Here is a 72,089-nt window from a genome sequence, read left to right as displayed (position 1 = left end):
GTAAAATATAATGCTGCGTGTGCCATACATACACACCTTTCATTTTGTAATTAATAATCTTTGGATATGCATTTCCAAAATGCACTTTAGCATGTTCTCTCTAATATACAAATTATAATATTTATGTATTTCTTTCGTAGCCTACTAAACTTTCAACAGAACTTTATTTCTGCTACTTGAAAACAGAATCATATCCATGCTTTTATTTTTGGAGGGTTGTCTTGGAGCTATGTCTTGTTTCTATAGAAAATATTTCTAAAATTGTCAAGGGTATGTGTCTCTTGTCTGCTGGGTGAAGGGATGGAATGAGGCATCCACTCACTTCTCCTTCTGGCACTGACCCTGTTACATGCTGGTATAATGTACAGAATAAATAAAATCTTTTTGCCTTTTCGCTACATGATGTTTACACATACACATTAACAGGACTGAACTACAGGGTGCGAAATCATTGAAAACTGGTGGGGGGAAAGAAAGTTCTTAATCTACAATCCCCCTTCCCCCACATATGTGTATTATTAAAAGTAAAAATAAATTACTCAATTAAAAATATATTATTATTATTACTAGTATTATTAATTAAATAAAGGAAATTAATTTGTTACTTTTATACATATCAGATATTGCAAGGCAGATAATTAATTCCTTTAGTAACTGGTTAAAGATGTTAATAAATTATGAAATAGTTGAAGTGGTTTTATTATGTGTAAGTTTTTGTTTTGTTTATGCTTTATTATAAATCAATTACATTTCATAGTTATAATTTTCTTGCATTCTTGTTTTACTTTAATTGTGCGCATTGGTGTAGATTTGTTAATGATCTCTTGAGAGAGAAAGCATTCAATACTCACAACTACACTAATTTGTATGTGTTTCCGATATTATTCTTAGTACAGTATATTTGAAATTAAAAGTAATTGCTTATCTTTCATTTGTTATAACAAAACATATTCCCCCCGGAAATTTTTGGTGGGGGGATTTTTGAGGCCAAAATTGTTCGCACCCTGCAGAACTAACTGAAACACAAGAAAGCTAAAACTAAACACTCAGTTTCTGCAGATCCAGTTGGGCAATTACTAAAATTAGTAAAAAAAATATTTTTCACACCAACATTGAATGGTAGTGTTTGAGCTCTTCGGCGTCACCAGAAAGGTGTTTGTGTGTGTGTAGTGGGGGGCAACCCATTGACTTAACTTAATGGTAGATCAAATATTAACAATAAGAATCATGGTTATGATAATAATTTTACAGTAATAACTATTATAAACAAAAATATATTATTATTATTACTATTATTAAATCCTCTGGGAGGACACTTCTATTCGTTCTACTAGATGAGTGAATATCAAGTACAACTTTTTCTTATTCTCTTTTTTTTGACATTTTACACAGTTAGTGTACTGAAATGCACAGTTATTCTATTTTGTTTTTAAGTGTTAACTTTTCAATAAAAGCTTTCTAAACATTATTTATGTTATAACAACTTCTGCTTTTTGTGACTTGAAATGGCCGATGGCATTTCCAGGGGGTGGGGGGGTCAACGGATCGGTTCCACCCCCTCTCCCGACACCGATGTTTCAGCACAAAATATTATCCTAAAGTAATTTCTTACTTTTGAAGATAGTGTGCCATTTCCAGTTATATGCTGTGGCATGCCCAGTAGTCAGCCCTCATTTCGCTATTTTTTCCTGCCTGTTTACAGCCCCATCATCACCCTCCTTGTATAGGTCATTGCTTACGAAATAAAAGCATGCATGTTTATATTACCTTTGCAGAATAGGGTGACATAATCTTAGTCTCTTTACCTGTTCATTCAATCAGTGGCGTACGCACTTTGAGCTTGAAATATTATGGAAATGCTGTGTAAAATTAATTGCCAATTTAGCGCTACTGCAGTCAATGTAGAAACTGATCAGCTTGAGGGCCTCCCCGGTGGCGCAGTGGTAGCGTCGTTGCCTTGAAATCAAGGGGTCCCGGGTTCGATACCTTGTGGAGGCACATAGTGGTTCGGATACCACTTTGAACAGCAGGTCCAGTCTCGATTATCCATACTGTGCATAAAGTGGACTTAAAAACCAACTCAATCTATCAATTGAACAGCTTGACTGATTGATTTTGTTTATTTTTCTTCGCATCTCTGTCACTTTTGGGCTAATTGCGAAGATGAGGATGAGTGATGATATGATGGAATGGATGAATGGACACTCACAAAGAACACCTGTGCTCAGGCTGGGATTCGAACTCACCACCCCTGGCGTTGTAGCATGCTTCCGTAACCACTCATCCACGAAAGCTGGCTACTCATGCTTGAATCACTTTGTATGCACACATCACTAGTATACTCTTTGGGTATATATTAAGACTCATAAATGTTATAAGTACATTCTGAACTATCACACTCTGACCTAAATGCATTGTTGGTTATATTCTTATTTACTCTTACATTTTTTTCTCCTTTCAGATCATGGACGCCTTTCCATACAGACGTTTTAAAGAAATGGAACATGCATATTTTTGTCAATGAAGTAAAATTGGTACTGAAAAATAATTCCTCTTTTTTTGGATAAAATTGTGAGAACTATGTTGAATTATTACAAGATGAAATGTACGTATATTGTAAAAAAAGTTGAAATTTTTGCTAACTGGTGACTTTATTTCTTCAACCTAATCTTTGGGGTGAAAAAATTAAGCTCGGTATTTGAAATAGAGTGGTTAAAATTATGCATATGAACATATTTATAACTTTTAATAAATTTGCTCTGCCTTCTTAAGAATGTACATTTTCCTTTATAATTAATTTATTAAAGTACTGAAATAGGTTCTAAAAGCACCAAAAATAACTCGCATTGTAATGATTGTGGCATTGAACTGAGTGTGCAGAACCAGCAGCAAAGGAAAGGTAAGGTTGAATTATTGCTTAATGTATATGCATTTAGTGGCAAGGTAGTATTTGTCAGAGGTTATCCTCTTACCATGTATGTAAATACTTGCATCCCATGTATCGTACATAAAATGTATCTACGGATATACAAGTATACAGTATTTTGTTGTGTTAAGTATGTCATTTATATCCTAGCAATGTATGATTGTATGTGTGAGCATGAGTTGCTTTCCAAACAGTACAGAAAAAAGTTGATATTTTGTAATTAACGGGTGTAACTTCTGAAGATCAATCTCCTTCATGTTATATTGTACAGTCAAGGACACTTCTGGGTTGTAAAGCACCATTGAATTTCAATTAAATCATTACAACCCAGCAGTGTGTGTGACTGTACATATATCCAGTCCCAATTCGCTTCTAAGCATCAAGTGGAAGTCTCAAAAAAGACTTATTGGACAAAATGTATGTACATTAAAAGTTGCGACTTTTTTGTATCATTTAGAAATCGATACATAATATTACGTGCAAGCTTCATGTAATTTATGGATGGCTTGTTCTTCTACATGAATACCTTGGTGAGCGTGCCGCATCTAGTTTCCTCTAAGATTTTTAAGCTTTGTCAAAATTTAATGCTAAATTGAATGATATTCTTTTTATAAAGAAGACAATTAATCACATTAAAATCTGAACACATTAAATGAAGAAAGACTGTTTCCCTGTGATGTCGTATATTACACAATGCAAGAGTTAACATTGCATTTCTCTACTTTGATAAATTTGCTATCTGGGAAGAAATTACAATGAAGTTATGATTGCTCTATCTCATTCTGCATTCATATTGTATAAGATAGAAAAGATCTGACTGATTCTTCAAGGTTAAAGGTAAGCATTATTATACTAGTTGAAGATCATTTACCTCTTCCTCACGAACCCCTCAAACTCATCCTATGGGAGGAAAAACACACTCTATACTAGGGTGAGAAAACTCACCCCATTGGATGAAAAACACACTCTATACTAGGGTGAGAAAACTCACCCTATGGGAGGAAAAACACACTCTATACTAGGGTGAGAAAACTCACCCCATGGGAGGAAAAACACACTCTATACTAGGGTGAGAAAACTCACCCCATGGGAGGAAAAACACACTCTATACTAGGGTGAGAAAACTCACTCCATGGGAGGAAAAACACACTCTATACTAGGGTGAGAAAACTCACTCCATGGGAGGAAAAACACACTCTATACTAGGGTGAGAAAACTCACCCTATGGGAGGAAAAACACACTCTATACTAGGGTGAGAAAAACTCACCCCAATATGGGGTGTGGAAACTCACCTTTTGGGGACGTCTATTTGTGACAAGCCAAACTCACCCCAAAAGGTGAGTTTCCACACCTTTTTTTTCAGTGTACTAAGAATTTCTGGCTACGGGCCTGCTCTGAGGTCTAAGACTAAGTCATCAGTCCTGAACTTGACGTTTAAAACAAACGGTAAACTTTTAATAAAAATGTCCAAGGAATAAAAGATCCTCTATTTCCCACGACAGGAGGTGGTTCATACACTCCAAAGTTTGCAGCGTTAAGACCCGAAAGGGTAGATGGTATATCGAGACGATACTTGTCTCTCAAGTCTCGTCTTTTTCTGCCCTTTCACACAGAAAATATAAATTAGTATAGAAAACGTAAGGAGAGAAGTAAGACTTACCAGTCATTTGATTCTATATCAGGCGACTAAATGCAGTGCAGTGATCAGTGGCGTGCCCAGGATATTCGAAAGAAAGGGGTTATGTATACTTTTTCTTGGTAGTCAGCCCTCATTTTGTCATATTTTCCTACCTTTGACGTTCTTTTTTTTTTTTTTTTTTTTGGGAATACTGGGATAGAGGGGGTATAACCCCCATCAATCCCCCTTGGAAGTGATCTTCTTTACAGAGACCTGACTGCGATGTCACGTGCTTCTTGCTGCTAACGCAAACCTGAGAGCACGTTCACAAATCTAGTGCTATTTTTTTTTCCAAATATTCTTCAAAACCTAGATAAGTTGAAATAAATGTAGTCTCATTTTTAGGAAGTGACTGGGGTGGCGGGTGTAGTGGGAAGGGGAGCAAAAATACAATCTTGCCCCTCCTCTGTTGTTTCTTCACATCATGCAATAACAAAAGCATTTGTGGGTAGAGGGGGAACAACCAAGGAAGGAACGTTTGTTTCTTGGCCATTTAGATATATTGAAAGTTTACTGTTTGTTTTAAACGTCATGTTCAGGGCTGATGGCTTAGTTTTAGACCTCAGAGAGAGGTAACACCATTTATTCTTATGTTCACTTGTGAGTTTTTCTTTACCCGTGCATATAGCACTGTGCCATGAAGACACATTTACGAAATGTGGGGGTAAGGCCCACACATTCTCGATCTCGGACATTTTGGAGGTGATTTGATCAGCACCACACTCCAGCTGCCTTTACTCCCCAAGGTTGCTCCCAGGTACCTATTCACCTGAGGCTGGATGAGCCCCGGAGCCGATTTATGCTGGGAAAAGTCCGGAAAAATTCCGACCTTCGATCACCCACCCCCGGGAATTGAACCCGGCTCTCCGTGTGACAGTCAGTCGCCCTACCGACTAGTCCTCCGCGTCCTCTCGCATTCGTCTCGATTTTTTTCCAACTTGAACTTTTAAGCTAGAAGGCTCAAGCTTCATCTTGAAGACTATCTTGCCCCCCTCGATGATGAGTGGGGGGCAAGTCCCCATCTGCCCCCCCCGGTTCTGACGTCCCAGATAAATACTCTTCAATATATGCGAGGAATAAATGCTCTTTTATGGTATAACAGAAAAGTAGGTTAATACAGTCTACACTGAAGACATCTGAACAAGGAATAGATGGATACTCGATTGCACTCTATTGTAGGGAATCTGCTTTACATCTTCTTGGTAGAGACATGACAGTACCTATTGTAACTTAATGTGCAGGATTCTTTCCACATATACATCTTCAATTCTTTTGCGATTAAACATTTACACAAATCAATGTATTTTTCTACAATAATATGATTTATAAATTATTTAACTTTGTTTTCTGTGAACATACATGCGTTAATTCAATTTACAAGGTGCCGCACCGTCTGCAGTCTTGGCCCAAAGCCAAAATGAACACACTATATATAGTTAAGATCTGCCTTAAAAAGTTGTTTGTGTATTGATTGCCTTTGTCATGGAATAATTGTGGAATGAATGCAATAATGTGAACTGTTTGTAAATAATGACGTGTTGCTAAGCAACGAAAATAGAATTCGTTTGTATTTCACACTATATAACTACCAGGCACTTGATTTACCAGGTCAGTGCTACAAGAAACTAAGGTGAGACTTGAATAGATACTTGGCTATCAATATGAAGCAATCATGTGTTCTGTAAGAATATTTACAACATGTTTGCTTTATGCAATATAGACCATCAAAATAGTGTATGTAATGTTAAGAATAATAGTAAGGTTGATCAAATGTAAAATCAATATCTCGCACAGAAGAAAACAAAAAGAAAAACTATCGAACTCGCTTATAATTTGCACCAGTATGTAAAATTAAGTATTATATCTGACATAATTAGTGATTTCTATATTGTAACAATAATTTCTAGTCCAAATCCTATACATGCCATCTGAAAGTCAAATTTCAATCAGCTGTAAAAAAGTCCTTCGTAGTTGCCTTACAAATTCTGAAAATGTCAGCCTAGTCTATTGCTTAGAAATTTGAAATTTTTAGGAAATGGCATACAACTAGTTAGAATTGCAGTTTACCACTATGATCAAATCATCTTTTGTAAGACACAGTAAAGTTTGGCATTTTAAGTTGTTTTAACATTTTGGAACATTATTTCCACATATAAGAGACTTGATTTGGCATTTGCAATGCTTGCTCTGTCAAATCAATACTTTGGCATTTTAAATGCACATTCTTTTGAAGTTTATATTTTGTAGTGGACATGAACGTGATGCCTATGTTTAAGATCGACAAAATTTCAGTTGTAGTTTGGTGTCTGTTCACTGGTTTTCAGATATGCTGGCTGGGCATTTGCCGATGCCTGTTGGTAGATGGGTGAATATCGAACATCGTGCCCATGGTCTCATGAAACACGTCGACTTTCCTTCACCTTCACATAGTTTCTTCGCAGGTGAATATTTTAAGGCTGAAGGCTAGGTAGTTAGTGTACGAGGTAGCACTGTCTTTGAACTCATTGGTCAGATATGGTAGTCTGAAGAAATTCCTGGTTGGGTGTTTTGCGATTTTTAGTAATCAAAGTACGTACGGTAACCTCTTATGGACAATTGTTTACATTAAAAACAGAATGTGGTATCGAGGTATTCAGTATGTGGCGGAGCGATAGATATAAGATTTGGGGGGGAAGGGGGGGTTATTTGGCTGAGTTTTCCATCGGCTGAGTGAACCACCGGAGGTGATTCATAGAGCGTCTATGTCGCTTGAGATTGGTTGGTTGTGGTGGGTTCTCACCCGGGCATAGGTTGGAGATATTATTGTAGTTGCAATCTGCAACAGGCAACAGCCAAGTGAATCACCAGGACATTCATGATGTTTTCATGAATGTCATCTGTCAGGGTGGGTTGCGGCGGGTTTTCATCAGGAGGTTGGTTGGAAATTTTGCAGTTGCAATTTCAAAATCCCAATCGGCCGAGTTGACCAACCAAGGTTAGGTTGGGTTCGATTTGGGTTACATGAGAGTATTCTAGATGCCCGACGTCGAGGGAATGCTGATGTTGTGATAACCTGAAAACACTGGCAGACAAGAAAGACATTCCTCCAGGACTTGGCTTGTTAAAATTGGGTACAATGCTTTAAATTACATGTAATGTCATATATTGTAAGAATGATGCAAAATGCTCCTGTGGCACTGTCATCGAATTATCAGCACTAGTGGAGGGAACATGGACGTGGCAATCAGCTGTCCATTGTTCACTCCTGTGTTGCCACATTATTCAGCTCTGCTAAAGGCTCTATCAGTGACGTGCACTGAGGAGTAGCTAGTCTAGCAGAGATAGATCAATCAATCTCACGTCTCTAATTATTTTCAAATCACAATATTTATTGTCTTGAAGCCACAGTTCATATGCAACATTTTTTTTTCAACGCGCTTCTCGTTCCTCGATGTGATCAGCGGGAAAAGCTGGCCTAGCTCGCTCTTCCTCCGCCTCACCATTTTCAGGTAGAGACAGCCGCCCGAAGGGAAAGGGAAGATTTCAGCCTCCACCTCCCTTGACCCCTCGCCCCCCGCTCCCTGGTTGAAAGCCCGTGCTTTCAGGTCCTCCAGTCTACCTCCTATAGGACAGATAGGGGATTGGTTTTTTTCGATTTCCTTGTATATCCTCGAAATAACTCAGGGAAAAAAATTCTGCAGTACTTATGTTCTCTGTATTTACATCAGGAGGTTGGTTGGAAATTTTGCAGTTGCAATTTCAAAATCCCAATCGGCCGAGTTGACCAACCAAGGTTAGGTTGGGTTCGATTTGGGTTACATGAGAGTATTCTAGATGCCCGACGTCGAGGGAATGCTGATGTTGTGATAACCTGAAAACACTGGCAGACAAGAAAGACATTCCTCCAGGACTTGGCTTGTTAAAATTGGGTACAATGCTTTAAATTACATGTAATGTCATATATTGTAAGAATGATGCAAAATGCTCCTGTGGCACTGTCATCGAATTATCAGCACTAGTGGAGGGAACATGGACGTGGCAATCAGCTGTCCATTGTTCACTCCTGTGTTGCCACATTATTCAGCTCTGCTAAAGGCTCTATCAGTGACGTGCACTGAGGAGTAGCTAGTCTAGCAGAGATAGATCAATCAATCTCACGTCTCTAATTATTTTCAAATCACAATATTTATTGTCTTGAAGCCACAGTTCATATGCAACATTTTTTTTTCAACGCGCTTCTCGTTCCTCGATGTGATCAGCGGGAAAAGCTGGCCTAGCTCGCTCTTCCTCCGCCTCACCATTTTCAGGTAGAGACAGCCGCCCGAAGGGAAAGGGAAGATTTCAGCCTCCACCTCCCTTGACCCCTCGCCCCCCGCTCCCTGGTTGAAAGCCCGTGCTTTCAGGTCCTCCAGTCTACCTCCTATAGGACAGATAGGGGATTGGTTTTTTTCGATTTCCTTGTATATCCTCGAAATAACTCAGGGAAAAAAATTCTGCAGTACTTATGTTCTCTGTATTTACAACAAAACTTTTTACACGTTGTACAATATGTACGTATAATGTGGGATGTAGTTTTATTTGTATATGAATGGGAACGTACTTGTATTATGTGCAGACAAAAATGTTATGGCATCTTTTGTTCTTTTTTCAAATATGGAATATATAATGATTAAATAACAAATATTTGCTCATGCTCTTGTTTTAGTAGTGTTTTATTTAAATATACTAATATTTTGGCCTCCAATAAAAAAAATGAGTAAGCTAAGCAATAATAAATACGGACGTATTAATTTGGGCAAGAAAACGCACGTTCTAATTGTTGTTGTTGGTTTGGAATATTTCACTTCGCTTTTCTGCCACTTTTGGTTATCGCGAAAATGAAGATGAGTGATGATATAATGAATTTGATGAAGGAACCTCACAAAGAACAATACAGGCCGGGATTCGAACCCGTGGTGAGCGCGCATTCTTGTTTGTACTCTGGAGTGAATAATGAAATAATTGGAATGAAAAATGTATCCCAGAACTCCAAAAGCCAGATGAATATAATTGAAGAAAATAGAAAAAAGTGTGCTTTGTTACCTGTTTATCTCCTCTAATATATTGAATTTTTGCCACCTCCCATCGCTTTTTCTAGCTGTATAGATTTCATCGCGATAAGTAACTAATGAGCTTATGGAAGTCAGGAGGGACAATCATAAACAGAGAACTCTGTACTCCTGATTTCACAGTGTCCTGCAGATGAACTGGGAGAAAATTATTTGTATTTTCGTTTTCTTCTCTTTAGCGTTCCTTTTCTATCACTTTACCTAACTTCTGCCATGACGATGAACTTTGATTAAATTAAACGGATGAAGAGTGGTTACAAAGGAACACTCATGCACAGGCCATTGCTCGAGCCCGGATCCTTCGATAACGAGATCGTGAGATGAAGAAATTAGGGAAATCAAGCAATGCAATTTTTTTTAAGAAAACGTTAATCATATTCAAATATGGTGTTTCAAAAATCCAATGGAAATTTACCACTGAGGAGAAATGCAGGTTGCTTTATCGATACCCACGTAACCGAATAGTTAGAATTATCCACTCGTTTGTTGTCGGCCGACCTCTGTGGGGAAGTGCAAGTGGTCCCGGATCGGTACCCGGTGGAGGCACATAGTGATTCGGATCCCACTTTAAACTGTAGGTCCAGTCCCGATTAGCTTTTATATACATAAAGTGGACTTAAAAACACCAAATCAACTAACCGCGGGGGAGTGGTTATCACTGCACGCTACGATACCAGAAGTTCCTGGTTCGAACCCCGACCTCGGCATGGGTGTTATTTGTATTTGTCTCTTCATTAATTGTATTGTATCATCTTCGCGATTATACAAATGTGGCAGCGACGCTAAGTAGCATAAATCAAATCAAATCTTTGATTGATTGTTTGAGATTTAGTTTGCTTTACTTCGCTTTTCCTCCGCTTTTGGCTAATTGTGAAGATGATACGATAAAATTGATGAAGGGACAAACTCAACTAACACCCATTCCCAGGTCGGGGTTCGAACCCGGGATTTCTGTCTTAGTAGTCAAATAAACATGTTTTGGATTTTCGAAAGGGGTGGGATTAACGTGTACTTCTTTTCAGTAGTACTTCCTCATTTTGCAATCTTCTCCTTTCTTTGATGTTCTATTTTTAGGAATAATGGGCCCTAAAGGGGGGAGGGAGGATTACGACCCACACCAACCTCCCTTGGGCACGCCACTGATTGCTACCCCAAGTGTCGACATCACAACACACCACTGTCTTTCATTGCAAAGTGTTTGATTTCATCATGAAAGAAAAACTGTATACACAGAAAGCACAGACTTGACTTAATATTTAACGTTGTTAAATTCTTTTGACAACGAAGCAAGGGTTGGTTACTAAGCGTACAGCTAATGAAGTAAATAATACGGAAGGGAACGACAAGTTTTAAAATTCGAAGCAAGTCAAATTTGACTTGAGTCTCTTGATTTCACTTGATTTTGATGGTTCGTTCAGTCGGTTTTTAGAAATAAACAATTGCTAGATAGATTACAATTGATTTTCTGCATAGGATAGTCGGATCCGCTTATTTGTTTGTTGCATGCAAGTGAGCGGAGCGAGGGAGGATGTTTTTAACTAAATATTTTGTAGTCGACAATAATATTGATATTGTAGAAAATTTCTGAATTTCTATGTTTTGGTTTTGTAAAGTTATTGAATTATGAATTACCTACCTAAGTATAGTCTATGCACGTTAAATTGGCTTTATTTAATCCACACGAAGCTGTACGTACGCACAGTTGAAGATGCAAGAGTTTGGGTGATTTCATCTCAGATCATACAGGTGCTGTCTACTCATCATCACGGATTTTGCTGAAAAAATATGTGTTAAGGAACCACTTGATAGATGTCCAAAAATAAAATATTTTTCTTTTCCGTTGATTTGGTACAGTGTTACAAACTCACGAAGAAAGCCACTATTTGATAAAAAAAATACGCAAGGAATATAATGCATTATTCGGTAACAGTATGGTATAGTGAAAACACATTTCACTCGTTTATTTCCTAATTATTTACATTTGTACTTACCTGTTACGCATAGCGGAACATTTTTGAACGTGGGATTATGCTTTTTTCATGAAAAAAGCGTAATTTTTCACATTACGAGTATTTATTGTTCGTTGCTCATTCGCTTTCGTTACACACAATATGGAGGGCAAATCTTGACTCACGTTGTCTATCGTCAGCTGATATGCAGTGTTTCCAAACTTATTAACCGAGAAATGCCGCACAAACTATTCACAGAAGGTTTTTAAGCAAAAATTGATCCACAAACCATTCAAGGAAGGTTAGGTTAGGTTTAGTTAGCTTAGGCATAGAAAATTAAATTTAAAAAAAAAAAAACCGCTCACACGTCATCTTGTAAAACTACCGCGTGGTTGCTACACCAACTGGGGGTTACATAATCGAACGGACGGAACATTTGATTCACGTAGTCGACGGTAATGGCGGCAAGAGCTATCGTGCATCGGAGATACATTAATGTCGAAAAATACATGATTTACCGGCCGAATAAGTTGAACGAAGGGAGAAATCACTTCCACGAGCTTCCAAAAGTCTACAGAAAATCAGTTCCGTAAGTAGTTTCTCCTGTAAATTTGAAGAAATGTGTTTTCGCTATAACATACTGTTACCGCATATTCAAACCACTATAAATAAAACAACAAAAATGGTAGTGACTAAAGGTTTCCCTTATTTGAAAGCTTCTTCTAAGTACTTCCAAATAGCTTATTAAGGAACATATTTATGAAAAATTCTTCAACTCTAAAATTAAGAATCAAAATACGATTTTTTTTTTTTGAAAAAGTGAAGATCAATAGGACATGAGTTTTGCTTGGATAATAGAATATGGGAACTGGACGAAGTACTTGCAATGCCATTTCTACACTAACTACTAACGTTATGTAGAAAATTCATGGAAAAAAATATTTAAAAAATGCATTTTGACCTTTTTTCAGAAATCATTTTCTCAAAAACACCCATCTCAAAGATTCTGAAAATTGTACAATATAGTCTTTGGTTATTGTACTTGTGGCAGGTGCAATCACACTTTGCAATATTTTTGTGTGTAACTTGGGAGAAGTATTATAAAAAATGTCCTCCATGTTCCATAACTTTTTGTAAAATATGTTACACTGGCAAACACTGTTTCTGACTGATGCTTGTCAGAAAACCTGTAGAGCATCAAATATATTACTGGCAATATTTTGTGCATGCATGCACGCTCGCTCGCGCGCACGCGTGTGTTTAGAGGCGAGGAACTACTTAAAATAGGGCCATTCCATACCATTTCAAACAACCCATCTTGCATCATAATTTATAAAACTTTTAATAATTTAATAACTTATTTCTATATCCTTCAAGTGTTTAAAATCGACATTTCAGGCTTGCGTGTAGATCTGTCGGCCATTTTCATTTGTCACATGCGGTGATTTTGTCGTTTTCAGACGTGTGCTACACACACTCACACACAAACACTCCCCCCCCCACACACACACACTGAATAGTAAGTATATGATAATGATAAATACGTGACATTCACACACATTTTTGTCAATATCTGAACATATATTAATTGTAAATTATTTGTTCCTTTTGTCTTGTATTGCTGGCAAGGGAAGCGACCAATCCACCATAAGAAACGCAGCAGCCAGTAGAACGAGGTACAAGTAGTACTTCCTAGTCCGGCCAAGGAAGACGAAACTACCTGAAAAGGACGATTCCAAACGCGTGAGAGGGAAGCAGGGAGAAGCCCTCGCCAAACTACCCTGTGGTATGTCGCTTGCGTGGGTTCACTTGTTGTGTTCATTACCGCTTTCTGTGTTGTGTTTGTGATGGTTCTTACAATTGGCAACAAACCGTTTCGAAGTGGAATGAGGAAAATTGGAATGTTTTAGCCCCCGTTGCACATTCTACAGAACACCCTCGTTATGCTAGAAAATGTCACAAGCCATTCAGTTACTACATTTATATTTATAATACTATATACAACAATATTATTATTATTGAATACCATCCTGATTAATGTTTTGTACATTTGTGCTAATTATAATATTTACTAAGAAGATCAATTTAATTGAATGATCTAAAATAAAGCTACTGGTTCACAAACAAGTTTATCTACTAATGTGACGATATGAATACTTTCCTGATATGTTCTGTTTGCTGATATAGTATATGACTGGCTTGCATAGCCCTTACATAATTCGTAAACATCTCTGTATGAATTTTGGCGGCGATGTTACTACGTTGAAACTTCATTTGCTGTTTCTACAGCAGACGATTTTCAAGGAACCCGCTTCCTGTCCAAAGCTCCGTCACCCCTATTTAGCCACTGAACGCGTCCGGTTGGCACATGCGCACTTCCGTCCATGGTCTCGGCTAAGGCAGCCAGACTCCTACCGCTGAGTCGTAACTATCTGCGCCAACACTGTTGTCTGGTTGGTCTGCGGCGTAATCCCCGCTCCCTACTTCCCTTGCCAGAACGAGGAACGGCCGCCGTAAGAGTAGAAAAGATCTATAGTAATTCTATGTATCAGTAAAACAAGGGAAGGTTATCATGCATGGATGAAGTACGAGTCTAGAAGGGGTTGTTGCCATATGTCCAAGATGTCTAAAATTAAGGTAATAAAGGCAAGGTACTTTCTATTTTTTTGTATTCTTCGGTCAATGTTTTGGTGATCAACACTTTACTGTGTGAACCATCGTCACCATGCTGTACTGTGCGAAGGGCTGGCGGGAAATCCTTTTTAAATTAATTAAATTTATTTTACGTTGTATCAATTTGCGACAGTTCTTCAAATCAGCACTTGTGGTGAACGTAATCTTGTGGGTGAATGAAATGCTGAACAAAGAATAAGAGAAAACATCGGACGTAAGTGACATTCACTCAACTTCACAACCGCATCCCCTCCCCCCATATCTCTGTCTCTAGAAAAGAGAGAGGGAGAGGAAACGGTACATATTTACGAAGGAGAAATAAACACATCTCCAAGTTGTAATCTGTATTTATATCGTCGATGATAAATCGTTGTACAGCAGTGACGTGTAACAGTCTGAAACAGTGACGTTCTTAGAAGAAAATAACATTTAGCACATGAAATGATGGTAAAGACATGTTAACAATGTGTACACCACCGCTATGATGTAAAGACCTCATCATCGATGAAACAAATGTTTTGATACTGGTATAAAAACGCCATAAGAATAATATTTCGAAAAATAAACTTTGGTGCACCACCTTCTTCAACAAACACAATCCTAACAATTGTCACTATTGTACTTTTTTCTTCGAAGGAGTTTCGATAAAGTTCCTTATGAAACACAAAGTTTTCCAAGCTGCATATACAGCTGTTAATGTCACTGCTAAAATGAATGCCATGACATCTAGCAGATAAACCTGGAACCAGTATAAATCCAATGCTGCTGCCTGGAAATGTGTGGCTCCTTTGTGCCTTATCACGTACTCGGTCCAAAACACACCTCTCTGCAGTGCTGTCAGTGGTTTATCTTTCATGATGTATGACCATCTTCTTACATTCTCTTTGTAACTGCAAAACAAGAGTAAACATTAATATAATATGAAAATATGATTTTGACATGCATTATGTTTGCCGAACTATTGTGTAATTTATGACAAACCAGCACATTATCTTGTGATAGTTGCAAATTGCGAGAGTTGTAAACCTGCTAATTTTATTGAAATTTTTCATATTCATATTCATTCATCACAAGAAGATACAAAGATAAATAATTTAAAATATTGGATTTACATCTAGGGCTGAGCCGATACAACTTTGAACCAATGCCAATATTCGTACTAATACTCGCTTAAAATTTGTAATAATGAAAAGTTGTTCAAAATACTGATGAATTGTATTGTCTAAGCATTGCATTCCAATTATAAGCATCAAAATATTAGAGTTTGCTTCAAAATCTCATGCCATCATGACAATCTCCTGTTGTGATACAAAGATGGAAGCATTGGTGGAATAAGAGCGCCCCCCCCCCAACACGTGGGGTTTAACCAAGTAAGTAACCAAGAGGGGTGATGCCCTCCACCCCCACAAATCATACAAATGTTTTTAGTTGGTTTATAAACGTGCTTCTATGTTGTTAAAAGTGTAGAGTGACTAGCCATGTGAGGTTGTGTGTGTATATCTCGGTGTAAGGTTGAAAACGTTATGGAAAACCAGGACGAAACCTCGCAGATAAAATAAAAAAACACTAAAAATAACTGTTTTAGATTCTTTTGCATCTTTTATCCGTGCTGCTTTTTATAATTGGTACGTAGCTGCAGCGTGGCTGCTGATAATGGATGACAAAATAGAATTCTGGCTACGGGCCTGGGTCGAACTGAAATCATTCTTCCAATATCAGTTCTAGTTCAAGTCTGCGAACCGAAATCAGATAGGTAATCCCAGTGCCAAACTATAATTTACGCTGGCAGTTTCTATCCCAGCTCAGAGGAACTGAAACTCGCAGATACTTCTGCGAGACATTCTTATTCGTTCCACTTGAGAAAATAGTCTCGAGGAAAGCAGTTTGGCATTACTGTTCACGGTTTCAATCCACACCACACGGGAGGTGAATTGTAGTTCGAGGTATCAGTTTGAGCTAAATCCAATTGGTCAAAGTGCTGGAGAAAGGCCAGATTAACCTATGGGCAACTGGGGCAATTGCCCCGGGGCCACCACCAAAAGAAAGCTGTGAAGGGCCTCCACCAAAAAAAAAAAAAAATAATTAACCAGCTGGCAATGCTTGTGAAAAATTACATAAGAAGTTGTATTTGAAAAAAAAATCAATATTGTCGTATGTCTACACTCTTCTGGATCCAATTGCAGAACAGCTCTCAGTCGATCTGTTTGTAGATATCTGAAGCTCAGTATACTTTATACCATGCAGGGGTGCCCAACCCCCCAAAGGCCAATGGTGCAATCCCCCCCAAAATCTTGTCATGCGTCCCCCCAAATCATATCATTCGCGCCCTCAAACCAGATCGTAACTCCCACGAAGTATTAAATTACGACATCATGTCTACCGAAAGTAACTTTTTCCTTAGCTTTACTGAACACTATACTTGATCTGCCCTTCCTCCCTAAACATAATAGCCCATCACTTAAGACTGGCCCTAAAATCGTTCATCATAATCCCCCGAAAATAGTTTGGATGAAAAAGTAATAATTGAGGTCTATTTGAATGAAATACCATGTTAAACTGTCCTAACTTTTTAATTGTTCGATTTTCGAAAAAGAAAACTTAAAGCTTTGATTGGTTAAATGTAGTAAATTAAATTATGTAAATGTGCATATAAATAGTGTTTATGAGTGGGTTTATAAAACTCGCAATTTGAGTATTTAACACAAATTGTTACACAACTTAAAATAGAGATAGAAAATTCAACCTTGGCAAACCAAATAACATGCTCCGGTCGAATGACCGATTAAATTATTGTTTCACGGGACATTACAGAACCCTAGCTAGAAGTTCTTAAGCTCAGGGTGATTATATAATACGGTTGCTCTTTGAAAGAACTCCCCCCCGTTTTCTTGGGATATATATAATTATTTTATTATCCCATAACAGTAATTACGTGGATTTTACCTTCAGTGCAAATTTAACTTGTTAAAGTAAAATTTTCCTGTGACAAGAAGTTAGAAATGCAGATTCGATATATTTTTGTTCCAAATGATGCACCTGCTTTAAATTAAGCAGTATACCAACACCAAGCATTATATTTTAAGAAGTGATGTTATTAATGAATATCAAGAATATCGCTTATGTCTTGTAATGCAACTGTAGTATAAAACTTCACATTCACCTCAGTAAAGCGCCAACCATCATTCTCGCAACAGATTATTACGAGCGAAGCGAGCAAGAAAATTTTAACATCCAATGTCGAGGTCGAAAACGTGTGGATTCTATATCGCTAAATACAGTCTCCAAAATTTAATGTTCAAACTCTCTCTCCACTACAGAAATCCCTTGACAATCTAAGATCTAATTAACACTTTATCAACAGCTTCCTATCTCCCTCCTTAAATTTAATACTCAATTCTACCACCAAAATCTCCATGCCCATTTTAGACTTACTGTTGATATTGAAAAGTGAATATTACCTTCTAAAAAAAAAAATCTCAGTCTCCACACAAGAATTTCCGCAACAACCTAAGACAATAGTAATATACAAGAATTGGATTCCCCCTCAATTTAATTCTCAATCCTCCTCTACTAAATTACTCGCCATAATCTAAAACCTAGAGTTGGATACTGTCCACCTCAACGTTTAATTCAGATCCCCCCCGCAAAGAACCCACGTGTCAATTAATGCCTATAATGTAATAGTTGGACATTTGCCGCCTCCCCTCTTCGATAATACCCTTAAACACTTTCTTTTCTTCATCTAATGGATTAAATACGGTGCATTTAAGGTGTAAAATTTGCACATATATTTTGGAGAAATATTTAATGTTGAATTTTATATAATTTAAAGGGGACCCCCCCCAAATCTATGTCGCAACCTGCGCCATAATCCCACCCCCCCTGTGGGCACCTCTGATACCATGGATTGATTTGGCTGTGGTGTGGAAATAAGGCACACCTATTCAAACTTGTGAGCATCTACGAGGAGTATCTGGAACCCTCGCTAGAGAATGAGCTGATGTATAATATTTTACATAAGGACCCCTTCCGCAGTACATTTCCTAATGTCGAAATTCTCTTTAGAATGTATTTGGTCTTAATGATAACAAACTGCAGCGGAGAAGGATATTTCTCAAAAATGAAATTAGTGAAAAACAGGCTTCGTGCTGCCATGGAACAGGATCGCTTATCTAATCTTTGTTTACTAAGCATTGAACATGTACTTCTTCGTGAATTGGACTTCGATGATATAGTACATGAATTTTCGGCGAAAAAGGCAAGAAAAGGGTGTCTTTAAGTGTTAAGCCTTTGAGAATTTTCTTGAAGAAAGTGTAGTTACTACAATTCCACAATGAACCTGTCGGTAATTGTCCAGTAGATGGACCGTGCATATATAATGTAGTGACATATTTACTCTTAATTGTAAATAATATAATTTATAATAAATTATGTACGTAAGTACAGTCTACTGCTCAGTTCTCTGTTTCCGTCTGAACCAAGGATGTATTTAGGGGGGTCCGAACCCCCCGAAAGATTTATCAAGTACTAAAATTAAATAATGAAAATTTTATTCGTTTAGCTGGTGTTATATAAATTCCTCTGAACTTATTGTAAGACAAGGATTATATTGGGATCTTACGGCTTTGAAGGACACGAAGGATGTGTTTCGGGGGTCTGGACACCCCCCCCCCCCACCCGAAAGACGTTTTAAGTATGAAAATTAAATAATGAAAATATAGTCGTTTAGCATTTGTTGTATAATTTCCTCTGAACTTATTGGAAGACAAGGTTTATATTGGGATCATGCTGCTTTGAAGGACAGGAAGGCCGTATTTCGAGGGTCCGGACTCTCCTCCCAATAGACTTATTAAGTACGAAAATGAAATTATGAAAATATACTCGTTTAGCATTTGTTGTATAATTTCTTCTGAACTTATTGAAAGACAAGGATCCAGGGATCCAGACTCCCCGAAAAACTTACCAAGTAGTAAAATTAAGTAATAAAAATATTAGCATTTGTTGCATAATCGATGGTTATTAATTTCCTCTGAACTTTTTAGAAGGCAAGGATTATATTGGGATCATACGGCTTTGAATCACATTACAAAGAAGATTTATATACACTACTAATCAAAATAATACTCATAAAATTTTAATCGGAAACTTACATTTGTCCAACTACATGTAACATTATTTTTGTTATTCGATAAATATTCAATTATTCATCTATTTGACATTAATTTCATTGCCAGGGCACTTGTTTTTATGTAAGTTATTCCGTTCATAACTACAGGTAAGCTACGTAATGAATATGCACTGTTATATCTCTATTCTTATACAGTCTTTTTACCTAATCGTGTGATAATATAATTTTAATTTATGTATTATAATTAGTATTAATTTGATTTAATATAATTATTTTAATTTAAACATTATTATTTATTATTATTGTTATTTTATTTTTACTATTTATTATTATTATTATTATTATTATTATTATTATTATTCCAGATACACTTGGTTCGGACCCCCCCCGAAACATATTTCTAGATACGTGCCTTCACTAAATCCCCTAGTATTTTCTATATATTGTAGTTACGGTGTTCACTCTTCATAATATACTGTAGACATTTATACGCAGAATTTTACTGCTGCTATAGCGCTGTAATTTTCGTCCTGTAATATTATTTTACTGCGCTATTCTCCTTGCAAACCTATCTGCGATATATTCGATTGTGAATGACTACTGATTCTAAAATCAGGTCTACCATTTCAACTGCTGAAAATTGGTGGTCTGTATATTGGATATTAATGCTACTGTGTACATATCTAAATAGGAAGGCTTTAGAAAACAACAACAAAAAAAATGCTGGATTTTATAAAATAAAATACTTAGTTTTAATTTTTGAGGTATAAAGTTGAAAACTGATATACTGGTATTCCTACTTCGAATATAGTATTATTACTGTAAGTATTAAATAGTATGAAATACAGGCTTGACATATTAGTTATTCACTTTTAAAGTTAGGGAGTTAAAATTTGTATTTAATGGTTATTTATGTTACTGCGAGCATAAGGAAATAGAAAAAATACAGAAATTCAGGGTTTGCCATATTTAACTTTCTAATTCTTTAAGCAGAAACCTAAAAAAGATATGCTGCTTATTTATGCTAATGTGATTATAACATAGTAGGGACATTTTAAGTAACCACGAATGGAGCGTTGCCATATTTAACTTTCATAATTCAGAAAGCAGGAAACCTATATACTGTTTAGCTTTACAAATAGAACGAAATTGTTAGTTGTTACTTGTTAGGAAAGTACAACTACATGGTTGTTATGTTTAACTTCCATGGAGGATCCACTTAATATAATATCATCTATCATCTGATATCTTCCTTTAGTTGAACAGATACAAATGAAAATTCAGAACGATTCTCTTCATGTAATTATTTCTGCTATAAGTCTTCCATTATTTTGCAAGTCCTCTGATGCATACAACTAAATATTAAGGATTTTTTAAGTTCTTGTATATCAGTTGCAATAATTCTACATAATTTATAGTTCCATCAATCAAATCTGGTTCGCAATGTTAAATATTCTTTGAATGCACATATTTCCCTTTAGCCTACTTGAAGTAACCTCACTGACATATATAATATAGATACTGTATGCTTAAACAAGTATACAGTATGTACGGTATAAATGCTCCTTGTCATAATAGTACAGTACAATAAAAAGTTACAGATTTACTTTTACTTCTTAAAGTAACAGTAACTGTAAATCCGTAACATTTTGAACACAGTAACTAAATCACGTTTTATTAAGAAGAAAATAACTCCCATAAAATTATACTGCAAATATTTACCTGGTGTCATTTATAACTTTATTAAGTGCTTCCAGTATATCTTGAGTCTGGGCTGATGACAGATCTAGCGTCACTCCGGTTTTCCTAGCGTCTGAGCGGGCAGCGTTCCAGTGCTGATCAGCTACGGCAGGCACTGATATAAGTGGTACGCCATGATATAGAGCTTCTTGAGAGCTTAGTAGACCACTATGCGTTATAAAGGCTTTCACATTTGGATGTCCTGAAAACAATAGCATATGATTACCATCATTACCATGGGCGTCATTAGCAGGTATATATTCTCAATACATGTAGGTTGTTGGTGTGTTATACAGTACACCTACCTGTAACTCAAAGGTAAGGATACTTGTGATCATGAGAAGAATTTGAAATTTTTTTTTTTCATTTATGAGAATATGAATTGCTTTCGTTTTTTCCCAAGAACACTAGTTTCTTCAATGGATGAATTTCTATAATTTGCTCATCATTTTGACATTAAGAGATAAGAATGCAAAAAGCATGTCCGTTACAAAGAAATAAAAGGCAACAATATTGTAACAAATTGGCAGTATGTTTTTGAAAGATTGGAAGTATACAATCAATTTTAATGTGATTGTTGTTTCACTTATCTGTATTATAAGAGTATCATACAAATCCATGTATGCTTATGAATATTTAAATATGAGGATTTAGATATTATTATATTACTGAAGACCGAAATCACACTTCAAATTCCATTTTCATTTTTTTGTGTGTGTATATATATATTATCCATGGTGGTCCATTTAGTGGTAGGGCTTCTGGATGCTACGTGGGAGACCCAGGTTCGATTCCCAGGCTGGGTGCTTTCAGGTGGGAACTTTTCCAGTAATGTTCCTGCATGGACAACTCTCTCGGGTTCACCTAGCCTCGAATAAGTGGGCTCCTGCGGGGTAGAGGTGGCCAGAGCATGATAATGATCACATCTCCACAAATGACCAATGAATGTGTGGAACTCGCCCTACCTCTACCAAAAACCCTTCCATGTGCCACCACAAGGATGCTACAATGTGCAGCAGTATGTTAGGTTTACCGCTGGGCACTGGTAAACCAACTTTTTTATATATATAGAAAGAACCAGAAAATTTGAAGTTGTCGGACTTCTGTTCTTGGTTTGGGTGTTTTGTTTCTATTATATGTAGTTAATATATTATTATTTTTATTATTATTTTGTCTTCTTTTACATGGCGAAGTTAAGGCTGTGGATCCTTTTCTTCCACTTGACCATGTTTACAAAAAAAATTGAATGTGGAAAAAGGAAGATAGAAAGAAAGAAATATATAAAAATTACAGCGGAATAAAGAATACATATAAGAATGGAAATCTAACCTTTAAATACGGGCACACACACACTCATACATATTCTTGCCCTTATAAATATATATACGTACATGCAATAAATAAGAATTGTTGCTGTAAACAAGGAAAATTCAGAATACGTCACTGCTGTGCAGGAGGTAGATTATCTATTTCTACACACATACATTATATACACTGCTCAGATATATATACACTGGGTGATACAGGGTTGATTGATTTGGTTCATTTTACTTCGCAATTCTGCAACTTTTGGCTAATCAGCAAGGATGAGTGATGATATGATGAAATTAGTGAAGAGACACTCACAAAGATCACCCATGCTCAGGCTGGGATTTGAACCTGGGACCGGGGAATGGTATTCCACAGCTAACAAAATTTTCGTGAAGCCTCCTCCCAGCTGTCTCAGTGTCACCATATTAAATCATATGAGCATCCCCCAACTAACTCCAAGACTTGACCAATTCTCCCCCCCAGCCAGGGTCGGATAAAGACGAAATTGGGCCTGTTGCTGAAACAATGAAATACCGTCGATTTTTTCTGTACAACTAACTTTCAAGGTGAGAAATTTACTACATCGCACTTACCGAACAATAATGAAGTGGCAACAATCGCCAAGATATTGCAAAAAAAAAAAAAAAAAAGCTAAATTACTAATGGCCGTGTGCACGAACGAAGATCAAATTTTAAACTCGGATCGGGAAAGGATCACTGGAAAATTCCATTGCACGAAGACGGTTCAACACTTGATCGCGATCTAGGAACATCAAAACGAGTTTATCTTCTGATCGGCCATTCGCGACCGTTTTGGTGTGTGATCCTGGTTCACGATACTGATGCTTCGACTGCAGGCAGTTGTTTTTTAATATCAAAAGAGCGGAAAGTGATATCGAGGGCGTGCAAACGCTAGAGATGTTGGATGTACAATGCTGATAATTCGAGAACTATGTAAACTAAAAACTGCCAAAATAATAATAATAATTTGTGGTTCTGTGGTGCAAAGTCGTGTGTTTATAAATACTGTACTTTCTATCCCAGAACACAAAACATATATAAATGTCATATATCACGTGCAAGGTAAATTAGAACACATCAATGTTTACGATATTGCTACATGGTGTTGGAAATATGATTGTATAAATTTACGAAAATACACGTTACTGGCTACTTACACGACACGACAATATAAATATATAAGAATTAAGAAATTGAAAATTCAAATACTTACCACAGTACAGTAATAATAGAAATAATAATAATATATATATACAGTAGAGCGTCGATTATCCGAAGTAATTGGGGGACATGGGTGTTCGGAAAACTGGTTTGTTCGGATAATCGAACTGTACATGTTTATTTGCCAAAAAGAAGTACTGTACAGTAAATTTATTCATAAAACAGGCATCTCTTTAAGTATTACAAAGTAACGTACAAAGGCAACTTTAGTAGGAATATATAGTATGTGGTACAGTTTATTAAACAAAAATATGTACATATTACATACGCATTTTGCATGAACAATACATACACCGACAGAAGTGTGCTGATTGTTGAAACACAGCGACTGGCGGCTTGGCCGGTCAGCAGCGCCTTATGAAGGCCCCATTAGAAGCAATGTTCCGCCAGCGGTGGCTCAGTGCGGCGACTACTGTGGGAAACTTGGTTTGGGAGTGAGGGGGATGATGGACGGTAGGGTGGGAGAGTAACAGGTGCGAGCGAGTACACAGTTCGGTTAAGCGGTCGTTCGGTTGACCGACGTTCGGATAATCGACGCTCTACTGTATATATATATCTTTATTTGAGCGGGCGATGTTCAGCGTACGCTGTTCTCTCAAAATCGAATGCATTTCGTAAGGCATTAAAGTCCCGTAGAAGAAGGTTCTATGCTTTCTCCTTCTCCTTTTGTGTTGTGCGGTCAGTTCATTTTTAATGTTATTATTTTTTTACACTCCACTACATCCTTGTACATATTGACAAAGTTGATTAGTACATCTCTCAAATTCAGAGAAGTTTGCAGCCCGAATTATTTTCTTCTCCTACATGTTGATACTTTAACACATCACATTACTCTATGGGGTTCTTGATTGTTATTTGTTTTTGCCAACCAATCAGGTATAGCCTTACAAATTAATCTCGGATCAGTTGAACGGAATCTCCTGAACGTCGTTTTTCGTTGGTGCAATGCAAATCTTTAAACCAAGTTCATTTAGAGTGGAGTAAAATTGATCTCGTTCATCTGAACTTCGAAATAATCGGCGTTGGTGCACGCGGCCATAAGTAAACTGTTTAACGTAAAATTGATAGTATTAACTTGAAATCTTCGGTGAACAATAAACACAACGACGTTATAGTTACGTCACAGCGCAAAGAATAATAGTAACTGTATAATAAGTATCGCTGTGTCTAGGCGTCCCAAATTAACAAGGGAAAACTGTTCAGCTTTCGGAAAATTCTCGTCTGTTTTCATCTGGCCCTATTTCAGGAATGGGCCTAATGCTGCAACATCAATAGCACCCACCTTAATCCATCACTGCCCCCAGCTAACATTTTTCACTTCAGGCGCTGATTACACAAACACACACATATTCATGATAGTACAAATAAATTGTTGTACCTACCAAGTAGATCTTGCTGAGGAAACCACTTCACCAACTTCACATTGGGTGTAAGCCCAGGCGGTTCATCGTAATTCCATTTCCATATAACTCGCTGTGGAATCTTGGAGAAGGCTTCAATGAATGCATTTCGAAGGTTCACGGGAAGTTTGTCTTCAGGAACTACGGAACCCATGGAGAACATGATGAAACCTGCTTCACCAGCTCCTTCTGCAAAGTCTCTCAGGTCCTGTGGCGAGAAAAGTACAAGGAGTAGTTTAAGTATAATATTATTCAGTATTAATTGTAATTTTTAGATGCTGCAAGAAAGAACAGTCTGTTTCAAATTAATGTGAGAAACATGCTACATGAGTTATATCGAGATTGAAGTAAGTGTAAAAGTAACATAGCTACTTTTACTTCTTAAAAGTAACATAGTAACCTTCAACAGGCACACACAAAGGGGCGGATATAGGCCCCAGAACTCCTCCTCCCATCCACATACAGATACACACTTTTACACTTCGTTCTTAAATCAAGTTGATCAAGGTTTTTTAATTCATAATTGCATTCAAACTGTTTTTGGTTTCAGCATCTGAACTAACAAGCATAAAGATTTGGGGAGAAGATCACTTAGACTTGGTTTATAGGTTAGCGTAGGTGTAGCGACATTATTTCTCAATGTTTCTCTAATCTCTTTCATTAATTCATTATCCTTTCTCGTGAACGAGATTAACAAAGGAGAGGACTGGTAGCAAAGTGGACCAAAAATGTAATTTTCCTATAAACCCTTGATGAGAAAACGAGTGGCGAAAACAAAATTTTCGTAACGTGGAGGGCTAATATATTCTATTTTCAGTACTCATTCCTGTATATTGCATTTTTCTGCATTTGACGTTCTTCTTTTAGGAATTCTGGACCAAAGAGATAACCTTCCTACTTGGGTACGCCACTAGGCAAAATGTTTCCGCAAAATTTCAATTTCATAAAGGTTAATGCTTGTATTGGCATTTGACAACTTAAAATAATTAATACAGATTTGTTTTCGTGTCCACAGAATAATTTGTTTTCCTTTTCTTTTCCCTCAACTCTGCAAGGAATGTGTAACATACAGATGTATTAACCGATATCTCAATGTAGGATGTACATCACGATTTTGTTTCATAACTGCTGTTACAATACTTAAAGCTACCACATCCGATGCAAAACCCAATGCTATCGAATAGGGGAAACCACGTGACAACTTTGTTTGAACTCAATCTTACTCAGTGAACGTCACACTAATATGGTCCATAGGAGTGAGAAGGTCATCATGTTATTAAAGATAACCTCGTAACATCTTGTCCTTTCCTTAAGAATAGGTCTGGTTCATAAGCCTTGGTTTGGGAGAAATAAACAACCAAAACCTGTTTTAATGCAGAAGCAAACCAAGCAGAATCAAATAGTCTTTCAAGCATGAGGAATGATGAAAGACAAGATATTTCGTAGTGTATTTTATAATTCTCTTTAGCTGTTATTGCTTGTAAGAAATACCTTTGGTTTTGACTTGTGCGTTCGTCTGTCAGGCAATACAGTACTTCCGAAATGATGAGACATACACATGTGTCATGTCTAAAAAGTATCCGACTTTACGCTGGGAAGGAAAATAAAGGAGCAACATAGAGAGGGAGAAAGTGAGAATGAGTAGAGGAAAAAAGAAAGTAACAAGGAGAACCGATAAACAGAGGTAGAGAAAAAGAAAGGGAGAGGAATGAAGACATGAGAAGGAGGGGAGGGGGAAGGTGAATAAAGAAAAAGTGAAAGGAAAATAAATTTAAAGGCGAGATAAAGGGAAAGGAAAGGATAGCGTAAAAACATGGATCATCATAGGTGGCATGAAAGAGAGAAGTTTGGTTTCTGTTGGATATTTTTGCATCGTGAAAAAACACAAAAACATAAATAACTGTTCATCACCAAAGTGATAGATGTTAATTAAATTAATCACTTATTTAATATATTGTGTAGAATTCGAGATTTTCACAGCGTCCGAAAATTTCGAACTTTTCCCGTCCCGGAAATGGCGATTTTTTTGTCCCCTACGACAGGATTATAAAGGTTCTTCTTCCTAATCCCGTCCCGACCAGAAGTTTTCGTCCCGCACTAGTTAAGGCAATCAATATTAGTCTTGGTTTATTTTTCCTTCTCTTCATATACCCAGTTTTAAAAAAAAAATATTCTTACTGAATGCATGATTGCATTTCACAACAATAGTCAAATATGTCAATATTGCATTCCCTTGTTTTACGTTGAATAGTGTCGAGTTCAAGTGAACCCGAAATATTATTACAGAAGTGGGGACGATCAGAGAGATGTGTGTGTGTGTGTGTGGAGGGGTAGTCCCACTTTTTGCCCTGAACTATGGCCTCTTAATGCTCAGCCTTATCTACAAGAGAAAGTAAACTGTCCTTGCCCACCAGTTTTGGCCGTAAATCGCGGCTACTATATCACAGCGGGGTATTTGTGGGTAGGGTGGGGGCAAATTGAAGTGAACGCAAGAGTAAGTCCAAGAACATTAAAACCTCCATTGCGAGTGCATATATGATTAACCCACTCAGACTCAAATCGGAAATCCAACCATGAGGGACGCTGGAATGAGTGACATTTAAAATCGTTCGTTTCGGAAGCCAAGGAACTTGATTTACATGATGGAGGGAGTGCTTCTCACCTCAAGGGTTGTGGAATACAAGAACAGGAACTACCTTAGAGAAGATCTGAGGCGCGTCAAGTATCTGAGCGCTAAGCGAGCAACGTGATCGCTCAGCTAATTGACGGCCAAATAGGCGTTGCTCCGCGAGCGCTGCTCACTTGATCGCTGAGCAAACTCGAACCTTGCTCGCCACAGGTTTGAGCCACAGAATATAGCGTTTTTGTGTTTCGATCTCGTGAGGCAAAGGGAAGAAGAAGAAAACTGTATGAGGATGGTGGGTTGGCGACCAATGAGGAAGTAATATTTATGATGAACTGAACGGCTTGCGATATAGCGTAATTTGAGAGGAAGTTCAAGTAACAAAAGGTGATGTAATATTCCAGCTTTCTTAATTGTATTAAAATGAAAGTGTTGTTTATTCTAAATAATAAATATTAAATATAAATATACACCGCAGTTTTGGAAAGATGTGCAAGGGTGTGAAAATGAAAATTTCGACAGTTTTGTTCACATCAACTATTCTATTTCTATAATTAACAGCTTTTCAAACACCGAAATATTGTCAACTCGACGCAGCCACACTGATCACAGATTATTCAAAGGCACTGATATTTTGATCAATGAGCAAACAGTGTCAAGTAAATGATCTGCTCAAGGAGCGAAAATCTTGCTCAGCGGGCGTCGCTCAAATACTTGACGGGCCCCTGATGAACTGTGTGTATATTTGAAGTGTACTGGAAGTTTAACACGACCGGTGTGCGGATGATCCCCTCCAAGATCTTACTAGTGAGATGGAAGTGATAGACGTAAGAGGGACTCACTTGTCAGGCGTTCTGTGAAAGAGGACTTAGTTAAATACTACATAGGAACACAAATAAATAGAAGAAATGAAAGGACTAAGGAAGTACAAGAAGATCTACAAGTTCTATACTTCACGTAAATCCCTAATTTCTGATACTTTAACTTTAGTCCAAGGACTACCTATATGCTCTAACCTTCTTCTACATTCAGTTAATCTGTCAATTCTGGAACTTACCTCGTCAAATTTTTCTCTCCTCAAGAGAACATCTCTTTTATATACTCTTTTCTATCTTTTAAAGAATATTGATATTTTTAACATCTTAATATTTTATATTTTATTCTTATGTCTTATATTATCTATTTTATTATTTTGTCATCATATTGGATGGAAGATAATCTGCGGGAAACAAAACTCTAATCATTTACACCTTGGTATGTAAAATAGAAACAAAGGCAAGTGTCAGTTTGATGATGGTAAGGTGGGAGATAATTCCCCCTCTGATTACAACCCCACACTCTGGTAAATGTAAGTGTGTAAGTACGCGCGCGAGCACACACACACACACACATATATATGCAATGAAAAAGGGGAATAAAAGTGTCCAGGTGGGGAATTTTCCCCTAATTCCACCATAAATATCACCCAGCAGGGTGCGAAATCATTTAAGACTGGTGGGGGGAAAAAGATCTACTCTACAACACCCCTCCTCCACAAACATACAGATAAATTATACGATATACATATTTATAATGTTATCAAATGGAAAAATAAATTTCTAAATTAAATTACTAAATTAGTAATTAAAATAGTATTATTATTAATTACACACAAAGAAATTTTTTTTTTTACTTTTATATATATCAAATATAATGCAGCAAATACTTCCTTTACTAACTGCTTAAAGATGTTAATAAATTATGAAATAGTTGAAGTGATTTTATTATGTGTAAATTTTTATTTAATTTTTGCTTTATGTTAATATAAATCGATTAGATTTCATAGTTAATATTGCTTTGCATTCTTGATTTACTTTAATTGTGCGTATTGATGTAAATTTGTTTATGATCTCTTGAAAGAGAAAAAGCATTGAACACTCACAACTACACTAATTTGTGTGTGTTTTCGATAATATTCTTAGGAAAGTATACTTGAAATTAAAAGTAATTGCTTATCTTTTGTTTGTTGTAACAAAACTCTCCCCTTCTAAATTTTTTGGTGGGGGGATTTTTGAGGCCAAGATTGTCGGTGGGGGGAGGAAATCTCCCCGTCCACTCCAGGATTTCGCACCCTGCCACCCAGGTCATGGCATAATGAAATCTAAGAATGTTACTTACCTTTGGCAAAGGGTTAGGAGGTCTCACGTGGATACCTCCAAGTTCCACAACATTTGGTAAATTCGGCCTAGGGTAGTCAACACTGATATCTCCATTCAAGAATATGAGGCTGGTGTTTCGTTCCAGCTGAGAGAACGGAATTCGTGGTTCCTCACCAAAGTGGCGCCTGTAGACATCCTCCATGGCAGGCAGGCACACCCAATGGTGTATCAAGTTCATGATCACATTGTACACACTGTTGTAAACACGCTCGAAGAAAGACATCCGATCAGTGTAGCCAAGTCCCAGATTGGGTACGTAGGAATAGAAGCCAGGATTTCCGATGAGGAATGAGGCCCACGGTGCGGCGAAAGTGGTGCTGATCGAGATCGTTGGTGCCTTGATTTGGTGCTGGAATATCAGGGAGCAGTCGTTGAGTATGTTCCCGGCGAGAATAAGATCGAATCTATTCTCCTCAAGAACCGAATTCACTTGGGGATTGTCCATGAGGAACTCGCAGAACGTCCTCATGGCATGTGCCATGAAGAATATATAATTATGGCTCTTTTTCTCCAGAGCCAAATCAACACTGCCGTCAGTCACACTTTTTATGAGCGTTAAGAATCCTTCTGGAACGATCTGTTCGATATTTTCTGGAACTTGTTGATCGGGTACTTCAAGTCTGTAAGGTCCCACTATGGTGATGCGGTGACCTCTCCTGGCGAGTTCCAAAAGTAGAGGGGTGTAGAAGATGTAGTGACTTCTGTTAGCGTATGTAAACACTGCCAAGATGCGGGCGCCATCGCAGTGGTCCAAAGCGACGATTAGCAGGGAGAGGAGTAGAAGTAAAGGAATTGTCTTCATGTCTGAAAAAGTGGAGAAAAAATAATAGATTAGTGTTGTTTTTCTATTAATTTGTTTAAGTAAGCATCAGTGTTATGCCGTACATTAAAAGTCATGTCTATATGCGTTTCTACACATAGCTCCATTGACCTATAACAGGGATGCGGTTAAGGGTAAACATCTGAATGCTTTGTTTCTTTGATTTGGTGTTTTAAGTCCACATTGTGCACAGTAAGGCTAATCGCGACTGGACCTACAGTTTAAAATGGGATCCTAACCACTATGTGTCTCCACCGAGTATCGAACCCGGGACCCCTTGATTACAAGGCGACGACACTACCACTGCGCCATCGGGGAGGCAAATATCTGAATGCATGCTCGAGTTACGCCTCCCCGTTGGCGTAGTGGTACCGTCGTCGCCTTGTAATCAAGGGGTCCCCGGGTTCGATACCCGGTGGAAATGACGGTCTAACTACCGTTAAGAAAATGATTGTGACCGTTTTTAATGTAGGAATGGCTCTCACATAGTTGCCTTAATTAATGTAATTTGAATGATTCAGTTTTAAAACAATAACTTTAATTTGTAATCACTATGCATCTTTATTAATGATAAAATATTCAAATTAAAATTTAAAAAAATGTTGTGTACCGTTTTTATAAATTAACAGGCAGGCTGTTAAATTTTTGACGATAGAATATTGCAAATTTTACCATAACTTCTAACACTGTAGGTCCAGTCCCAATTAGCCTTACTGTGCATAAAGTGGAATTAAAACACCAACTCAATTAATCAATGAAGCATGCACTAATTATTTTGCTAACGTATCTCTATAATTTTAATTCATCGTCTCTAATTCAAGCTTTCATTCATTACCACCCACGCATCTTTGCCGCAATCTTGAAAATAGTCAAATACATTTGGCACCAAAGTGATACAAATATAAGATAGAATATGTGAAATATAGGCCTCAAACTTGAAGCCCACAGGGCAACACTGTAAAGCTGTAAATATTAAAGTAGGGAGGACGGTGCATTCTACCGCAGCTTTTGTGCGAGCACGAACTACATATGTCTTTCTTTTATTTATTTATTTTTTTTATTTTAATGTATTTGTGCTAGACTTTATTTTATTGCTTTACTATCTGGGAAAGGATTTCTCTAACATTTTTTTTGCTCGTTTTAATACAGATAATGCTAACTTTAGTGATTATGTTTGGGAGAGGCACGTGCCCTACGTGTCTCTCCCACTAAATCAGCCAATTATAGAATCAGTGGCCTGCCCAAGGGGGGGGGGGGGTTGTTGGGGTCATAACCCCCCTTTGCCCCGTTATTTAAAAAAAACTTCAAAGGCAGGAAAATATGACAAAATGGGGGCTGACTACTAAAAAAAAGTATGCGTAACTATCTACCCCCCTTTCTAAAATCCTAGGCAAAATGTTGCTCTGAAAAGCACAGCGTACGCACGTTTCTATCTTTCCCCCCTTCCCCGTTTTTAACTCGTGCTTTCGAGCTGGGTCGTACAACATGATAGCGGCCTAAATTTTGAAACGAAACATCTTTTTATTTTACTTTAACAAGAATTTTTCATTTCCTGATTATCTCAAGTAAAGACCCGCAGAAGAGTAAGCTCCAATCCTTTATACGTACGACGTGAAAGGAATTGTTCATTCATGAACATCATCATCAACAATCTACTCTTTTCCGTGATCAAAGAGGCGGTAGAAATACTTGTAGTAATGAACGTCTCGATGATTGAGTTGAAAGAACCGGTTGCCTCCTCGGTTATTTAATAAACACTTCACTTTCAAAACTAGTACAACACGCATTAATTCTTGTTTTTGTCGAACCTGTTGAAACACGAGTAAGCAGTGTTGCCAACCATTTTCAGCAATGTCCCTATTTTATGTAAAAGGAAAATGAAATACTAATTGTACTGTTTTATTGGGGAAAGAGGAATGTCAGAATTTTGTCTTTTCGCTTTTAGAAATCTAACTTTGTTACATAATAATAATATCAATGCACAGATAAGCCAATCGGGACTAAACTACAGTTTAAAGTTGGATCCGAACTACTATGTGCACCCACCGTGGATCAAACCGACGACGTTACCACTACGCCATCGAGAAGGTCCAACAAAACTTTAGTTTACGTTCTTGCATATACACAGTTGAGACTGCTTTATACGTAACTCAGGTCTGCGTAATTCTGTTTTATACGTAAATTACTGTAGGTCCCGGAAAAATATAATTTAAAACGTGTTAATTAATCCTTATTTGTACGTAATGTATTTATACGTAATTCAATGTTATAAGTACTAATTTTCATAATATGCAATTGATTTGTACGTACCCAAGCTACAACAAAGTCACAGGAAGTTACAGTTTTCAGTTACTACTGGTCGACCATGGATAACAGAGAGAGGAAAAGTTACACGCTTGATCAGAAAGTAAAATTTTATACAGGAAGTTGACGCTAATCCACATAAAAAATCTGAATAAGCTGCAGATTTAGGCATAGCTTATACCATACTTTGCACAGTCATTAGTAAAAGAAATGCTATTTTAGACAATATTTTTAAAGTTGGATACTGAACTTTAAAACTATAGTGTCTGCTGTAGTATATTTCAGTATCAAAGTGTTCACTAATAAAGTGACAAATGTAATGTATTTAAGAATCAAATTTTTAGACTCCTTAATTTACCACTTTATGACAGAAACAACCTGTAGGCTATTACGTATATCTTGTTCCTCAAAATAGATACAATTGCAGTATTTAATGATGATATGACATGATATCTAAATCTGATTTGTAAGTAATTCTCAGTTATGCGTATTATTCTCTCTTATTTATTTATTTATTGCGTGATGTTTATCATGGCGAAGTTAAGGCTTTGTAGCCTTTTCTACCACTTAACCATGTTTACATCGAAATTTGATCATATGAAAATTAGAAAACAACATTTAAACCATTACATAGAAAGGTAAATATTAAAATAAAGAAAGAGAAATATAAAATTACAAAGAAAAAATCACAAAAAAGGATAAGAAAAAATACATACGGGAATAAAAACCTAACCTATACTAACGAGCATACAACAAAACACACACATACACATACACACACACACACACAAAATCACATATTCATGACAGTAGTCAGGGATTTGAAATATTAAGGTGAATAACTCGCAACTTCACCTTGACATACGTATAACTCAGGTTCAACTGTTTTTACTTACTATGTACGTATATTGGCACCCAGGATTGTGGTGAAATTCACGAGAAATGTTAAAAATAAGGTAAAATACTAGATTTACATGATTTAAAGACCCGGCATGCATGAGAAGCATGTCAGTCACTTATGAGCAATTTTGGGCATTGATTATGATGTTAATTAACCTATTTAGTTTTATTGCAAATTAAGGTATTTTTGTAGGACATACAATACAGCATTTGCATATGGTTTCAGCTCAATTTCCTGGTATAACACGAAAACAATAGACGATCAATAAAGAATGCACTTTCTTTTATCTAAAAAAAACACGGCAACCTTTATTTGTGCACGAAATTGCATTGTAGAGCAATTTAATTTGTCAACATCCTGAGAGGGGCCCGGGCCCCGTGACGCCTTTCCGGCTACACCAATGTGTTCACTTTTGTGAAATCGAAAGTTTTGAGACTGTAACATCATACTTTTATATGCAACAGTATTAAAAAAGTCCTTATAGCTTGTCTCTGCGAGAAACTTTCATCGCTACGCTAAATCACTAAATGTAGGAATATACCCATGCAGTTGGCAACTCTGTAAGAAGGAAAGGCAATGGCTGGTCAAGGGCAGTAAAAGGTAACCTGGTACACGGCACTTTCTTATCCTGAAATCCCAATGCCTGATCTATGTAATATGGCTCGTTACCTCAGGCGGTAAGAGCATATGATTACGTAACAACTTTTTAAAATATATTACCCTAATTTTTAGTGCGGATGTTTGTGGTTTGTCCTGTGGACTCTATACTCATGTACTTTTACTCACAGCTGCTGGAATACGTTCGTGGTCCCGGAATACCATAATAAGTTATTAACTTATATTTATGTTTTTCTTATTTAGCTTTGCTTTTCCTCTACTCTTGGCTAATCGCGACGATGAGCATGAGTGATGATTGAAGGGGGACACTCACAAAGATCACGCACGCCCAGTCCGGAATTCGAACCCAGGAACTTCGGTAGCGAGACCGAAAAACGACCAATTAACGCCCTCAGCCAACGAGGCGACAAAGGTTACTTATTGTTTCAAACTAAATCCGTTATGAATATCACACACGAGAACATTAAGATATACATATACATAACGAAAACTATTTTGAAGAGGGCTGAATCTGTTGCAACTTATATTGCTAGTGATGCATATGCGTTTGTGTGTACTGGTCATATTCGTATCTCTCCCATTTGAAGGTTAGGACCTCCACGATGGCTTAATGGTAACGTCGTCTTCCTGTAAGCAAGAGGTGTCGGGTTCGAAACTCTGTGGAGCTACATAGTGGTTTGGAACTACAAACTATAGGCCGAGCCTCGATTAGCCTATCTTTGCATAAAGCAGACTCAAAATTCAAACATGTTTGGAGGTTAAGTAGTAAAAAATACATTTTTACAATAACGAACGAGTGATTGAGTACACAACAATGCTCTAGGATAATATCGTACCTCTCAAGACATGTATAATATGTAAGTAATGTGTAATATACTTTTATTACTTTAATACGTTGTACATGTCCCTGTAGGGCCTCCCCGATGGCGCAGTGGTAGTGTCGCCGCCTTGTAATCAAGGGTTCCCGGGTTCGATACCCGGTGGAGGCACAAGTGGTTCGGATCCCACTTTAAGCTGTAGGTCCAGTCCCGATTAGCCTTACTGTGCATAAAGAGAACTTAAAACACAAATTCAACAACAATTCAACAACATGTCCCTGTAAATTGTATCTGATATTCCTTATTTTTTTCAATATTTTATTTTATTTTTAATTTGAGTGGAAGGATGTTGCAGCCCCACCGATTCCCCCGTTGGTATATCCTTGCTGTACACACATACATACAATAAAATTGCAAGTTACCTTGATTTTATTTACTCTCACTCTACACAGAATGAAATGCTTTATTTTGAGTTATTGAACCACATTTTTCACACCTCAACAAACAAAGGAAGCTAATTTCGGGACATGCTTTTAAATAAAACTTTATGCCTTGTAATTTGATACACACAGGAGGTGTATGAACTCGAGTTCCTGTTCTGGCCGAGCCTGCATTCTCCGCTTCTATTTCAACGTAAAATCTTTGTAGTATAGTTCGTGTTTCTTCTCTCTTTTTCTTCCGTTCTTAACCATTCATCTCGCTCTCCTTGCTCTCACTTCTTTTTATTCTCTATCGCTTTCTTGCTTCTTCTGTTTTCTCTCTTTCTTCCCCGTTTTCAATTTCTCCTTTCTCGCTTTCTCTTCTATATATCTTTCTTTCTTTACGCTACTCCTGTGTCTTTTCCGATTGTTCTTCATCTTCCTTCTTTTCATTCTTACTCTGTTTCTCTACTATTTTCTTCCTTTCTATCTACTTCTTACTCTCCCTAACTTTTCATCTTTATTTCTTCCCTTGTTTCTGTATCTTTTTATATTAATTTGTAGGTATTTCTCTCTTATTTTTCTGGCTTTTCTGCCTCTTTTCATACAAAGCTTTCTGTTTCTCTCTTTATCCCTCTCTGTATACGTTTCTTGCTCTATTACAAACGAATCTGGAAATTTCTTATGTACCCATGGTCCCGTAGGAAAGTGAGTCAAGAAGATCTCATGGTGGGCTAGAGCCACTCACTCCCACTTAGTGGCGATGCCCCTCCTGTGAATTCTGCAGATATTTTCAAATCTTCTCTGGACTATATTTTCGGATATTAACAAAACAAAACCATCAATAATCTTAGGACATCATTAGGTTCTATAAATACTTTGAGGGGGAGGATGAAAATTGCAAAATAGGAGTAAGGCACCAATTTTTGGCCACGATCTGACTGTAAATGAGAGCAATGAGCTGAAATTGTCACATAGAGGACTAGTCTGGTTTGGTATTGCGTTTGAGCAAAATCGTTCAACGAGTTTCAAGATGGTGAAGCTCAAACATACAAATGTTCGGAAATTAACCATGTCGCGCGGTTGATGAACGGAAGTGATATTTTTATTTATTTAACAAAAGATTCCAAATACATTAGCCACTAACAAGAGAAAATTACAACCTACAGTAAGTTTTTACACAACAGCCAACTTAAACGGGTCCGATTTTCAATAATGTCTGTTGGCTTAGTTGATTATTATTGTACTGGCTGGGTAGTCTGTAAAACAGGGAACGCTGGATGAGGCATAACCTAGGCTTCTGACCAGGGCTGTAGTCAAAGGTATACAGCGTATCCGTCATATACCGTGTGGTTAACAGTAGGCATTCATTAGAGAATACCCTCCTACAATCCGTATACTTTCTACTTTCGTTTCGTGTATATTTATTTATGTAGGAGCGAACTTATTGATAACTACCTTTTGTTATCAAAACTCTTATTTCTCTTTCCCACAACAATTGATGGAAGACTATAAAGGCTCAAGTCGTTAACGCAACAATTTGTGTGTCTCTTGTATTAAAGTTTTATCCACGTAGAGAACGAAAAAGAGAGTGAGTTGTCTCTTTTTCTGTTCCTTTCTTTTTCAATTTTTATTTAAGTATTTTCCAAATATTTCACTTTTAGTGTAATTAGCAGTATTATTAAAGTTATTAAAACTACAGAAAGTATAATTCACAAAAGCAATACTAACAAGAAAATAAAATGCAACAACAGGCTGCGCATTGGATATTTTTTATTTAAAAAATGCGTCTTTTATGAAAATTATGGGTGTAGCATCATCATAATTAGTAAATGCTTTCATCCATATATTTAATGGATACGCAATCCAAATTTAATGTAAACATGGTCTCCATTTAACTTTTAACGAAACAGCCTATTCTGTGTGGAAATTTTGGTACTACAGCACTGCTTCTGACAAGCCAAAAACTGAGTGCTTCGGGTAGTGTGAGAAGGCACTAGAAAGTGAATAAGCGATCACTTCTGATGTTGCCATGGGCTATTTTATTTGGGAATAATATTACATTTGAAAAGGGGATGTTTGTATCGTACTACCCGCAGAAACCTTTGTTGTTGCTAAGCGGACATACCCCCCCCCTCCCTTTTCACCTTTCAACTTAGTTTGCACATGCTTTCTGTCGCTTAGGCAACAATGGGGAAAAACCATGGCACTTGTTGCATGCTCTGGCGCTGCAACTTCTTTTGTAACATCTGTGGTTGCAAGCATTCCGGGTCTCCTTTGGCTACTTTCCAGTTCCGTGACTTGGAATGGGAATCTGGTCAAAACTTTCAAAACACAACGGAAGTTCAGCAGGAAAAGCATTATCAAGAATAAGCATTATACTCTTGGTGACGTCATTAAATGTGACCTTTCTTCCATATACCTACCTTAGACGTGCATTTGCGTGATGAGCGTTCAAGGGCAGCTGCTTGGGCAAAACGCTTGGAGATGCAATGAAAAAAAATAAGCATTAAATCTCAAGGAGCAAGTGCAAGTGTTTATAAACATACTGTGACTTTGGTAGCAACAAAGGTTAATTAGCAGTTGCGACAGCCATCTTGTTATTACTCGTTTCTCTTCAGTGCAGGGTAATTTGCGGTTTCTGTTCAGTGCCGATGGAAACTGAATGTTAGTGCCAGTGCCGGATCTACAAAGCTTGCCCCCCTCCGCAAAATATTATCAAAGGCCCCCTCTACCTACCTACTTTCACACACACACATCATATATAAGAACGTATATGCATATATAAAGTATGCGTGTGTGTGTGATTATTGATCTCATGTTGATAAAGTCACATACAAGGGCCTATAGGCTGATTCCAAAGTCCCTTAACACCCCCTATAAAAATTAAAGGAGTTAGGCTGGGTACAATTGGTCATGATAGAAACAGGTTAGGCTTAAGGGGAACCACATTGGTGTGTTCCAAGCGGACGTCCGCCATATTGGTAGCCGCCATATTGAATTCAACTTACAATTTTAAATGGGAAGGAGGTGATGTCAGAGAACGTGATGCGATATAGTAAATATGACACTGGTTTCATACACCTGGAAAATGATACATTTGTTACAATCATGCAGTCGAACTTTTTCCTGATTAAAGAAAGGCAGGTTGACGAAATCTTCACCACTGCATTTCTCGTGAAATGCTAGCCTCATTTGATTATAGTCTGATTGCCACGCGGGAAACACGGAGTGGGTGATCTTAGGTCGGGATTTTTCCGGCTTTTTCCCCACACAATGCGGCTCTCGGACCCACCTAGCCTCAAATCAAATGGTACGGGGGGGGGGGGGAAAGAAGGACTAAAGGCGGCCGCAGCGTGGTGCTGATCACATCACTTCCACATCGAAAATATGAGGGGCCTTCATGGCACAGTGCTATATGCACAGGGACCATTACCTTTACCTGCATACCAAGGTATATTGTATTCGTTTCTGTAGCCCTGAGTAATTACGTTTATTGTTACATACGCTTATACAAACCCCGTAATGTGCCAATGGCTGAGGGCCCCCTAAAGGCTTACTTGTCTCCACCCCCCCCCTCCCGCAGCGCGGGGTTTTGCGGCTTGTAGATCCGGCACTGGTTATTGCAATTTTCTCACCTTGTCCTTCACAAACGCGTTCAGTTGACCCGTTTCCCTGTGCAGAGCTCATTTGAATGCTTACCGAAAACGAAAACGCTTCACGGAGTGACCACTGTGGTCAAGTGTCAAGCTAAGAATTGTGGGTAGGGTTGAATTTTCCTATTCAGTGACTTGTATTTCTCGATTGCATACACTATCCGAAGCTCGATGTCGAGAAATATTCCATAAAATATAAAATAAATGATTTACTGCAGTCCATGAAGAACAAATTACGTGTTAAATTCAGACATGGTAAGTGGATTTTTTACAGTTCTGTGTATTCGTACACATTTTCATCGATAATGTGTGAATGAAGAACGACTAAGTGGATAAAATGACACCAAACGACAGTGTTAATTATGCTATCAATACTTTGAATAGGTTTTGAGGCAAGACAATCTAGAAAGCTGCAAAATTGTTTCGTTCGGTTATTGAAACATTGAAATAGTTGACTCACGATCTTGTTATCCAGCGTTCCAATTCGAGTCGTGATCGGGTGTGAGTGTTCACTGTTCAAAGTACATTTACCAATACAATGGAATCAACATTTAATTGTTGCGAGTATCCAAAAGCGCGATAAGAGCGACGTTAAATATGAAAAATATAAAATGATCATCACACAGTTTTCTTTAATATGTGCACCCTTCTCACTTTTCTTCACCCACTCTTCTTAATACGAAAACTAGTTTCCAATATATTGCAAAACATACTCAACCACCATGATCAAATAGGTATCCAGACAGAATCACACGTTACCTACAAATGTTTAGTGTCAGTAAATGATGTCAAATCAGTTATCTTACGATTTGTTTTTAATTTGCCATTGTAACTACCTAACTAGCTACATTTACCGACATTATAGACATGAAATAATTTCGTGCATGCCCTTGTAGAATCTCATAAGGTGACAAATAATTGTTGTATCAATACATATTGTACAAAACACACTGTAATACTAAATGCGTTGACCATGTAGCTACAATCTCAATGTGACAAGGCACAAATACAATTTTAACAGTTGGGGAATGTAACGATGTTTCTTCTTTATCACATGAAATGCCCTTACAAGCGCAATGCTTGACAGGCCAGACAAGTCTTGAATCAAGTTCGTAAGATTGAAACTGGCTTTGCGAGGGCAAATGGCGTACAGAAAAAAAACTGTAAACACAGCATAAGTAGCTTGGTGGGTAAGATAGAAGAGTTACGAAAGATCGGACCTGCGAATGAGAGCAATTTTGCCCTTGCACATATTCTTAAAAGCACTGATTCTACGTATCATAATGTACACTTGAAATTCAAATATTGCTCGATTGCATACAAACTTTTATCTTTTTATTCCTAAATTTTCTTAACTTGATATGGACAAGATGCATTTCAAGTATTTTCTGTTCCTCAAAACTTTAATTAAGAAATATTGAATTAAATTATGATATTCCGTTAAGAATATAGACGAAATAATTTGTATGAGATTTTTTTTTTAAAAGATTATAGAGGCAAATCACAGACAGTAAAATTGGCAATAATGTTAGAATTTTCATTTCTGAAATAATTCATTTAAATTTCCATATATTGTATATTTTAGAAGGTATTGGATTGGTTTTTGACGTCTTGGAAGAACTTCTTCGTTTAGATTTTTATGCAGCTCTTCTACATATTGGATTAATCGCGACGATGACGATGATGATGCACTGATGAAAACAATAGGGATGGTATCAAGACAGATGAGACGAGTCGCACGAACCTTCACAGCGTATAGAGGCCATTAAATTTTGATCTCGGTACGCACGTATATCCAAGTATTCGAACCTGGAACTTCTTACTTAGTAGCACATTACTCTGAGCCCGGAGACTTTGCTATTCGCTTCGTTCTTCGTTCATTCGTGATTGCGTCATTGTCGTAGCACAACAATTAGAAGAAATGCAAGGTATTGCGTAATCAATCTCTACGATATTATGAAAGCTTATGTGTCTTTATCCCCACAGAACTGTTTTCATAACAACTTGAGTCACGGATTCTTCGCGTGCTTATGTTAACGGGTGACAATCTGCGTGATAAAAAGAACACAGTGGCATGTTAACTGTGTAATATTTCACCTGTAGAGCGCTATATGTTATGCACATTTCATCCACATTTTTGGCGCCAACTTATAAGGGCCTATGGGGCTCGAGCGCACCCAATAACTTGTCTGTTATTATATTTTATTTTAGATACAAATACTCCGCGTTTAATAAAACAATATGTTTCATAATTATATACTTAAAGAATCCCAACAACTTAATTACTGACTTGAGTGTTGTCAAAATATTTCATAAAAATTTGTCACATCTCCAATATACTTTTCAGTGCTCTATAGAATTTGCATTACACTTCGTTATTAGGAAAGTAAGGAAGGACAAGGACTTATAACCAGGATATGGACGGATAGGCATATTAGATAGGAAAAGAAAAACACCGATATTACAAAATAGGCACTAAAATTAATAAACATCGGTATATCTTTTGTCATTTTCCCAGATTAGGCACTCAAAAAGCAGGTAAGTGCTACATAGTCACTTATGACTAAATTGGCAAAAACAGCCATTATGAGACTCATGTAATTATCCTAGAAATGGCCTGAAACTGTTTTTAACCCTAGAACACTACCGTGTTCCAATATTACAGTGTAACTACCGCTACGTAAATTTTACGTACGTGAAGGAATCTATTTTTAAAACAGCCTCTACATCATGAAAACAAATTTCTATTCATTGTGAACATTATTTTATTTATTTTTCCTTATATTGGAATTCTATTCTCCATTTTAAAATGTATAAACATTGTTTTATTTAAACATAGAATATTTTAAGAGAAGGTCTTGCTTGACAAGCCCGTTCGTACATTAAGAATGAAGGCGAAAAGTTCGAACAATGAGAAGCAAACAATAATAATATTCATAACGCTGTAAATAAGAAACAAATGTAATTTTAAAGTCTTACAAGAAAATAGTGCATGCTTCTAAACTTTCGTTTTCAAAATCTAAGTATCCAAATCGAATTTACGAATGTCAAAATTACGTGAAAGATATTTCTCGTATTACACAGCTTCTTAAAAGTGACGTGCAGTGCACAACATAACAAACCAAATCAAGACGATCAGAGCTTGCACCCTCCTTACCACAGTGCTGCCTTATGTCCGACAGACAACTTGAGGCACTGCTGGGCAGAGGGATGAGTGGGTGCAAGGTGGGAGGTAGGGGAGGGATTTGAGCGCAAAGCATACGTAAATTTTACGTACGGTAGTGTTCCACAAATTGGCTTCTCACAGGAGCAGTACGTAGTTGTCATCCTCCTTTCCTTGTAGTTGCAGAAACTGCAATACTTTCTGTTCCCTTGTGACGTGGCTGCTACTGTACTTGTCCCTTCCTTCCCCAGTACCTTTAAAATTGACTTCCTTAACTCCTGTGACAGTCCCGGATTTATTAGCCTTTGCTCCTGCCAGATCTTGGTCAAGTTCTCATGGAGGTGAAGCATGAACTGAATTCGTGAGAATAGTCTCTTTTCTGAGTTGCCCTGATTGTTGTAGAAGTTGTGAGTGTGAATAATGTATCCATTGATCGCTGGGATGTTGATGATATTATAGAAAAATGAGATATTTTAGAAAAATTCATCCAAATCTTACGTGAATACAAATGGCGTTATTACTACATGCACGTCAAAATTACGTGCAAGATTTTTCTTCTGTTACTATCGCTACGTATTATTGATGTACAGAGTCCCACATAACGCACAAACTAAAGACGTTCACTGCTTCCGCCCTCCTTACCACAGTGCTGCCAAGCGCCTGACATAATGCCTGAGGAATACCATAGGCGGAGGGGTAGGTGGGTGCGATGAGGGAGGAAGGGGAGGGAATTGAGCCCGAAGCATACGTAAATTTTACGTACGGTAGTGTTCTAGGGTTAAACGTAAAAGTCTCTACAATTTCAGGCCAAGGATAAAGAAAAGGCAATTTAGAGCAAACCCTCAGCCTACTTATGACCAGTGACGGCGCCAGCCTGAAATAAGTGGGGGGAGGGCTACAGATTTCGGAGTCAAATTCTCGGGGGCTAACTAATACCGGCTAAAATGTACTTACTTCATACTTTTAGGGTATAATTTTACCGCTTGCATATTTTACAATCAGAACTCAAGATAAATCAATAAGATGTTGCATTTTGTTCCATCATATACAAAAGTACTTTTAGGCACGAATCTTTTATGTCAAATAAAATGTAATACTTATATTGTATCTTTTCATAAGCCATTATTGAGTGGAATAATATCAGTGTCTTACTATTCATGTGAAGAGTACAAAATACACCGTGGAAACTACACTCATTACATTATCAACTCGCTGGATATTCGTATAAATACTACACGTAACACTGTTTCTATATAAACAGTGTGACTAACTTGTTGCTAAAGTGAGAAGATGAGCCACAGCAAGAAACTACGATAAGATATGTCTGTTTTTATAAGCAGCCACAACCTTTTTTAAATCCAAAGATTTTGCAAGCTCTTCAAAGGACAGAACAGATAGAGCACTCAACCTCTCGTCACCAATTAGATTTCGAATGTTTGTCACAAACAACCGTTGATGGGGATATGAACATTTCAATAACACAAAACTTATAAAGTTCGTAAAAGTAAATTTTGAATGTGTCAATTATTGCAAGCAGCTGCTGTAGGTCTTTATTTTGGCTCCCATTCTGCCTCATAGTGTGCCATGACCAAGACTATTAGAAGGAAGGCTGGGGCCATACCTGATCACGTGGTCCTTGACGTCAGACGTGACGTCACGGGCGGACAGATCGCTCCGCGCCACGGTTTCGCAGCGGAATCAATGAAGACATTATGAACAAAAAAGAGCCGTCATTATGCCCAGAAGCTAGCTGGGACTGAATATACAGGTTCGCTTAGGATCCAAGATAATGTATGTCTTCAGAATTGGATTATACAGCTATTAACATATGTATTGAATCGGTAGTTTTTAGGTCGTCTGAAACCTAAAGTTTCATGTAAAATTGAAGTTAATATGCCTGGTCATGCGTTTTGTTAAATAAAGGCAGAAAGCCAAAATTATGGATAAGTTGAATATGTAAAAGAAAACAACCTCATCTATTGCTCTCTTTTACGAGTGAGAGAGGAGCTGTTTTCACTTAACTTCTTCAAATTTGGTAACTTTGCTTCGACTATTGATATTTATTTCATCATTAATTTTCCTTATTCAGATTACAGTTGTGAGTCTTATGAATCTTTGAACTACACAGGGAGAAATGTTCAGTGGGATGTCGAACAGGGGTGCCCACAGGCGGGTATGTGAAAGCTGGTTGCGTCCACTTAACTTTGGGGGGGGGGGGGCGATTGTGATGAAAATTTGACTGAATAAATAATAGAACAATGGAGGACGGAAGTTGAACTACGTTGTCATTTAAGCATCACTCATATATAAATAGCAAGTTGTGTATTTCCAAGGGAATTATAACAGTTACTGTGTATTATTAGTGTTGTTAACGAGACTAGACACGAGAAGAGATGGAATTTTCACGCGACGAAACATACCAGTGTCGCCTCTCGGCAACACGGTATATCTATTTGAGGTGCACAATATCCAGCTATTACATATTAAACCTTAAATTTTTATCATGAATTCTGATGTGGAATTACCCTTGGTTGGGGAAGTTTCCAACTCTATAGTAAGGAAATTGAGCACTAGGATGGGAGATAGCCAAGTCTTGAGTATTAATTACTGTTGCGCTTAGACTGTTGTGGGAATTTTGGTGTGGCGATTGAGAATTAAATTATTTGGAGGAGGTCGAGATTTAACTCTTCAATACCAACAGTGAACCTAAAATTGACATAGGAATTTTGGTGGGGCAGGATATTAAATTGGGGGTATATGCTTGCAGTTTTTATCTTACTATACTCGTGAGAGCCTTTATTATAAATTACAATATTATTATTTTTTATTCTAATAATTGTAACCCAATTGAAGTGTATGGTAACCTGATGTTGTGTAATGAGACTACTGGTATCGCAATCCACTAACAAGTCTCGTTAGATGCGATGTGTTCAGTTATATATTGTCACCCGCTGTTTTTATTTTTTCATCGGAGATTACGACACGTCGCAACACCTCACTGAAGGTATTGTAAACTGCAAAATCTCACAACCCACCAGGGTGCGAAATCATCGAAAACTGGTGAGGGGGAGAAACTTCTTAACCTAAAACCCCCCTCCCCACAAACATATGTGTGAATTATACGATGTACATATTTTTCAATGTTATTAAAAGTAAAAATAAATTACTCAATTAAAATAATTATTGTGATTATTAATTAGAAATTAATTTGTTACTTTCATACATATCAGATAGTGTAAAGCAGCTAATTCCTTTACTAACAGGTTAAAGATGTTAATAAATTATGGCAGTTGAAGTGGTTTTATTATGTGTAAGTTTTTGTTTAGTTTGTGCACTATGTTAATATAAATCAATTAGATTTCATAGTTATTATTGTTTTGCATTCTTGTTTTACTTTTATTGTGTGTATTGATGTAGATTTGTTAGTGATCTCTTGAGAGAGAAAGCATTCAACACTCACAGCCACACTAATTTGTGTGTGTTTTCGATATTATTCTTAGTAAAGTATATTTGAAATTAAAAGTGATTGCTTATCTTTTCTTTGTTATAACAAAAACTGTCCCCCCCGTGAAATTTTTGGTGGGGGGATTTTTGAGGCCAAGATTATTGGTGGGGGGAAATCCCCCTCGTCCACTCCAGGATTTCGCACCCTGAACCCAACAATCCAGAAATACAAGAAAAAAGGAGCGAAAAGAACAAAACAGATCAGCCCTTCCACGTTTCTTTCCGTATGGGGTAAAGACTCAGCTGGGTTTTGTCCGCCCATGACGTCACACCCGCGGCAGTCGCGAAAAGAGGCGTGTCTGACCCCAGCCTTTCCTTCTAGTAGTCTTGTGCCATGACTCTAATCCGTCCAAATCACAACAGTAGGGAGCGTATAAAGATTGTAGCTTCAGAGAAGTGGCACTAACTTAATAAAGTAGGCATCAAATAAGCGAAAACACCCTTGAATAGAAACTATATTAATGATATCATTTTCTCTTCCCTGATCAAATATCTTACTTTTCTTGTTCAACGACTGGAATTCAGAACATAGGGCTAAAAATGGGGAGGATGTGAGAGAAATCGTCCACTTTGGACGTGCCACTCTCAAGGAACAAAAAGATTTTCACTACAAATTCACCTCCACTACGAGACAAATATATTGACATAAAATCAATGAATATATGTAGTTGCAACTCTTGCACTGAACACTTTGGTTAGAGAAGTGACTGCTGAAGATTATAATTTTATTTCAGAATATATTATGCTCTGAATATTGATCAGATTGGATTAGTAGTTTTATGAGATGTGCTTCAAAGATTGATTATTCTTATTCACGGAATCAAATTTGGCCACTTTGACGGTACTGCAGGAATTATTTTCTAACATCATAAATAATAATTAATTAGCATGTAGGCGTAGGGCTGCGAAGAATGAATTTTGCTCAAGCATGCTGATTTTTGCATCGTATGCAAAAATGTTTACTTGCTTTGATTTGTATTAAGATCCACTATATACACAGAAGCTAATTGAGACGAGACCTACAGCTTATAGTGGAATCCTAGCCACTTAATGATATGTGCCTCCACCGGGGATCGAATTCGGAACCCCTTAATTTCAAGGCAGCAGTATTGCTGCTAGATAAGCAGGGCGGGGAGGTCCAATTTTAATCTTTCCAATTCTTAACATTTAAAAATTAAGTTAGTTACTTTGTGTACTCTTTGATTTCCTAACGTCCTATTTCTCCCTCTTGAATATTTGCAACGATAAGGATAGATATAACGATGAAAACAATGAGAGAACATCGATAACACTCATACCATTGTCGGTACTCGAATGAGGAACTAACAAACAGAAAATAACATTGACGGCTCTTTAGATGTTGAACGTTGTCCTACTTAAAAAAAAATCATTTTATACATCTGTTAGATTTATTCAGAAATATAGCAAATACGATTTATGGAGCCTAATAATGTACACGTTTAGCTGCATATGCCAACAATTAAGAACAATCTCACAGCCACTGAATACGTCGTCCACCTACGAGGCAGTGAACAGATTTCGTAGCAAGTTTGGCACTCATGATTGGCCCATTACGTAGTATCAAATGGTAGCCACTGCTATCCAGGCATATCTTCATATACCCCTTCCCCTTGATTTTAGAACATATCGTATTAAAAGTAACTTTGCGATCTAACGGAACTAGAAAATGTTCTTGAACATTGTACTTGCCTCAAGGGAATTTTAATAATGGAAAATGTAAACTTAAACTTTTTAAGTTTTCGGTCACAATGCGTCTACCATACTACAAAAATCTTGGGGAGCTACAGGGGGAGCTGATGCCGGTTTTGGGGGGTTGAGGCCGGTTTGGGGGGGGGGGGGCTTCGGCCCCCCGTAGCGCCGTTCCTGCTTATGACGTGTTGTTGCACAAATTTATAAAACAAATATCGGTTTTCAACCAACCCAACGTTTTTCATAAAGTTGTCGCTACTGTCCACATTGTTTCAGTATCTATTCTTGTCACTTGGCACATTGTAATTAAGGGGTTCCGAGTTCAGATTCCTCCGGGGTGGTCCGAATTGCACTCATAGGCGTAGCTAGAACTTTATATTTGGGTGTGCACAAAAAAATGAGGTCTTGTACCTTTTTAATAGCATATTTTGCAACACACTCACTTGGCTCTTTAACTGCACTGATGTTTGTAAAGGAATATAAATTCACTACATGACAGTGTTGGAAATTTCTGAATATATGTAGTAGAAAAAAATCAAATTGCATAGAAATTACACACACACAAAATGTTCATAAATGTTACAAACAAATACATCAAAATACACGTCATCTATAACAAGAGACGTCTGTCAAAGGGTACAATGTTCTTAAACTCATCAATAACTTCATTTACATCAATAGAATAGACTAAGCTTTTTCCTGTTCCACAAATAGCAAGAGCAGGGCTTCCAATCTATCCTGCTTCTGAGTTGCTCTTAATTTAGTTTTAACTTGGGTAAGCTTGGAGAAAGCTGTCTCTCACACGTGCAGCTTGTGACATGTATAGAAGAAAGGCGCTGTAGTACAGAGTAGAATGCAGTAAATATCTTCTTTCTCCAAGGACATCAAAAAATCGAAAAACTATAGACACTCGTTTCATCAGCGATAATGCACACGTTTGTACCAGGTAATAATGACATTTTCAACTTCTTACAAACTGCCGCTTATTTTCTCTCTTATTGAAATATCTGTCTTTAATTCTCTTCGATAAAGCAGCCCATTTGGGTGTGCCTAGGCACACCCGGCACACCCCGTAGCTACGCCTATGATTGCACTCCATGACTGTTGATCCGTCCCGGTAACCTATCTGCGTGTAAAGCTGACTTAAATGTGTATTTTAATTATGGAATTGGCAACCCTGGCGCACCTTGACTTTCCATGTCAAATGTACACAGCATGTTTGAGGTCTCTTCCTTCAGTAAGGAGGCCGACAGACATGGAGATTAAGAGATTATCATTTGGTGAAATCGGACTCGACGCTACACTGGCGAATGGCTTGAAGTAAACTTGACAGGCGAGAATGCAGTTAGCAAAACATTACCCAGTTGTAACACAAATAAACAAGTTGGAGTTGAACTTACGGACCAGAACGGCGTTTCGGTTCTTGAATATCAGGAACCTCCCGTTCAGTTTCATTAGAAACGGTAAGGGACACTTCCGGTTCGTTAATTTTTTGAAGATACAGTAAAACCTCGTTAATGCGGACTAATGGTGAGGGGAGTTTAACGAAAGTCCGGATTAACTAAAATAACCTAAAAGAACAGTAGAAAGTGCATTAAAACTTCCGTTTATAGCAACAAAACACGTTTATTATGGTGTATTTAAAGGCCATAGGCCTAAATAGTGGTTTTTAATTTTTTTAATTCTTAATTATTACGAATTGTCTTGTGTTGTAGTTTCTGTTGTTCTGACAGAGCTATCCTCTTCACAAGATCTTTACACAAATTTGGGTTCTCCTTTTATTGTCATTCCTCTTTCATTCACACTTTCGTCTTTTATATCTTCCCTGATTAAACTAATGAAATCGTTCTTCCTGCATACTTTTTATATTTCTGATACCAAGCTGAACAGACGTATTGTTGGCATTCTGAAGAACAACGTACAATAAAAATGGTTGTTTAAAAATAATTGTAATTGAGACAAATTTTCCGCCAGTTGGGCGAGCTGACTACCATTCACGATTTCTGTCTTCAAATTTTATAAAGAGAAGAAAAATTCCAGAAGAGTCATGTCCAATATACTTGATATTATTTAGTGTGTATGTAAGTATCTTAATATTATTAATTGTAATAGAGCACGTCATTTCACTAGTCGCTAATCTCGTCGCTGTAGCAATCAATGAAGAAAAGAAATGAAAGCTAACACCATGTTAACGAAAGCAAAGCGTTACGTTTCCTGAAAATTTCCATTTCGAGCCTTGCTTACGACACCATATTGGTAGTTCATCCGACTGTGGAAGGCGAGACTCGTTCGAGCGAAAGGTGAAGTGGGCAAAAAGATGAACGAAAGAACGTTATGAATTTATTGCTTTCTTCATTGTCGCTCACTCTGTGACGTTTGTGATGGCTTTTTGCTTCGGTGTCCGAGGCGACTGCCCAAAATAAGTTGTCCAAACTAAATGGGTTTCAATCTACGGTGCTTGCCAACCTTGCGGTTGTACTGTCACGGGCACTTCTGGGTTGTAACGACCCTATTTAAAGTAAATGGAGTCGTTACAATCCACATGTGTCCGTGACTGTACGTACACTAGTATACGAGCCTCAATTGTAGCTGAAAATACCACCATGTTGCGACATGCTTCGTCCGACATACCGTACGTCAAGGCAAAACCGTACTGTACTGGGTAAATTGAGAATTTAAGACTTTAACTACAGGAAAAGTAAAACTGACACGTGCAAACCTTCCGACAAGACCACTAGAAAAGTTGATGATTGCTTTATTTGCTTTATTTTACTTCGGTTTTCTTTTCCACTTTTAGCTAATTTGCGAAGATGGGGATGAGTGATGACATGATGAAATTGATGAATGAACACTCACAAACATCCACGCCCAGGCCGGGATTCGAACCCGGGGCCCCTGGCGAGAAAAGGTGATGAGTATTTCAGTTTGTAATTCTTCGAATATCTGTAGTGTCACTTGGTAACTTTGAATGGCGTCCTTGGCCTTTTCGTGATTAAGCAGAAACGGAGCGACGCCAGTCACCAGAGGCGTAGCTAGATTGCCACTTGTGCATGTTTTAAAATTTTCTAGCTGTTAATTGGAGGGGGGGTCATGTTTTCGCTTTTTTTACCTTGCATGTAATTATCGTCATCAATTCCTTAAGTTACTCTCAGTGGCGGCGATTGGGGCGCTCTATGCTAAACCTCATATACTAAGGAAATTAAACTGTCCTTGCACCCCCAGTTTTGGCACCTTGCCCCCCAGTTTTGGACGCCAATCGCCGCCACTGTTTACTCTGTATTGCGACGACTTACGGTATTCAGGGCGAAACATGTGCTAACGGCTACTGAGGTTCGTACTACTGTAAACTTCAACACTGTTTCGAAAATTGAAGCATTGTAGATGAGTGGTTCTCAAACTGTGGTACGCGTACTTCTAGGGGTACATGAGCAACTTGAAGGGGGTACGCAATCCGCTAGAAGAGTGGGGTTTTCATCCGTGGTGTACCTAAAAAACAAGTACCAAAATATACTAAATTTAAAGCCGAATCTCCGCTTGAAAGTTTCAAGTGCACAACCAGGCATCAAGAAACTGTGTGAGGCTATGCAAGCACACCCTTCTCACTAGAAACTATGAGCAGTGGCGGTGATTGGGTTCCAAAACCAGGGGGGGGGGGTGGCAAGGTGCCAAAACTGGGTGGAAAGCAGTATATTTCCCTTTGTAGATAAGGTTTAGTATTGTGCGGGGGGGCAAAAGTCGCTGCCAATGACTATGAGGATTTAAAATAAAAACTCCAAAATAGCGCTTGACAGTTTGTTCAGAAACTTATTTATGTTCTATACGTTTTTCAATAATTCTGAAAAAAATATTTGAAAATTAAAGTTTTTACGTACTCCTTAGCATACATGTGTTCCTCATTTATATGGATCGATTTCCTGGGGTGTGTAAGCTCGATCCTATTTACGCATTAATAATAAATAATGGTAAGCCTCCATAGCCTCATCTGCGAGAGGTGAAAGAACAACTTTAAAAGGACTTTAAAGAACTCGCTCACTCAAATGCATTTTACATCGTTATGGTTGGACCCGGCACATATTTGGATATGAAAGTAAGGATTCTTACCCGTCTGAGCGATATACGTCAATCTCCTCGGAACTGCGGAGATAATCACCCATTCCTGCTTCACCAACGACTCCCGATTGAATCCCCCCGAACTCTCTTTCAACAACTATTTATTCTCCCCCCTTTCCACACAACAATCTCCAGTTATTCAGGTGTCCTCCTTCCTACTCGCCCATTTCCTGCTTCTCCTCCTCAGTAAATCCACCTCGGCACTCTGACATAAGCATTCCATGAATATTTCCTGACTGGACTGCTTGCTAACCGTCTGCGAGTAATGACATCTTTTATATTACTAAATTTCTTCTTCCTGATTTTCAATTATTATCCTTCCTTTCTTTTTATACATAATTATTATATCTTTAGCCTACGATTGGAACTAATGATAAAGACTGTAAAGGTAGGAACACCCACTTAAATAATAAACGTAGGATTCTAATGTTTATTAGTTTACCATCTTTCCACATGTAGCCCGGATGCCATTTTGCTCTATTGCAGATACACGCCTCCAACATATCAAAAACGCCCCACCAATCAGGCAGCCCACAAAAATCCCCAAAACCCACTATTCGGAGAAAAGCTATGCTGGCGGTACGTTAGACGTTCGAATTTCGAATTTGAATTTGAATTTAAAATTTTGGGTGCGTCAGCACTAAGGCTATTTTGCACCCGTCACATTATACGGGGTCCAGCCCCTTATCGTTACAAATCACAACTCTAACGTTGCAGAACTAAAATCATAAAATATTAAAATGTTCTGACTTTCGCTAAAAGCTGAGGCTGCAAAGGGGCACTCAGCACACATAAGGACAAAAGAACAGGACAATACAAACAAAATTATACTGGCCATGGGACCAGTCGCCAGAGCCTCGTTAGTCTTCAGTCCAGGGTGTACTAACGTGGAAGTGAGGTTGACATTTGGGTGTACTACGTGGAAGGTCACCCCTTACACCCCGTTGAAATAAACCAAATCAATCAATTCTCTTCTTTTTTTTTTTTTTTTGCTATGTGCACTAATAACCGAGTAATACTATGCGATCGAACTTTTGAGTCACCTTGTATATTCCAATTTGGTCTCTGAAATATACATCAACCTAGCACTAGCTTATCGACCATTAATTAAAATATCACTTACGATTTTAAAGAAATCTAGTAATCAGCCAATAATCCAATCTCTTCTATGGGCGAATAAAGCACTTCCATTATGTTTTCTGACAATGAACTGAAGGGATATTTTAGAAAGAGATTCTTGAAACACTGAAACAATTCCAATATGCACACCCAATGTTATGTAGCTACAGGCCTGTGTCCGGAACACCACATATCACACTTCATCCAGGCACGAATTTGACGCGACAACAAAGAGATCGGAAAAGAGAGTGTCAGCAATTGTAAACCTCAGCTGAAAACAAACTCACCTTATTTTCAGTCGGTCGGCATCCGTAAACAATAGTCACGTGAGAGTGGTTTTTGGCAAGCGGCGCCTCCACCAAAGCAGCACTGGTTACACAGTCACCCGGTCGCGAACTGGTATGCGCGTTACGAGTGTCGAGAAGGAGACAAGCGAGATGCACTTACGTAACGGCTTGTTACCGTGACTGGCAAACAGAATCGGCCGTCCCATACTTGCATCGGTATGGAGGCAATGTCTTCCTATAATGACCACGTGATCGCTTGAACGCGCGCTCCCCTTGGGAGCCAAGGATTTGTCGCTGGGTTACTGAGGCCGCAGCATCTATTAAACCGTTGTTGAAAATCTCCCAGTCACTGACAAATTCCCCCTCTGGGGCTGACCTTTGTGGATAATCAGGGAGCACGGTGCGTCAATCTTGTTTTTTCACTTATCCCACAGTCACTGGTGACCTGCAGCACAGCACTGTGTGTGTTGGGTCTGCCTGATATTTTGGCCATGAATATATCGGCGTATGAGAACCAGAGGAACGTAACTCCAAAAATGAATTTTTCAGTTTTGTTTAAATAAACTCTTTTGAAGAGCTCTGTTATTTAGTGGATCTTAAGCTTGGAAAGGAAGAGAAAGAAACAAGTGAAAGTGAAATCGAAGGGCAAGGGAACGAAATTGCCCCCCCCCCCCCCTAATCATGGACGTTGTAAATTTTTCCCACGAAGGGACAAGCAAGGTATTTTTCCATGTGGTATATTACCCCGATAATAGTGTTGCCCCCTCAAGAACACCACTTGAATTTGAAATTATCCCATAAATGTAATTTACTATGACTGAAATCAAATATACTTTTAGGTTGACATTCGATTTCTAAGGGAAAGGTATGGCCATCCTTGCTCCCTTTCAGAGGTCCATGTCCCTACATTATTATACTTTTACCTAGAAATTTAGTGTAGAGGAATCTTATCGCCGTTATTAAACGATATTATACTCTAAAAGAGAATCATGCATTTTCAAATGGATTAAAGTTCAAAGCAACTACGAACGAAGGGGGTGCAGTGGTGCAACCACAGGGGGACAATAGGCATTTTCACTCCCCAAACTTGGACGGAAATTAATTCTAGGGAGGCAAGGGGGCAAACATTGAGGTAAAATAAATCAAAACTACTAGAATCTAAGAGAAGCAGGACAAGAGGATACTCAAGATGGAATTAGTTTCCACGTCTTTCTTGCATTATTTCTTCCAGACGGCCAAGAGCACCTGCAGGGGGCACAAAGGGACAATTGACATCCTCGATATCAAACTTTATACGAATAAAAATACATTTCGTAAATTTTTCTTGCTCGCGTCACTCGCAATATCTGCATTTCTTGCAGTTCTGTTAAGTTCAGAGCGGCAGAGCAATAGCTAGGGAGCGGCGGGAGTTGGCCCTGGGTGCCGAACGATCTAAATTAAAGAAAATTGTAAAAGACAATGCGTCCCATGACATTTTATGACGAGTCATATGTACTCACATTTTAGTTATGCAAATATGAAGAATTTGGCTTACGTGTTCAGTAGAAAGTACATTCGAATTTTATTTGTCTGCGTGGTATAATCGACCATATCGATGATACAAAGAACGCTAGATGGCGTAAGTTTACCGGCTGTAGCGAAAATTGTAATCTGATTAGTTTGATGAGCTTCCGCTAGATGGCTAGGGGTTGGTTATGGGTCGAAATTAGTTTATTTGAGATATATATGAATGCATCAAGGGAATTTTGAGTGCATTATTATTGTAAGTAACGATATTCAATTGATATATTCAAATTAGATATCGATATTGATACTTTGTTTGATCTAACATAACATTGGGTCGGGAGAAAACTAATTAAAAATTCCGACCGGATCAGATTCTAGTCATGTACGTTTGAGCAGATCCGAGATTGGCGAAAAAGCGGTCGAACAATGGGTAATGGAAGAAAGCTTGCAGGGAAACTGGTGACCGGAGTTTGGAATGGAATTCGAGGTTAACAGAGGACAGCTCAGCATGTGATAGCGTAACGTACAGATTTGGGTAAAATTTTCGTATCCCCAAAACGTATTTCTTCAATTTTACTGGAGAAAGTACTTACCGAAATGGGTTTATTTATACTTTAGGAAGGTCTTGGAAGTTTGTTTTCACCTCGTTGAAATTTTTTTTGCCGGTAAATCATGTAATTTTCGACATTAATGTCATTCCGATGAACGAAAGCTGTTCCCATGATGTCCGTCTACTACGTGAACCAAATATCTGCGAGCGTTTCATGACGTAACAACCGGTCAGTGTTTCCAAATACGCGGTTTTGTAACTGTGTAACAGTTCTAGAACGTAAATAAACGTGAGTTACTGTTCATCATTTCTGATTACGAACTTGCGACAACATGACGTGTACAGGATCAGTGGCCAGCTCAATGTGAGGTTGATGGGGGTTATACCCACCCCCCTTTCGCCCAGTATCTCTAAGGTTATTTATGAATGGTTCGTGGGTCTATTTATGAATGGTTCGTGGGGCTATCCGTGAATGGTTTGTGGGGCTATTTATGAATGGTTCGTGGGGCTATCCGTGCATGGTTCGTGGGGTTTTCGAACCCGAAAAAAAAATTCTAATTTTGAAAAACAAATTTAACTATGTTTGCCTAACCTAACAGAACCTAACCTAACCTTGCCGTGCATGGTTCGTGGGGCTATTCATGAATGGTTCGTGGGTCTATCCGTGCATGGTTCGTGGGGTTTTCGAACATGGAAAAAAAATACAAAATCAGTAACACGAAAGTAGGTATTTTTCTATGTAGAAGGTTGCAACACTGCATAACCACTGATTATGGACTACGCTAGTCAAGATTTCTCCGCCATATCGCGTGTAACGCAAGCGAAAGCGAACAAAATAAAAATACACGATATTTCGAAAATTGAGATTATTTGCGTGCAAAAAACGAAACGCGAACTTGAAGAACCCTTAGGAATGCAGAATACGTAAGTATCAATGTGAAAAATACGAAAATAAGGGAATTAGAGACGTTTGGTGGTTACTGAAATTTTAATCAGATGGGTTAAGGACTCTATATTCCTTCGGTGGAAAATTTTGACCGAGGTAGGTGTTGGCGAACGGTAATAGGAAGAATCAGTAATGCCCGTATACGTTCGTTGTTCCGAGTGACTTTTCAAAAAAGTAAGTACGTAATCAGCTGTTTCTTTGTCGATATTCCGAAACCCAGTGCAAAATCCCTCTGTGATTACAAGCTTAAAGTACTTAGTAGTTTGGATGCTACCAGTGCACAGCAAAAATACGTAAAACTTATATGTATGTATACAAGTCTTTGGGTGCACATGCACGAAGCAAAATAACTCTTTATGTTAAGACGCCATTTCGTGAGCATCGAGGTGCGTTGCGGAATTGTGCTTACACTTTCATCGCAAAATTGCATGAATGTAAATAAGTGAAGGTTCATCTCAAAGCAAAGAATATCTTAGATTGAACGTACTTGGAGATGTAAATCTAATGCATGTATGCTACTAAAGTGCTAGGTCCGAGCAGGGTAAGTACAGTACAGTTGTTAAGTAACATGTAGGATGTTTGATCGGCGTCCATATCCGAGAAAGAATAGGATTTCTTCGTGTAGTTACTGAGGATAAACAATATTAAACTTGAAAGAAGTGAAAGTATTTGATACAGTATATCAATAATATTATCATGTAATAGTCGTTTAGTGTTGCCCATGTAAAGAGGCGGATGTAAAATAACGTTTTTATAATGTTGTGAACACGTACACTCGAGTTCATAAGTATCATGCTAATAATTTGCAAATAGTGAAGTTACAAATAACCATAGAGTAAGATAACAGATATTGAACATAAATAAATAACAATATTATTTATCAATACTTAATTGTTGTGATCTGTGTAAAGGTCAGCACAAAGTTAATACTCTGATGATGGTTTCTGCCTAGATATAGAGGCGAATACATAATAACATTTCTATGAGTTTGTGAACAGTCACACTCGAGTTCATAAGTGTCATGCAAATAAACTGCATACAGTGAAGTTAATATTAATGGTTGTGTCAAATATCATGCTTTGATTATAAATATCAATGATATTATCAATTAATAATTAATCGTTGAGGCCAATGTGAAGGGTCAGCACAATGTCTATGCTCACATGATTTTGCAAACGGGTACACTCTTGTGTAAATATTTAGAAATAGCAAATATAATAGAACTGCAATTGACAGTTGAGTGAAGTATTGGGTCTTCAACCGTAATCCACTCAAGAGTGTTGTAGAAGTGCCGGCACACAAATTATTTACAAAATATAATAACATAACAGGTATTTTGAGTATTTTCTTAAAACATTATTGACAAAACAAAGAAAGAGTAGGATTCTTGTGAAACGTTTTTATTTGTCCAAGAACTCGGGTAAAATTTCATTAATGTCACTGTGCTAAGTACAAAAATAATAAACAAAGTAATTTGTAACTTGTACACTCTTGTCCATTGGTAGTCGTTCCTAAACTCCTGCATGCACAGTGTGGATGATATCTGAACTTGTGATAATTTTGATATTCTTTTCAGGAAGTGGTGTTGAATGCTCACCGAGCATATAACCTGTTTCTCATCAACTTGCGATTTGTAAATCCAGTTGCATAACCGGTGAGGGGACATTGAAGTTGACAAGTAGTAAGGGATAACTTAAATAAAATAATTTCAGGAACAATTTGTTTTCGTGGGTACCATATTTCTAAGGGATTTCAGTTATCAAACCAGTGGTCCGTCAATCCTGCTCCTAGCGCTGTGGGCGAGATACACATAGACAGGGAAGTAGAGTGGAAATTGAAAGTTGGTATGGGGAAAAGGGGTTTGTGGTTAGAGTTGGTTGTCTTTGTGAAGCGGGTGGTTAGCAGGGTGAACACACCGTCAGCGTAACGTCTCAATTTTTTGTGCGATATTAAATCAATATTATTTTGAGTTTGCAAAAATTTGGATCCAATGATTTTGTTGCTCGATCGCTTCATTCCACGCCATTTCAACGAGGTCATGACACCCACCAACTCCGATTTCGATGAAATTTGGTATACACCTTTTCTTTATGGTTGAAAGTATCCCCCTAAATTTTTTTCACTCTATCTCGAACGGTTTACATTTTACAGCACTTCGAAATGTCATCAAATCAGTGTTGTCTGTCACTCTTGAGACCCTCGACACAAGATACACTTGCTTACATTTTATTTCTTTTCTCCTTAACCGATCGTCAGATCTCTTTGAAATTTTACACAAAGTTCAATGAAATAATGAGGATTTCAGAAAGAAATACATCAGCACTCAAACATTTTTACAATAGCCTATAAAAAGAGTAATAACGGATTTGTAGCCTAATTTTTGTGGTGGGAAAACTAGGTTACGAAAATCTGAATTTTCATCATGTGGGTATGATGGAACCAAAAACTTTTGATGTTGAAAATCATTGCAAAGACATGCTCTTTCTCTACAAAAAATAAAATTTTTGTTTTTTTTAATCCTTCTGACGAAAAGTTTACGCTTTTTGGAAATTGCCTAAAATTTCAGTGTCAATCCGTACCAAATGGTCCAGCACTTTTCGCTCGACCATTTTTAAAATTTTCGATTTGTTTGTCGTTGAAACCCCTGTACAAGGGTAGTTCAAAACAGGCATTATTTTTCTAAAACTAGACTTCGTTTGAAAATGGCGGCCATTTTTGTTTCATGACTTACAACATTTTTGGCCTATGCAGACAGTTGCAAAAATTGTGATAACTCAGCTAAAAAAAAATATAGAAATCTGGGTTAAAATACATTGTTTTCAGTACATTTCATGCTACATTTTATGTTGCGTACTTTCTTCACTACATCTAATGAAAATGGCTGAAATTTAGGGTCAAAGTTTTAGCAGAAAATATTTGAGCTCTGTTACTGGTTTCCGCATTGAGTTAAAGCTCGTTGAAAATGTTCATTTTTCTCAAAATTTGGACCCCAAATATATGTCTGGTTGGAAAGGTCTTTCCAATGGCATAGTGGTTACGTCGACGTTTTGTAATCAAGGTGTCCCGGGTTCGATACCCAGTGGAGGCACATACTGGTTCGGATCCCACTTTAATAAACTGTAGGTCCAGTCTCGATTAGCCTTCCGTGTATAAAGTTGGCTTAAAACTGAAATCAAACAAATATCTGGTTGGGAACCTAATAAAATTTTATATTTACTGTTTTAGTTTAACTTTAATTTTATATTTAGGTACCTCTTAAAAATTTCGAGGTTGGTATTACATAATAACAAAGTTACAGCAGGGGGAAGTTTGACAAAAAAACCAGACACATTTACGTTATTAGTTACAATTATAATTATTTAATTTTAATGAACTATCATGCAATTACAATTATTGTACGTATTAATTAATTGCAATATACGAATGGCTAGTAAACCCGTTGGTAGCTATTATCAAAGAAAAGGTGTATGTCAAATATTTTCTGCTGAAACTTTGGATGTACATATTTCCTCTAACAAAAATTATAGCTCTAATATTTCCTGGCTTACCTACTAAAAAATATATCCTATACATTGATTTCCCTTCAAAATTCAATATCAGTCAGTTTTGACCCTAAATTTCAGCCATTTTCATTAGATGTGGTGAAGAAAGTACGGAACATAAAATGTAGCATGAAATGTACTGAAAACAATGTATTTTAACCCAGATTTCTATATTTTTTTTTAGCTGAGTTATCATAATTTTTGCAACTGTCTGCATAGGCCAAAAATGTTGTAAGTCATGAAACAAAAATGGCCGCCATTTTCAAACGAAGTCTAGTTTAAAAAAATAATGCCTGTTTTGAACTACCCTTGTACAGGGGTTACAACGACAAACAAAACGAAAATTTTAAAAATGGTCGAGCGACAAGTGCTGGACCATTTGGTACGGATTGACACTGAAATTTTAGGCAATTTCCAAAAAGCGTAAACTTTTCGTCAGAAGGATTAAAAAAAACAAAATTTTTATTTTTTGTAGAGAAAGAGCATGTCTTTGCAATGATTTTCAACATCAAAAGTTTTTGGTTCCATCATACCCACATGATAAAAATTCAGATTTTCGTAACCTAGTTTTCCCACCACAAAAATTAGGCTACAAATCCGTTATTACTCTTTTTATAGGCTATTGTAAAAATGTTTGAGTGCTGATGTATTTCTTTCTGAAATCCTCATTATTTCATTGAACTTTGTGTAAAATTTCAAAGAGATCTGACGATCGGTTAAGGAGAAAAGAAATAAAATGTAAGCAAGTGTATCTTGTGTCGAGGGCCTCAAGAGTGACAGACATACTGATTTGATGACATTTCAAAGTGCTGTAAAATGAAAACCGTCTGAGATAGAGTGAAAAAAAAATTAGGGGGTTTCTTTCAACCATTAAGGGAAAGGTGTATACCAAATTTCATCGAAATCGGAGTTGGTGGGTGTCAAAATCTTAGTTTTTTGCGTTGATTTGATGTGGAATGACCCCAGCTGATAAACACTTTGGTCTTAAATGCATGAACACAATTGTTTGGTGGAAAAGGTGCGCGGCACATTTCAGAAATAATTTATTAATTTGTTATGGTGCCTCTATGTTGCTGCATTTTATATACATATACATATATATATATATATATATATATATATATATCAGTGGCGTTTACTGAGTTAAAAACCTGGGCTCTCACACTATATCATAGTGTTCTAATGGACAATAAATATCTGGTGGGGATGTTTTTTAGCCCATTTGGAGTGAGTGGTTGAAGTGATGTGACATTGTGATTAAGAATATATACCTTATTAATGAAATATGGAAATGTACACTATGTCAGTAAGCAGGCACGTATCCAGAGGGGGGGCTTAGGGGGCTCGAGCCCCCCCGAAAGTTTTAGGTTTACACTAGATGAAATGAGGTTTTTGGTTTCTTGTGGTGCAAAATAAAATAATGTGACAATAATTTAAGGAGAGAAATAATTATCGAGGCAAGACGGAGAATGTTCCGTAACCCTGTTATTGATAATAGCACGTATCCAAGATGGGGCACAGGGGGCTAGACCCTCTACCCAGGAAATTTTTCAGTTTACGTTAGATAAAATTAGGTTTTTGGCTTCTTAAATAATGTGAAAATAATGTAAGGAGAGAAATAATTATCGAGGCAACACGGAGCATGTTTTATACCCCTGTTATAGGTAATGGCTCGAGCTCCCCCCCCCCCTCCCTCAGGAAATTTTTCAATTTACACTAGATAAAATTAGATTTTTGGCGTCTTGAATAATGTGAAGATAATAAATGTATAAATCTGAGAGAAATAATTATCGAGACAAGACGGAGAGTGTTCTATAATCGTATTATTGTCAATAGCACGTATCCAAGATGGGAATCAGGAGGCTCGAGCACCCCTTCAGGATTTTTTCTATTTACACTAGATAAAATTAGGATTTTGGCTTCCTGAATAATGTGATGATAATTTAGGAGAAATAATTATCAAGACAAGACGGAGAATGTCCTATAACCCTGTTATTGTTAATAGCATGTATCCAAGCTGGGGTTGAAATGGCTCGAGCCCCCCCCCCCCCAGGAATTTTTTTATTTTACACTAGATAAAATTAGGTTTTTGGCTTTTTGAATAATGTGACGATGATTTAAGGAGATAGACAATTATCGAGGCCAGACGGAGAATGTTCTATAACCCTGTTGTTGATAATATTGCACGTACACTTTTCTTGCGCTTTCGGTGTTGTCGCAGCGCACTTGAGCACTATGTAGAGACTTGTCAGCATTTGGAAGCTGCACAACAAAAGTAGAACCACAAGTAGGGCGATTCGTTGTAATTTCAAATCTCTGGAAGGATACGTTCTTGAATGAGAGAAGGAGTCAACTACTGGCGATATTAACGAATCGTTTTATCTGCGGAACGTTCTAGAATATAATGAGGATATAAATACGCGGATTCAATTTTTCGGTTGATCTGTACAAAGAATCGGTTAATGAGATTTCAGAGGTAAGTGTGACAATTCATACAGTCGATTGGTGATCAGATCAGTCAGCATCCTCTGATTGCTTTATAAGATATAGTGATTCGAAAATGAAGACATTGACGACAGCAGAACTTCCGGGGCCTCAGTGTAGTGCTAGTTCGGTTCTAGGGCCGAAGATATAAAGGCCTGCCTCTCTCTCTCTCTCTCTCTCTCTCTCTCTCACTCTTTCAGAAATAAACTGCATAGATCAACTGAAAATCAAAGTTTTGAGTGATGATTTAGTTTTGCCAGAACTAAATTTCGTATATGCAGTCTGAGAATTTCATGGTATAAAAAAATACTTTTGTTTAAGCCTACTGGGTTCGAAACATATTCAAACACTTAACTACCATAAAGAGTCAACCGAAGAGAAAGCAAGATGTTGCATATGTAGATATTTTAGGCGGAAATTGCAGGCTCTACCAGGACCCAAATCAGGGCTCTACCAACTGAGCCACCTAGCCATCCTTGACTTCAACCGATGTTTCGTTAAAATGTCTACATAGTACATGTCCTGTGTATATCAAATCGTAAGGTGTTGCCTGTATAGTGAACAAGCACAGAAAAATATAGGAGAGAGAGAAGAAAACTGAGGAGCATTATCAGCGGTTGAGGATAATTTTTTTCTGTGGTCAACAAGAGCTACTACTTCGAGGTGACAATGACAGTGGCCTAATAAGGGAAATTTCACACCGGGTCGCCTGTAGATTAGGTTTCTGCGTCCTTTTGTGTCGCTACGGTGTGAAACGTTGCTGTTGATTGGCCCATTCCAATCGACATGTATCGCGTGCCCTTCGGTCTGAGACCTTCCTAAGTCTTGAAAATCCAAGTCACAAGGATGGAAAATTAGGGCCTTGTTAAGGTTAGGTGTGAAAGCAGGCAGACGACAGCACCCTAAAAGATCATATCTAAACCTGCAAGAAGAACGCATCTTACTTCAATCTCCAATACGATGATAAAAACTTCTGGTGAGTTGATTTAAAAAAATGTGTCCGAGATAAATAGAGGCGTGCCCAGGATTTTCGGAAGGAAGAGGGGTTACGCATACTATTTTTGGTGGTCAGTCCTGATTTTGCCATTTTTTTCCTGTCTTTGACGTTCTTTCTTTTTTTTTTTTTAAAAAAAAGGAATACTGGGTCAAATGGGGTTATTACCTCACCAACCCTCCCTTGGGCACGTCAATGGAGATAAATGAGTAAGCATTTGATCATACTGGGAGATGAAACATTAGATGTGTTGGGAACGGAAGGGTTTTCACTGTACATTAATTGTTTCGTAATCCACCTGTATTCAAGAAGACTTCCTTTGTCTAGTGCCGATATATGACAAGACAGCGGAAGCTGTGACAGGCATTTTTGAACACTTGTGAGTGCTAAGGCCTGAATCTGAACAATTTGGTGGATTTCGGCTGTTATAAGAGCTGAAAAAATGGGAGGACAAGACACGTTAGTGGTGTTCAGGCTCGAATCAAGAGAGAAATATTCGAGAGCTGTCTGCGTCCAGTTCGCAGCCCACAATTTGAATCTCACGTTGTCGAGTGGATTGTCCATCCCGTGCATGTGTAACAGCTTCGTAAAAAACACTCTAAGGCACCATAGATGTTTTTATGCCTGATGAGAAGAAATGGACAAACACATATACTGAGATGGTTCCGGCACACAATATTAATGCATGGAAACAGAGGAGTCGAGTGGTAAAAAATGTTCCGATTTCACGTTCTGATTAAAATGATTTAAGGAATAGTTGCTCCCCATTTTTTATTTTTTTGCCTCAACATTATGGCCTCTTGATGTTAAGCCTTGGCTACCAAGAGAAAGTAAACTTTCCTTGCAACGCCCCCCGCACCCCCCCCCCCGTTTTGGAACCCAATTGCCACCACTGGTCTTGAACATACAATTGTGAGGTTCTTACTATACCCCTTAAAAAATGGTGCTGAGCCCCCCCCGAAAGGAATTCCTGGATACGTGCCTGCTTTCTTGAGTATATTTTGGACTCTTGATATCTTGTAAACCATCACCATCCAACCATGTATGTGCAAATTGTGTACAGTTCAGACGATTTTCATTCCATAGAAGCATATCCACAAACTTCCACGGTATTGAGTTGTCATTGTTAGTCAAATCTGTTGACCTTTTTACAAATTTCAAGGTATTCTTAGAAGACACATCAAATAGATTCTCAAATGTTCATCTGCAAAAGGAGCAAATAAAAATATTGTTAATATGGTGTATGAGACTATGAACTTAACAAAGATGAAAAAAATAATTTTCATAACATTGTTACAACCACAGACAAGTTGAGTTAATAATAAAATGAAAACAACTTAGAGATGTTGTGTAAGTGTATGTGAATATAATTGATCTAAACTGCACCATAATGGTTAACGAAGTGGTCCTTTTATAACAGAATTATAAAAGGTTTGATTCACGGTACCATAGGCGTGCGCAGACCCTTTGATTAGGGGGAGGGGGCAAAAGCCTTGAAAGTTTAGTCGGGAAAGAAAAACTTCACTTTACCTCACTGTTTTAGTTCTATTGCATTGATGAGTATATATGTGTGTGTGTGTATATGACATATTATTTATATACATTACACAATCAATTCATCCGCCCCATAACAAACCAATAGCAAAAATGTTATAAATTGTCTCTGAAATATGCGCGCTCCTTTTCCTCCAAACCAAGCTGTTACAGGAGCTACTGTCTGAAGTACTTAATTGTTCTTACACTGTGTCTGGTAATTTACAATGCACTACAGAAAACAAATTGCGAGCGAAGCGAGCAAGAAGATTTCACGATCCAAATTTTTGCAATGTGAAAACTGTATTGATTTAATATGGCGCAAAAAAAAATCACGGGACGCCATGGCGTTCTCTTTTACAATTTTTCTCATTCAGATTGTTCAGCGTCCAGGGACAACTCCCGCCGTCCCCTAGCTATGACTATGAACTTGACAAGACTGTAAGAAAAGCGGATATTGCGAGCGAACCGAGCAAGAAAATTTTACGAAATATATTTTTGTTTGTATATAAAATTTGAAGTCGAGGGGGCAATTGCCCCTCTGTGCCACCCTACAAGTGCTCCTGGCCGTCTGGAAAAAATGATGATAGAAAGACGTGAAAACTAATTCCATTTTGAGTATCCTATTGTCCTGCTACTCTTAATTTCTGCTAGTTTTACTTTCTCTTAATTCAATGTTTGCCCCCCTAGAATTGATTTCCGTCCAAGGTTGTGATAAGGCAATGCCACTCTGCCCCCTTGTGGTTGCGCCACTGCAACCAATATCGTTTAATAAGTCATAAGATTCCTCTACACTAAATTTCTAGTTGAAAGTATAATAATGTAGGGGCATGGAACGTCTAGAAGGGGGACAAGGATTACCACACCTCCCTCTTCGAAAATGAATATCTACCTAAAAGTATATATTTCACACGTATAATTTGATTTCAGTCATAGTAATTTACATTAATTATTACGTATGTAATGGAGGGACGCAAGTATGCGATAATTTCAAATTCAAGTGGTGTTTTTGAGGGGGCAGCACTATTATCGGGGTAATATGCCCCACGGAAAAATATATCTTGCTTGTCCCTATGTGGAAAAAATCTGCGAACGTCCGTGAGCCTCCCCCCCTTGCCCCTCCGTGCGCACGCCTATGAATAGGACTTTGACTTCAGTAGGTTATTGAATCAAATATTCGTAACATAATCTGGACAAATTATGATTTCTCTGAAAATCACTCAATCTTACCCACAAATAAATAATTAGCCTTGCACTTGTAAAATATGTAAACTTCTAATATTTACTAATCTATACTAATTTGTAAATTCTCAGTAAACACGAAAACTATTGTTTGGTAGACTGTTAGGACTTTACTCTTTTAGCTGTTGGGGTGTACTTTTACACTTGAAATACATAAAGCTTGAACTTATTGGAAATGTTGCGCTACCATTACAAGGCGTTCAAAATTATGAAAGAATGAGAAAACCAAATGTTTTATACAGCTTACAAAACCGGTTTTCTGACGACCTGATTCTGTGAAAGAAGATAACAGAACGTTGTCCAGAACTTGCACAAAATTCGGGGATCTCACAATAAATATATTCCAATCCAACCTAACAGCTTAACCTACTTATTACATTTAACATTTGCGAGCTTTATGAACTGTGTTCAAGTTTCAAAAACATAAAAGAGAAAAATCTTGTTCAAAACAGGTCAGAAACAACTCGTTCCAACCTTGTACAAGGGCAAAGTGAAACTATAATGAACGACTGATTTGTAATACAAATTCCGATGTACGTACATTTGAATAGCACCACTGAAATACGAAAATAATCTCCCAAGAACGATAGTAGAGCATTTTGTGCAATATCGATTTAATGCCAGAATGTAATCTATATCAAGGTATTTCATGCTCTAGTAATAATCACAAAACTGTAATATCTGCATTCATTCATTCATTCATTGTTTTCTGCCTAATTGGCAGGTTTTTCACTGCAATCTCCAGCTTTCCCTGTTCTCTGCCTTACGCTTCGTAATAGCATACGACCCAGTTAATTTAATATCATCCATAAGCTGATATCTCTTTCTTCCACGGACTTTTCTTCCTTCAACCATTCCCTCCAAGGCATCTCTTAGCAGGCAGTTTCTTCTTAGACAGTGTCCTAACCAGTTTCTTTTCCTCTTCTTGATGGTCTCCAGTATAGATCTTTTTTCACCAACTCTTTTCAGTATGGCTTCGTTTCTTACCTTGTCCGTCCATTTTACACGCTCCATTTTTCGCCATGTCCACATTTCAAAAGCTTCGAGTCGTTTCTCTTCATTTCTTCTCAATGTCCAGGTTTCTGCACCATATAGTGCTACACTCCACACAAAACATTTCACTAATCTCTTCCTTAGACCTATGTCCATGGGTCCACAAAAAACATTTTTTCTTCTATTGAAAGCTTCTTTTGCTATTGCGATTCTCATTTTCACTTCTTGGTTGCAGCTCATGTCACTGCTTATAGTGCATCCGAGGTACTTGAAGCTATCCACTTGCTGGATTCTTTCACTGTTTGCTCTCACATTAATATTCCTTGGTTTCCGTCCTATAACCATTGCCTTTGTCTTCTTTACATTAATCTTCATCCCATACTGCTCACAGCTGCTGTTTAACTCTTCTAACATACTATTTATGGTTATTTCATCCTCAGCGAATAATGCCATGTCATCAGCAAATCTTATGCAGTTTATTCTTCTTCCTCCTAATTTGACACCTCCTGTGCCCTGGAAACAAGTTTTCACTATATCTTCTAAATAAATATTAAACAAAGTAGGCGATAGGCAGCATCCTTGTCGTACTCCTCTTCCAATTTCACAGCCTTCTGTCATTTCGTCTCCTGTTCTCACTTTAACTCGTTGATTCATGTATAAGTTGCTTAGAAGTCTTCTCTCTTTCCAATCTACACCAATTTTCTTCAGAATTTCTAAAAGTTTAACCCAATTCACTCTATCAAAGGCTTTCTCCAGGTCTACAAATACTACAAACACCTCCTTTCCTTTCTCTAAATATCTTTCCCCAATGGTCCTCAGTAAACCAATTGCATCCCTTGTACCTCTTCCTTTCCTGAAACCAAACTGTTCTTCCTCTAACTCGCCACTGACCTTCGAGTATAGGCGTCTGTTCAGAATTCTTAGAAGAATTTTTGCCGAGTGAGATATCAAGCTGATTGTCCTGTACTCAGAACATTTTCTGGCATTGCTTCTCTTCTGCAGAGGTACCAAAACAGTCTCCGTGAAATCTTGTGGCCAATCCCCTTTCTCATAGATTTCATTGCATAAGTGCAGTATTTCTCTTTTTCCATCTCCCAGGCATTTGATAAGTTCAACAGGAATTTCATCAGTGCCCGTTGCTTTCCCATTTCTCATTTCTTTGAGTGCTTGCTCAAATTCTTCATTCAGGATATAGTATCCTTTCTCATCGTCAGGCACGTCGTCTTCATTTTCTACATTCAGACTGTCTGGGCGATTCTCTTTCTGGTAGAGCTCTTCAACGTACTTTCCCCACACATTCGATATTCCTTTTCTGTCTGTGATTTCACATCCTTCCTCGTCTTCTATCATCCACATTGTTTTCCATTTCTTCTTTTGGAAGCCCAAGCAGTTCACTTCACGATACATCAAGTCATACCTTCCTCTTTTTTCCAGTTCTTCAATTTCTTCACATTTTTGTTTCATCCATTGTTCTTTTGCCCTGTCAGTTTCTCTTCTTAGCTGGTTATTCAGTATCTTGTAATTATGTCTTCCCTCTTCTGTATTTACATTCTTCCATTTTCTCCGTTCCTCCATTTTTTCCAGCATACTTTCAGTAATCCATGGTTTCTTTGCACTTTTCCTTTCCCTGTAGCCTATTGTTTCATCCACTGCCTTCTGTAAGCAGCTCTTTATTCCATCCCACATCTCATCCTTATTGTTACAACTAGCTTTAAACTTATTATAGTTTCCTTGGAAATATTCTGCAAATTTTTGTCTTTCGTCTTCTTCCCTTAGCTTCTCTAAGTGGGGTTTCTTGCTCACCTGGTTTTGGGTTATCTTCTTCAATGTAAGATTGATTTCTCCTATTAGCAAGGTGTGGTCTGAATTAATGTCAGCTCCTGGCAATGTCTTCGCATTTTTCAAACAATTTCGAAATCTTTCTTGTACCAGTATGTAATCTATCTGGTATTTTTTACAATCTCTTGGACATATCCAGGTGTACCTCCTTCTCTTATGTTGCTGGAACAGTGTGTTTCCAACAATTAGGGAGTTTCTTTTACAGAAATTTACCAGGCTTTCCCCTCTCTCATTTCTCTCGCCTAATCCATATCTTCCTACTGTACTTCCATCCTGCCTTTCTCCTACTACAGCATTCCAATCACCCATTACGATAATGCACGAACCCTTTCTCTCTTTTTCCATCAATTCCTCTATCTTCTCATAGTTTTCCTCCACTTCTTCTTCTGACAACCCACTATGTGGCATATACACTTGAATTAACACTAAGTCTTTCTTCTTTCCTTGAAGTTTCACCATTATAATCCTGTCATCCACATAACGCACTGCTATAACTTTATGTTTCACACGTGGTCCTAGCACTATTCCCACACCACGGTTTCCTTGTTGATCACCTCCAGAATAAAACATCTTGAACTCATCACTCACTATTTCACCATTTTGTTCCCACCTCACTTCTGATATTCCCATAACATCTACTTTGTTTCTTCTCATTTCTGCCTTTAATTTTTCTAGCTTTCCCGACTGTAACAGGGTTCTGACATTCCACGTTCCAATCCTTAATCTTACCTTCTGTTTGCTTCTCTTTTCCCCATCAGTGTCCTTTGTCATAACGTGTCCTTCCCAGACATCCCCCTCCCGGACATCCGAATGGGGGGCTAGTTTACGTCCGGAATATTTTGCCTTGGAATGACTCATCATGATTGCAGTTTTTCTAGGGAAAAGATATATGCGGTAGCTTCCCGTTGCTTTGCCTAATTTAATATAACATTCTCTTCTGATTTTACAATTGCAAAGAATTATGAACTTCGTTTGTAAGGAAAAATGCGTGCTGCGTTGTAAAGATGAGACGTTGAAGCGATATCTCACAGAAATTATATCGGAAGGTATTTCCTCAACATATAAATAAATCATACATTCTGCATCACTCTTGCATATTGCAAACGTTTTACTTTTGATGGATTAAGCAACAAGCATTTAAATATAAGACTTACCTTTCAGTTTTTCCGATGTTTCCTTCTTCCAACATGTACTGGATTCGTTATTCTCTGGTAACTTGGTTTAACTTTCACGATTTCGACGCACTTGTATTGATCATATCGTTAGACAACACGGCGTGAAATATCGGCAACATTGTTGGCTAAAATCTGCACCACGGAGTATATTGAGACGAAACGCCACTTCAAAAGTTTTAATTATAGGCACTACTCTCTGAAGGTACGAAATGTTTTCATTTTTTCACATAGTATTTCAGATGTTTGCGGGAAGAACATGTGATCTTTGTTTCACCACGAAATCTTCCATACTAGTCATAAAAGAAAGAAAATGCACCGGTATTAACAAAACTACCACTTCAGCGCCATCTGTACGGAGCAGTTTGAACATGACGGAGACCTTATATTTTCTGTTATTTACTTAAATCTCTTCAATCGTAACAGAATTATAAGGTTCACATGTTCTAGTGAATAAAACAATCTTTTATATCGGAAAATTTCTTCCTTACCGAATCTATATTAGTTGTATGGTTACCCTTAGAAATTTGGGTCTATGATTTAGCATGGCTTTAGAACCCCCTTAAGCAGGGCAGACAAAAATTCAACTTATAAAGTACTTTCTAAAATTACCACTTGCAAGAAATGGCCCACAAAGTAAATTATAACCAGAATATATTTATTTTATGTTCAATATAGATTAAATGCTATGAACGATTAACATGGCAGTATTTATAAGGTTTTTTTTAGGGTTCAACCCCCCCTGAAACTTCTGGGATGTTGGATTAATGGAAGTTCAGAAACCAAATTTGTAACACATTTTCAAAAATTTATTCGCAGTATCAGAAGAATTCAACAGGGAGACAATGCTGAAATGATCAAGCTAGAATTTTAAAAAAACATTTTGAAATTTGAGGGAAATGGGTTTAATTCTTGCAGCTCACCAGCAACCCCTTCATTTACACTTCTGCTGTTCTCTTTCCAGTGCTGTTCCTTAATCAGACTGAAAATTCCCTTGTGAGTGTCCCAAAATTTCCAATGATAATACTGTTAAGCCTTGTTTCCATGTTAATAAAACATTCAAATGCTGACGAAGGCAAATTTATTGCATATAAAAAAATATCAACTAAACAAAGATCTCTTTCAATTTATTGTGAATCTTTGTCTGAAGAAGATCCTGTTAGAGGGTGGAAACGTTACGTTTTTAGTGTATACTTTTTTATACAATAAATTTATCTTGGTCAGCATTTGAATGTTTTATTTTTTTACCAAAATTCCCGTTCCAACTTTTTAATTTCCTGTTCGATATGGGTTTAAATCCCCCTTGATAAGAGTTCAAACTTAGGATATCCAGCAAGGGGTCCCGGGTTCTATACCCGGTGAAGGCACATAGTAGTTCGGATCCCACTTTAACCTGTAGGTCCAGTCCCGATTAGCCTTACTTACAATAAATTGAAAGAGATCTTTGTTTAGTTGATATTTTTTTATATACAATAAATTTGCCTTCGTCAGCATTTGAATGTTTTATCAACATGGAAAGAAGTCTTAACAGTGTTATCATTGGGAATTTTGGGACAATCACAAGGGAATTTTCAGTCTGATCCAGGAACAGCACTGGAAAGAGGACAGCGGAAGTGAAAATGAAGGGGTTGCTGGTGAGCTGCAAGAATTAAACCCATTAAGTGGACTTAAAACACCAACTCAACTCAACTTAGGATATCCGGCTTCGAAGCGCGTCACTATCGTTCACCCAGCCGTCGGTATAGTACATACATTCAACACATATGCGGTCCTATAAAACACATACTTGTATAGTGCATAGTGGTTTTTTATAATGCTGTTTGGTAAGCATAGGAACAATATGAGGGTCGGAAAGTGGGATCGAACTGGTCCATAGAAAACCCCCCTTCCCCGAATTATATCG

At 37.6% G+C, this 72,089-nt stretch overlaps 1 protein-coding gene across 2 annotated transcripts; it reads right to left on the bottom strand.

Moving 5' to 3' along the window:
• Positions 1 to 14,646: 14,646 nt before the first annotated feature.
• On the bottom strand, positions 14,647 to 53,577 carry LOC145989787 (UDP-glycosyltransferase UGT5-like). Of its 2 annotated transcripts, none has more exons than XM_083125121.1 (5): positions 53,386 to 53,577; positions 29,916 to 30,760; positions 25,118 to 25,343; positions 21,165 to 21,384; positions 14,647 to 15,204 (listed from the first exon to the last, which is right to left on the bottom strand). In XM_083125121.1, exons 2-5 carry the CDS (start codon positions 30,756 to 30,758, stop codon positions 14,928 to 14,930), a joined length of 1,566 nt encoding a protein of 521 aa, XP_082981247.1. In that variant the 5' UTR covers positions 30,759 to 30,760; positions 53,386 to 53,577; the 3' UTR covers positions 14,647 to 14,927. The 2 variants fall into 2 exon arrangements, with proteins under 2 accessions (XP_082981247.1, XP_082981248.1); XM_083125122.1 differs by lacking the exon at positions 53,386 to 53,577 and adding an exon at positions 53,103 to 53,197.
• Between the last annotated feature and the right edge of the window lie 18,512 nt (positions 53,578 to 72,089).

Source organism: Lepisma saccharinum, chromosome 7 (assembly GCF_977018435.1).
Source record: "Lepisma saccharinum chromosome 7, izLepSacc3.1, whole genome shotgun sequence".
Classification (NCBI taxonomy): domain Eukaryota; kingdom Metazoa; phylum Arthropoda; class Insecta; order Zygentoma; family Lepismatidae; genus Lepisma; species Lepisma saccharinum.
Note: the sequence above shows the minus strand (reverse complement) of the source record. Positions and strands in the feature narration are given on the sequence as shown.

Excerpts from the sequence above, each read along its gene's own strand:
- LOC145989787 (XM_083125121.1), bottom strand. The coding sequence starts at position 30,758 with ATGAAGACAATTCCTTTACTTCTACTCCTCTCCCTGCTAATCGTCGCT. Across the intron at positions 25,344-29,915 it reads CTCCTAACCCTTTGCCAAAG|GACCTGAGAGACTTTGCAGA; the intron begins GTAAGTAACATT and ends TTCTCGCCACAG. Across the intron at positions 15,205-21,164 it reads AAAGTTATAAATGACACCAG|TTACAAAGAGAATGTAAGAA; the intron begins GTAAATATTTGC and ends CTTGTTTTGCAG.